Source organism: Magnolia sinica, chromosome 14 (genome assembly GCF_029962835.1).
Source record: "Magnolia sinica isolate HGM2019 chromosome 14, MsV1, whole genome shotgun sequence".
In the NCBI taxonomy this organism is placed as follows: domain Eukaryota; kingdom Viridiplantae; phylum Streptophyta; class Magnoliopsida; order Magnoliales; family Magnoliaceae; genus Magnolia; species Magnolia sinica.
The window spans coordinates 81813757-81885845 of record NC_080586.1 but is presented as its reverse complement, the minus strand read 5'-3'; the positions used below and the strand labels follow the sequence as shown (position 1 = coordinate 81885845).

The 72089-nt window shown below is 39.9% G+C and overlaps 1 protein-coding gene across 1 annotated transcript; it reads right to left on the bottom strand.

Moving 5' to 3' along the window:
- Nucleotides 1–26796: 26796 nt before the first annotated feature.
- Nucleotides 26797–59774, bottom strand: LOC131224741 (signal peptide peptidase-like 4). The gene is made up of 14 exons (XM_058220062.1): nucleotides 59577–59774; nucleotides 54515–54673; nucleotides 53363–53474; nucleotides 49234–49353; nucleotides 47240–47391; nucleotides 46512–46694; nucleotides 43137–43171; nucleotides 39346–39502; nucleotides 36067–36120; nucleotides 34004–34096; nucleotides 33010–33152; nucleotides 31900–31970; nucleotides 28830–28913; nucleotides 26797–27197 (listed from the first exon to the last, which is right to left on the bottom strand). The coding sequence occupies exons 1-14, from the start codon at nucleotides 59703–59705 to the stop codon at nucleotides 27091–27093; spliced, it is 1599 nt and encodes a 532-aa protein (XP_058076045.1). The 5' UTR covers nucleotides 59706–59774; the 3' UTR covers nucleotides 26797–27090.
- Between the last annotated feature and the right edge of the window lie 12315 nt (nucleotides 59775–72089).

The window sequence follows — 72089 nt, the reverse complement described above, 5'->3', positions numbered from 1 at the left end:
GTTTAAATAATCTAAATCTGTGTCTGTAACTTAAAGACAGTGAGGTCCACATATTAGTTAATCTAATTGCCCACGCACCAAACGACATAAACTGCCAAAGTACAGGACGAAAAGTTCGCTTTACAAGGTTGACCCGGCCTGGTCGGATTGGACTGGTCTGGACCAGGAAAACGGGTCGACCTCCTGTCGGCTCTTGGTATGAGGAAATCCAACTTGTACGGATACACGTCATCTAGGGGATTTATTTGATACTCTGGCAGCGGATGATCCTTGATACGCAGGCACTTACAAATTCCACAAGTGGCATGGTATGGTCTGCATGACCACCTGAGCTTGGTATGGTCGCGATCGCCCTCGGACATGATTAAATCAATGCCCTCCCATGGCTTGGTCCACCTGAGCTTTGGATATGCTTCAATTTTGGGCTGATATTTTAAAATGAGCTGTAAAAACAAATGGATGACATGGGTAAAACACATTATAGTAGGGCCATAGAGAATCGCACCACGCTATTGCTCGCTACACAAAAGTCAGGGCTTTTGGTCCAAGTAGCCATATATGGGGATGTGGTGGTGGTTGGAGCCCATCGATACAAACTTAAATTTGTTGCAGTCTTGGATAGCATCTTTTTCATCTTTTTTTTTTTTAAAGATAAAAATGTCTTTCTATGCCAGCTACTCCTCGTGTTGCGTTGACTTGAATGGCTAGAGAAAAGAGGTTTGAAAGTTATTAAAAAAAAAAAAAAAAAAATTAATCTCACAAAAAAAAAAAAAAAAAAAAGGCCCATTCCGTGGCGGATCTCATACATTTATATGATTCAAGGCTTCTTGGATTATTGGAGGGCATTGATTTTATCTTCATCCGAGATTGTTATGGCCATCAATAAAGATAATGGTATTTTATTTCGGAGTTATTTTCTCTTATGTGGTCCCCCCCCCCCCCCCAAATGGTCCTGGCAGATTTCAAAGGAGATGCACTGCCATTTTATTTTATTTTTTAAAGTTCAAAAATCTATATGGACTACAAAAAGGCTGATTTTCGTAGAATTTGAATTTATTTTTTATAGTTATTTTGGAGAGAGGAAACCACCAATCTCAAAGGTAGTTAGGACCGTTATGCCACCACGTGGGAGCCACTCCGACAAGCATCTAGCATCATTCCCTCGAATCTGGTGAGTTTCCCATGTCTTGTTCAATTTTTTTTCGTGGGAAGAGGTGTACTCTCTGATGACAATTGTCTCTTCCATGGGCCCCACCCCCATCATATCCTTCATTGGGCAACATCGGCAGAAAGGTGAGTGTAACATGTATTTTACGTGTTTTTTATCGACTAAAACAGATCCATTCCAATGAAAATCCTATCAGAAATGCACAATGAAGATTCATGTACTAAGCTTGATGATGATCTTGAAAAAAAATACACATCAGGAATACATGGATTGGGGATGATAGATATTCACTAAGGACCTTTGCTATTAATTGTGGATGTTTGATATTTACTGTGGTCCACTGATATTCGTTGTGAACCACTAATATTCACCTTGGACCGTTGATATACATTGTGGACCATTAATATTCACCTTAGACTGTTGATATATATACACAGTGGACCGCTGATATATATTGGAAATTACTGATATTAACAATGAGCTGCTGATATTCTCAGTGGACCACTGCTATTAATAGTGGACCATCGATATCCACTATGGACCAATGATATTCATTGTGCATCGCCGATATTTACAGTAAATATTCGCGATCCACAACCAATATCCACATACCATAGTGAATGTCGGTGGTTCAAGGTGAATGTATGTGATCTACTGTCAATATCAGTGGTCCACAACGAATATTCCTTCGATGTGTAATTTTTTAGCAAATATCGATGATCCATTGTAGTGATCCTAGTGGAAATGCACAACTTATATCCTTCCAAATGACAAATGAGATCTGTTTTAGATTGTTATTCAGTTATTCTAAGTTTAATAGCTCCAGCTTTTTTATTTCAGGTACATCATGGCTCTCTGGCCTATATGTTATTATTATAATGAAAAGCTTGTATATGATCGAGAGAATTGCTCTTATAAGGGTAGCGATTCTAAGATGGTCATTATGAGTAATGAAATTAGATACGATGAGCTCGCATCCAATATGCATAATATTATGAACACAGCACCCAAGGATTATGAGGATAGGATAAAGGTTAGTTATGCTTCGCTTAGCAATGTATCAGTTCATCCACAAATTATCTGTAACACCCCAAATTTCAAGGGCCGAGTAGGAACTCGGCTCCCGAATTCTTGTGTGCCACGTGTGCCCTAATGGGATTCAGATTTCAAATACATTTAGATTATTTCATAAGCAATGGAGAGTTTAGCAAACCATGAATCATAAGTAAATCACAAATAGTAACAAGTACCGCTAAATATATAAAATATCCAAAATACAATCCCAAGAATCCAGGACAGAGAACTAGTCTCGCCCATACAAGTGTCCCAAAATGACTAGGGTCTTGGCCCATGCCCTGCGATCGTCCATACATAAGATAGAAGGATCCGTCGAAGGTCTGGTAATACATTCACTCCTCCTCCTCGTCCATGCTGGCACCCTCCAACACATCCGGCTCCGTCATCCCTGTATCTATAACAGGTTCTGGTTGGTGTTTTAAAACACCGTCCCAAAGTAAGAGTAGGTAGTTAACTCAGTGGTACCATTAACAATAAGTTACATATATTATCATGCACAAGAACAAATTTAGTGAAACGCATACATTCACAAAATCCTAAATACTCTGGTTAATGCAAATGCATGCATGGTTCAATGATATAATGCATGCCCTCAACACAACACTCCATCGAGCGATAACATCTAACGATCGTGAAAGACCAACACTCCCTCAGTGCGACCTCGACTGCCAAATCGCCAAAGTAACCAATGCAATGTAATATAAATATTAGCCAAGTTGATTAATTATATACATTCATCCAGCAGTTTGGAAAAACCGAGATACCCTGCTAGATCAATGCCCTAATTCAATCATGCGGCTTTGGCGGTCGTGCCATATAGCTCTCGAGAACCTTGGCCCATTTAGGCTCGTCATTCTCATAATTAGAATCATACGAAGGCGTTTAAGACAATTAAAGTCTTATTCGTGGTTACTACAGGGAGGCTCGTCACCCCAGTATATGCCAACAGCTCGAGCATAGTGTCTCATAACACCATCCCCAGCTCACGAGATTAGTTGCTCACTGGTCACTACGGGAAGGCTCGTCACCCTAGTGTAGGCCGACAGTTCGGGCATAGTGTCCCATACCACCATCCCAGCTCATGAGTCTTATGGGCCGCAACTAATTATTGTTAATGGGCGCAACGGGTACAGGGTGCCTCAGGTTCCAGCAGGCGTGTACAAATATGGTTAACACACAAGGATGGCCAATCAGTAGCCAATTTGTCCTCACGAGACGAACCACGGGCTGAATGGCTTGAAAGCAACATCTCGCGTAATCCAACTACAACCTACAACTCGCAATTTGGCTAGTTAAGCCAAACTTGCCCATGGGCTGACCCAACAGAAGGGCTGCCCAAGAAAATTTCGGTTGGCTGGCCAATTTGAAAATGGCGCAATGTGTAAATACAAAACTAACAAGTAGAAGCCGATCTACTCATAGTTGTGAGGGGAATCAGGCAAGTGTAATTATAGTCCACATTCGTATTCGGAGCACAAGACATCACTGTGTATAATTTGGGGAATCCCTAATTATACATGTACATGGGTTTAAGTTTCAAGGGATCGCAGTGCGGGAATGAACACCACAGCTAGCTATAGGGAGAATTAATCCTACGTGGTGGGGTGTGGGTAATGAATTCCCCCATTTCAAATCTATGAGAGGCATGTGTACTAGTCCATAATGTTAATTTAGAAAATTCAAGGACATTCCTAACTAGGAGTTCCACAATTTCAGCAATTCAATAGTACAAACAGCAATACATCAATCTACACATGTAAGTTGCATGCAACAGGATCTAACTTACGAAATCAGCAAAATTGGGGATAATGCACATGCAACTTCATAATTTGACAGACAATTTAACAATGCATACATTAGGGAACTTAGAATTAAAATTCCTTTCCTAATTTAGGGAAATTCCAGACATGAATTCTAAATCAGCAATTTCATAATAAAATAGAAACATGCAAGCAAATTTCCATACAAAATCACTAAAATTCACTCTAGGCATGATAACAGGACAACTAGAGGCAGTGGTCTGCACCTATCGTCAATCGAAGATTCTTGTAGTCGCTTTAGTGGCGTCGGGTCCGCAAGTTTGACATGTCGGGGCCCTATGCCACATGAATTGCATGTCAGGATGCATGCACGCGGCCCTGGCTAAGAAAAATGAAGCAGAGCTCGAATTTTTTATCTTAGATCTGCCACACCTCATCTCTACAGCGGTAGGGCTGAGGTTTCTGGTGAATGTCGGAGGTAGGAGTGCGAAAATTCCAATTTCCTAGCTCCCCTGGCACTTACACCCTCTCTCTCTCTCTCTCTCTCTCTCTCTCTCTCTCTCTTTCCTCTCCCTATCAGCTGCTGGAATTTTGCTGTGAGAGTGAGGGAAATAGGGCTTAAAGGGTTTTATACTATGCAACTTAGATCAGTTGGCCCTAGGTGCCACTTATTCCATCAAATGGCCCTTTGGGGCCCACTTATGGCTTTCGGGGCTGCCCTGATGGCCCCCTAGACCATCTGAATTATAAAATGGGTGCCCCATGGTCTGATGAGAGGCTATCCAAGGTTTAATGGCAAATATATGCGAGGATTTACTACAAGGATCCGATTTGCGATCAACGATCACCATTCCTTGATCAAGGGTGAGATCTGGTGAATGAGTGTAGGGAAATATCTTCAACCTTTAGTACAAATTTGGATGAAATCTGACAGCTGAAATGTCCCAATTCACTGTCCAAAGCTAGGGCGTGGTGGGGCCATTTGCTTTAAAATTTTAGAATTTGGGCCAAAGCTAGGGCGAGGTGCACTTTACAAGTGCCGACTAGACGACGTAAATCATCTATTTCCAGGCGTCGTCTGAGTCTATTGTCCTTGATGAACTACAAACCTAGTGAGGCCCATGGTCTCCCAAAGTTTCAAATTTTTCTACCCCTCCTTAGGCAATACACGGCTCGTACAGATAGTCACTAAGTACAGATGGGCAGACCGGCTCTACGGCTCGCGTTCGGCCCGAACATAATCAGACTTGATCACATTATTGGCTTAATCTGGGTTAATTTATTTGTGGTAAGCCCGCACGTGCGATTGGATCGTACGGTCCTGCGACAATTCACACGTGATGCCTCAGGACACTGTTCTGATTGGATCGGGTGTTACATTATCAGATACGGCGACGATGTCATGGCACTTGAGAGGATCTCTTTGTCCACAATCTCCTTCTTCTTTGCCCTACTCTCCTCCCTCGTCTCCATCTCAGCATCCATCTTCCTCTTACTCCTCATTTCCTTCACAAATCCTCTCTTCTCCAAATTTTCTTTTTGTATCACCTTTACTGGATCCATCTTCTCCTTCCTCCTCCTATCTTTCCTTCCCTGAAGAAGTTTACGAACTTGTTCAATAATAACTGTTTTTCCTCATTTGCCATGGGGAGGAGTTCGCCAGTAATCATAAGCTGCAACAACACATATGTAATGTCAAAAACACTTATCATGATAATACGAAATGAACAAACCATGTTTGAAATTATAATTCAGCTTATCCACACATTCCTAAAAAATTTAGATGTACGCTAGTATTTTACAACCATAATCAGCTTCCAATTCAGAATTCGAGGAATTCTGATCAAACTATGTCAAATGGAAAACCCATTCAGGCCACATATGGCGGGAAAAATCAAATAACCCCAAACTTATTAAATGATGAAAATAAGAAATATTAAAATATGACAAATAATAGTAGCATAATAGTTTATGAAACTCAAGGGAAATTGTCATTTACCTGCAAAGCATATGAGCATCTACGAAAGTCATAAGAGTTCGAAAGGTGTTTCTTGATTACGGTATTCGCTTCTTCCTTTAATGTATTATATGTCACCATTCATCATGGGTGATTATTAAATGCATCAAAATCATTCACTAAATCTAAATATTTATTTGTGCATGTGTTCTTTAAGGACGATCTAAGAAGTAAATGCTCTATGCACAGCATCACCAACTTCACGACATACCCATGATGGTTAATCCTTCGGAGATTTTAAAATTCTTTAAGCAAATCGTTCTTCAAAATATGGTATTTATCCTTCAGTAAATGATTCTTAATACTCTCTCTTTTTCTGTAATGAACTATTGCCATTCTAATTTGATATTTTTAGTATTTCTCACTTCACACCCATGATCAATGCCAAGTCTACCTCTCTAAACCTAATAATGGTGCCATGTTAGTCAAAGCAGAGGTCACCCATATGTGCCTCTATATCAGGCAATTCATTAAAGGTCCATTTGTCCTCCAAACTCCATCAAAATAAAAAAGATATCTAAATTAAGTTTTTCTAAATATCTCCCTCTTGGTAGGGGAGTTGTTGAAATCATCATTCATAACACTAAGAAATACGGACGAGCACTTCCAGAATACCATCATTTTGTGGTAGTCTAAGTAAGGATCAAGTTCCCTCGCCTCGTAAAAGGACTATTTAGTATATAAAAGACAAAGTTTTATATTAGAAAATAATTATATTTATAAAGGACCATTGATATTCACTGTGGATTGCCGATATTGACAGAACACTGTTGATATTCACTGTGGACTGCATATATTAATAGGGGGACCGCTAATATTTACCGTAGACTGCATATATTAATAAGGGACTGCTGATATTATCTGTGGTCCATAGTGAATATCAGCAGTCTGCTATTAATATCGCCAATCCATAGTGAATTCTACTGATATTCACTATGAACTATGGATATTAATAGTGGTCATTGATACTATCCACGTGCGGTCCACAGTGAATATTAATGATCCTTTGTTAATATCAGCAGTCCATAGTGAATTCCACTGATATTTACTATGGACCGGCGCTATTAACAACAGTCCATCAATATTATTTATGATCCACAATGAATATTAACTGGCCACTGTTGATGTCCGTGATTCACATTGAATATCAGGGGTCCATAGTAAATATTTGCGATCCATATGATCCCACCATTCATATAACAAAAAAAGGGACCCCCACGCTCTCCTCCATTTTACAAACTCCCACCATTCATACAATAAGAAAAATCCACAACATCTATAAAGGAACCACCACACCCTCCTCCCCTTCACAAACTCCCACCACACCCTTGTCTCTTTTACAAGCTCCCACCATTCATGGCCATTAATAAAGAGAAAACAAATAAACACAAAAAACTTACCTCTTCTCACAATAGCTTCTACTTTAGAGGTTGTGGCCAAAAAAAGTAAATTTAAAAAAAAAAAAAAAATATGAGCCAGAGAGTGATCTTAACTTCACTAGATCTTGACCAAAGTTTTTTGTTGTTGCTCGAAGAGTGTGAACTCCGGCCATACAACTAACAACTGTCGAAGAAGCTTCAGCTTCGTGTGGTCCCAGTAAGAGAAAAAAAAAACTACCAAATGGCCTCGTGCGGTAAAAGCCCCACGTTTTAAACTGATCCACATCTTATATGGGTCCCATTAGATTGTTGTAAAGTAAATCTATCATATCCACATGTAAGGGGTTTTAATTTCATGTCATTAGCCCAAGTTTGAGGGCAAAACTCATCACAAATGGACCACAAAAGATAAAACAATTTAGAATTATCGCATAACATTAATGTAGTTGTGGGCCACAGAGAACTTCAAACAAAAAAATTTAAAAAAATAAAACTCTCTTTTGAATTCATGACTATCCAATTAAATTAAACAAATCAGATCGATCAAGAGATGGGCTGAATCCTTATTTTTAGTGGAGCCCACGTCCCTTTTTAAAAAAAAAAAACCTCTCTTTCAAAATGAGAACCTGTCGTACAATTGATGCAAAGGGGCATTTTTGTCCTCTGAAAAATGAAAGTAGTTTCAAGATTAGAAAAACTTAAGTTTGAAAAGGATAGGTTCTTTCCACAACACATAGCGATAGGGGTAGAGTTGGGCATCGAACCGAGTTGGATCGGATTGAGTCCAACTCGACTCAGTCCAGATTCTACATGGGCCAACCCAAACTCGAACCGGTCTGGGTCATCTGACTCGGACCGGCCCAAACCACTGCTGTCCTGAACTGATCCAAGTCTAACTCGATTAGGAAAACCAAGTCAGATCAAATTGGGCAAGATTCAGACAGGAAACATAACCAGAGAAAGAAAAGAAATCAGAGTCATCCCGTTCGATAGACGGATAACTACAAATCATGAGGGATGATCCATCAAAGGTTTGCTAATCGGGAGAGAGAGAGAGAGAGAGAGAGAGACTACAAAACAAGAAGCATAAGAAACAGCAAAAGTAAATAGAAGATCACCATCACTGCCGAACGACATCACACAGATTTTGAACTGACCGCCAACTCCTTGCATTTTAAAATCTCCCAAACTCTGGTTCTTGGAATCACCCTCTTCTTCATACTAAACATTAGAAGCTTTGGATGTTGGGAAATTAAAGGCAACTCCCATTGCTTCTTCTTCCCAAAGAAATTCATCCCGCTCCTTAAATATCTTCTTCTCAGCTCCTTATCCTTACACCTGCAGCCTATTCTACATATCTTGAGCCAAAAAGAGGATTGGGGGAGAGAGAGAGAGAGAGAGAGAGAGAGAGAGAGAGAGAGAGAGAGAGAGTCGACATCAAAGAAGAAGAGGAGAGGAAGAAGATTGGGCACGAGCAGGCGGCGTTCATTCGGGTGGGAGAGGGGTAAAAAGTAAAAACAATTTGGGTGGGTTAGGGTCTAGGGTAAAAATAGTATTTATACTATCCGCTCCAAGTCGGGTCAGGTCGGTACAGGTCATTTCGGTTCGGGTTATCGGACCGAATCTTTTCAGATACACCATTATCCAAACCCGACCCAAAAAATGATTGGATCGAGATGAACAGACTCGATCAGGCCCGATCTTGGCCGTCGATTCTGTTTGGAACGGGTCGGATCCACCGGATAGGGTCCAACATGCCCACCTCTAGATAGGGGGCTATTTAGAAAAAAAAAAAAAAAAAACACTTGATCACATGGTACCAAGGCCCAACCGATTGGACCACAAGCTACGGTCCAACTAGCAGATAACTTCCAACCTCTTATGTGCATGTGACATTTTCACCCTCTAGTGGATTGGCCCCACAATGACTATCACCTACAACAAAAATCAGCCCCATCCACTCATTAGGTGGGAAACAACATAGAAAACAATTTCTAGTCATTGATGATAGCAAAATAGCAAAATAGAAGTGTGGTCCATTGGGTAAGTCAGTGTGGCTGATTCTTACAAAAGTGATTATCATGGTGGACCAACCTATTGGACGGATTGGATGTGGCGCTCACATGAACAGTGTAATGGATGGTATGCAGATGATTGTAAACTACTAAATTGCATACGTCGCGTTGGGTATCAAGTCCAACCAGCTGGACTTTAGTTACGGCGCACGCAGCGCCGCACAAGCACCAACGTGTTGTCCACATCAATCCAACCCGTTCAATATGTTCATCCCACCGTAGAGAACACTTGAGGTGACGGTCAGGCTGATCAACTCATCAGTTGAGCCACACGTGTCCTTTGACTCAAACCAACGACAGTGGTCCAATGTTTTCTAGAGTGTAGCCCACCTGATGAGTGGATCAGCCTAATTGTCCCAGTGGGTACCTTTTATGGTCTGGACAGCTCGAATGTCATGCAGACATGACATGTTTGGGAAGTCAAATCCCATACAACTGTTAATACTAATCATATTAACTAGGGGTGTACATCGAGTCGAACCGAGTGGAGCTGAGGCTAGCTCAACACGGCTCGGCCACTAGCTGACCTCAGCTCGAACTCAGCTCGGCTCAGTCCTCGAGCCTGATTGGCCAGCTTGGCTCGATTTGGTCAGCAGCTCGAGCCGAGTTCGAGCCAAGTTTGCCATTGAGGCATTTTCACAAACACCTAAACTGCAACTTCAAAATCTCACTGATAGCAACGATGGTTTTACAGGTATTATATCAAACAACTTCTAAGCAACATAAAATCATGAAAAAAAAAAGGGTGTTGGTTTCATATACATACCTTCCTTGCCACCAGCCACACTTCATTAAGTCATTTCATCAAACACTTGGTAAGCAACATCAATATCAAAGTAACCAAGTCACTAAACTGGTTCGATCCGAGTTGGATTCGAGCTGGGTTCGATCCAAGTCGAGTCGAGCTGGGGCCAGCTCAAACTCAGCTTGAACTCATTTTCGAGCTCAAAAAATCAGCTCGACTCGGCTCGAACTTAGCTTCGAACTGAGTCGAATTGAGCTTTTTCGAGTCGAGTCGAAAAAGCTAACCGAGCTAGCTCAGTTCGTGTACACCCCTAATCTTAACATAGAAATCGATGCATGGGATTTCAATGAATCGCGGATTAGTTGAGTCCGGTGTAACAACTTAAGTCCCTAAACGTGGGACCCACCTCGATGCGCATGTAGTGTATATCCACCTGGGCCATCCGTTTTTCCGGTTCATGCAGAAGCCCAAAAAATGAAGCAGATAAAAATCCCAGTGGACCACACCACAGGAAACAGTAGTCGTTGTTCACTCCCCAAGTATAGGGTTGTGATGTAGTAATAAACTCGGTAAGACCGAGGTCGAATCCACAGGGACTGATACCTGTACGTTATCTGAAACCAAGTAGAACTAGAACTAGGCTAAGATGTGATCTAAACCAAATAGAATTCAAGGAATAATTGTGGAATAATTATCTAAAACTTTAAGGAATTCAGAGGAAGGAAACTAGGGATTCAGAGGATCCACTTGTAGAGATCAGGGAGATCTTATGCCTGCTTCAAAAATCATGAAAATTAAACTGAACTTCTTCTGATATAATTTTAAAGAGATGAAAGGTATATGAATTAGAATGGATTCCATCACCAAACCATACCCAGGAGACAAAGTTAACAACAGAATTAAACTAATCACCAACCAATCAACATGCTATGAAGGTTAGGAAGGGTACCATCATCCAACCATGCCCAGGAGACGATGGTGAACAACAGGGCCTCCTGACGTCATAAACATCAAAAGGGGAAAAGAAATATTTAAAGCCATTGCAAACCCATTGTAAGTTTAGTCACAACAGACCATTAAAGACTAAGAAAATATTTCTTTAATAATCACTTAAAATAAAATTCAGTTCAGAAATTTAAGTTAAACGCATGAAATAGTATCTCCCATCTCGCTACAAGCTTCACCTCTTAGCCCTAGCTAAGAGGTTCAGCCAAGAATGGACATGCTTAGGCTAAATCCAACATAAACAAGAAAAGAAAAAGAAAAGAAAAAGAGAAAACCAAGCCTGCCAACGTTGCTCATGTGCAGCTCTCCATCCGTCAGGCCAAGCCCCAACTCTCCTTCCAATTTTCGGCCCCAAGCCTCGTTCACATGCAGCTCCTCTCCTTCCTGTCTTCCTCCTTTCCTTTGGCCTCCACGGCTGCCCACGCCAAGCTTCCCCTTCCTTCCAAGGCTGCTCCTCCCCTTTATAATCGTAGGAAAGTTGGTGAAAAGAAGTACTGGCAGCTCGTCCGCAACAGAACCGGACTCCAGAATACGCAAGACTGTGCGGAAATCAATCTTACGTTTATTCTTGGTAAAACCTATTCTTGACGCCAAAGAAGAGATCTACTCCGTCCATTGGCTTCAGGACGAAGAACTACCCTGACTTGCTCGGCTTTGGATCCAAACCGTGATGGCCCATGAGATCTTCATTCCGCCGTCCATCTTCCATTTACACGGTTAAAAACATATCTCTGCTCCCTCTTAAAATTTCGTCACCTAGATGATGGTAACATGGGCCGTAGGAATCTAATAGATGGTCCAGATTCATCATATGGACCGTGATGGTGGCCCACAGGATTCGCCCGCAGGCTAACAGAGCCTGCGCGTTTTAGCGCTGTGATGTTCAATGGACCCATGATTGATGTCAGTTAAAAAATCCACACCGATCATTGAAATCTACTCAAAAAACTAATTGGAAATGGCTAGTTTTTTATTAGAATCGGTGTGGCCCACGTCGTTTTCTATTCCCCCATCCATTCTGCGATTGACGGTTGGGAACATGCGTACGCTTGCATGGTGGAAAAAGGAAACCTAGGCGTTGGTCTTGGTCGCCTCCTGAAACACTTTAACGGTTTAGATCATCTAAACGGATGATGAGTGGGGCCCACAAGGATCAACCGTCGGTCGGCGTGGATGACGCTGGCTAATTTTGAGTTTTTTTTTTGAAGAAGAGACGGTCCCTGTGTTGCCATGCACGTCTTAGTGCAAAAAGTGTACTATATACACTTTATGATGATTATGAGAAATCCACACCATCTATCTTGTTCCCCATTTCATTTGAGCCGTGGGGACCGAAGTTAAAGAGTATCCGGACAGCGGGTGGGCCCCAAATCAGGGTTTCATGGGCTGATCTGTTAGTTCAGCCACTTTCACGAGGATCCAATGGCTGAAATTTGACGTGTATGGTTAGTTTTTGGTCCTCGAGCCATGTATAAAGTTTGGAGCCAAACAGATGATGGAAACATAGTGATCTTGCATTCTGGCTGACTTTCAGGCCGCTTGAGCTTCAGTTTCTCAATTTTCGCGGATCCCTGGCGTGTAATTCCGTTGATCTTGGTCCCCTGGAGTCCATCCCTTGCCTTGGTGCATTCTGAACGTTAAATCCGTACTTTTAGCATCCCGATCCAGTCTTAACTCGCAATTCCACCTTGCAACACAAACATAATTAAAATGGGCTATTCAACGGTACCATGTTTATAAATCCAGGCAATAACTGGGTCTGATATGCAATATTCGACCCTCAAGATAACCCCCAACCAGCATCTTGCTAGTCCCAAGCAAAGTATTCGAAAAATAAATTGAGAATTACAGGACAATTTCTACAAACTCAAGAGATTTATGAAAAACAATTCAGATACTCAAATTCTAAGATTCATGAATGTTGGCATTACTTTCTCCTGAAATCAAGCTCACGGTAAACTTCATAATCAAGCCCAAATATTAATCCATTAATTAGAACAATTCTAAATATTGAGTTCCATGGGTGTATCGTGTAATCTCGGCTTATCATTAAGGTTCACTTCTTAATTTCATGATATTATCGGTAAACACTAAGATAGTTCATAATAACTAAAACTTTCCTCACGGATCATCTTTTCATTAATCGACCTTTGATATATTTTTTTTCCTCATTAAAATACCGCTAAGGGGAGGAATCAAATCTTCACCTATAGGGAGCAAACCTATGATGAAGACCATTGCCCACCCCTTTCCGTCGGCTATTTTGGGAAATCAAATCTTCACCTATAGGGAGCAAACCCATAGTAAAGATTATTCACCCAATCCTTTCAATTTTCTCAGGCCGGTTCCTTCATGCTTAGTGAGTACCAAGTAAATCCTTCAATATCAAACTGAGACCTTAATGTGAAAGCGAGATGTGACATGTGAGATCATAACTCAATCAAAGTGTACAACTTCTAATTTTAGATTAACAATTCAAACTTAATTATGCAATCCAATAGATACTGAATCCAAACGTCTTAAATTTCCAACATCATGTATCTTGAAATTCCAAGTGCCCTAGATGACTGTCAAAATCCCTTCGAATTCACAAGAAAGTCTAAAAAAAATTTTAAAAATTTTCACAATTTTTGCTCAAGACCAAGAAAACGCTGATTAGGAAACCTAATTTCCCACCCCCAACCTAAAATCTACATTGTCCTCAATGTAAAAGAAATAAGCATGCAATGCACATGAGACAACGAAAATATAAGAGGAGTGACGGAAAGATATTACCTGGATGAAAGAATCAAGAGGCTTTCCAAAGATATCTACGTAAGAGCGGGTCAGCACAAAAGAAAAACCAACAGAAGTAAAATAAAATAACAAAAATAAAATCCTACCTATACCACTTTCGTAGGTGCTCTCGATTGCATTTAGCGTATGCAACAAGCCTTTAAACCCCTAGGTTGCCCCTAGTGGACGAGTTGTAGTCTCGTGAGGGTTTGCAGCAATGTTACCCACAAACATTGAACTAACTAACTAGGAAAATGAAATGGAATGAAAAGCTGGGTTGGCTCCTAGGAGAGCTAAGTTTATCATCTATCCTAAAGCAGTATAAAACAAACTAGCCTATTTCTATGAAAGCAGGAAAAAACTACTCGATCATACTGCAAGGTTCCTCTTCCGGCCAATATCTTGATAAGTTTCTTAGTAAGTTCCTCAACAGGATCATTCAAAAGCCCTTTTTGCAATAGGCTTGGACGCTCTGGAGCATGACTTTCCAGAGAAACTTATGTACCTCATAAGAAATTTTCCATTGAATTGCTTGAGGTATCCAGAGTATATACGATTCACCTGTGACAGAAGAAGTTTCAACGTTAGTATCCCATGGTGAATCAAAGACTACAAGTAAATAAAGTTTAGAAAACTTCTTAAAAAGTGATGTAGTCTCAACACATTCCGAAGTTTCAAACTTCGGCTCAATTTTCAACTCCTCTTCCTTTACTGGTAGACGTTTAAGATAGGGGAAGAAGGGGCTTCAGAATAAGGGTTCTCTCGGTCAGTGATGACTACCGAGATGTCGTCTTGCAAGGCATCCACTTTATCCTTTGACATGAGATCGTTTGAATCTGCAAAGTATGTCAAGCAATCATCCAAAGAGTTGGGAAGTTCAGCTGAGTGTGACTTATTTTTCCCATTGTAGCTCGCGATGATCTGCCTAAGGAAACCATATCCTTGAAAGTAGCCAGATGTACGCTTTCTTCCTCCAGTCCTGCACAGACAGATTAAAACTCAATAGGGTAAGCATCAATGTGATCACTTTGTTCATTGAGACTACTCAATTGAGGCGTTGAATTGTTAAACGTGTACAGCTCAGATGGTGGCCTCAATTGAGTGGTTTCAAATTCCAGGGTCGTAGCGAGCAACTTGTCCTTCTCCTGAATCACATCGTCATTCGATTCAGAGGCGTGGTCCAAACATGTTTCACAAGAGTTAGAAGGGTCAGTTGTAAGGAGCTCATCCTCCACCTTTAAATCAGACATGTCAGGTAAGGGGAGTGACTCATTATGACCGACCACTTTGTGGATATCTTGATCATTGACCTGGACCAAACTTGAGATAGATTTCAGGGGAACTGTGGCTACACATTCAGGATCGCCGTCCCAATATTCATCATATTCTAGTTCAGTGCAGTACACATTTGGAATGGGATCGCCTTCCTCACATTCTATTCCTAAATTCGGTTGAGGTTCAAATAAACTAACCTTTACCTCATCATTGAAATCCTGTGTGTCATGTAAGAAAGGTGTGTCATCATCACTATATTTAAAAGACACCCATGTATCTTCACCATTCCTTTTGAAAAGTCATCGAGATCTTCTCATCAGGAGATTGAACCGCATGCTCATTAATGGAATCTAACTCCTCATTCCAAATTCCAGATCCCTTCAAAAGTGAGTGAGGATCACTTTCCTCACATTGTATTTTTGGATTGGGTTGTGGTTGGGATGAGAAAGCTTCCTCTATCCTTTCGAGGCGCGAAGTGACTGTTTCCATTGCTTTTCTAATTTCCGCAAGACAAGCCATGTCATGTTGAAGCGAATCCTCTTGGGTCGTTTCTGGTTGGATTTCAAAGGTATGGGATCCAAGAGAATTATTATAACAGTTTGATGGTTCATTTACCCAATTTTGATGTTCCCACCGGTTATAGTCATACTGATCATAGGTGGGAGAATCTGCTGGTTGGTAATACTTATTATCACTCATGATATAATCACGCATTGTTTTCTTTTTATCAGATGGGTGATAATAATTTTCACAACCATAATTATGATAACCCCAATACTTACGTACTGTTTTGTTAATCCGTAGGGTGTAATTGTTCTCCTGCATATAATCACGTAAGGACTTCTTAGCCGGTGGATCTTTATATTCTGATCGGTTCTCACTGATAGTTGCAGAAAAGTTATGAGACATGGGTTGATTTATATCTTCATCATCCCAAAATAGGTTATTCTTCTCAGCATACTAACGTTCCCACTCGTGCATATACATGATGAAACTCTTAATCTGAATTTAATCCTAAGAAAAACAGAAGAAAAGATCCTACAACAATGTGTAAAGTAAGAGGAAGAGAAGTTAGAAAGAATGTACCAAATGAGAAGTTCCTATGTTAAGATCCTGTAAAAGAAAACAATAGAAAGTTAGTTTCTAAAAAGGAAAATTCCCTAAACCTAGAAGCTAAGTTAGTTTCTAAAATTAGAAAGAATTTCTAAAAAGGAAAATAATTAACCTAGTTTCTAAAAACAAAAGATGAAAGTTTCTAAAAATAAACTAGTTCATAAAAATAGAAAAATACTAGAAAATAGAAAATTTCCAAACTCAAACCCTAATTCTAAAAATAGAAAAAGTAGAGGAATTAGAAAGGGATTACCAATTTAGAAGTTATTTCAGGATCCTACAAAACATGAAAACAAGTTAGTTCTAGAAATCAATTAAAAATCTAAAACTAAAGTTAGTCAAATTCTAATATTAAACTAATTCTTAAACCTATTAATTTCAGAAAATCGCAACCGTCAGTCCCCGGCAACGGCGCCAAAAACTTGTTCACTCCCCAAGTATAGGGTTGTGATGTAGTAATAAACTTGGTAAGACCGAAGTCGAATCCACAGGGACTGATACCTGTACGTTATCTGAAACCAAGTAGAACTAGAACCAGGCTAAGATGTGATCTAAACCAAATAGAATTCAAGGAAAAATTGTGAAATAATTATCTAAAACTTTAAGAAATTCAGAGGAAGGAAACTAGGGATTCAGAGGATCCACTTGTAGAGATCAGGGAGATCTTATGCCTGCTTCAAAAATCATGAAAATTAAACTGAACTTCTTCTGATATAATTTTAAAGAGATTAAAGGTATATGAATTAGATTGGATTCCATCACTAAACCATACCCAAGAGACAAAGTTAACAACAGAATTAAACTAATCACCAACCAATCAACATGCTATGAAGGTCAGGAAGGGTACCATCATCCAACCATGCCCAGGAGACGATGGTGAACAACAGGGCCTCCTGACGTCATAAACATCAAAAGGGAAAAAGAAATATTCAAAGCCATTGCAAACCCATTGTAATTTCAGTCACAACAGACCATTAAAGACTAAGAAAATATTCCTTTAATAATCACTTAAAATTAAATTCAGTTCAGAAATTTAAGTTAAACGCATGAAATAGTATCTCCCATCTCGCTACAGGCTTCACCTCTTAGCCCTAGATAAGAGGTTCAGCCAAGAATGGACATGCTTAGGCTGAATCCAACATAAACAAGAGAAGAAAAAGAAAAGAAAAAGAGAAAACCAAGCCTGCCAACGTTGCTCATGTGCAGCTCTCCATCCGTCAGGCCAAGCCCCAACTCTCCTTCCAATTTTCGGCCCCAAGCCTCGTTCACGTGCAGCTCCTCTCCTTCCTGTCTTCCTCCTTTCCTTTGGCCTCCACGGCTGCCCACGCCAAGCTTCCACCCTCCTTCCAAGGCTGCTCCTCCCCTTTATAATCGTAGGAAAGTTGGTGAAAAGAAGTACTGGCAGCTCGTCTGCCACAGAACCGGACTCCAGAATACGCAGGACTGTGCGGAAATCAATCTTACGTTTATTCTTGGTAAAACCTATTCTTGACGCCAAAGAAGAGATCTACTCCGTCCATTGGCTTCAGGACGAAGAACTACCCTGACTTGCTCGGCTTTGGATCCAAACCGTGATGGCCCATGAGATCTTCATTCCGCCGTCCATCTTCCATTTACACGGTTAAAAACATATCTCTGCTGCCTCTTAAAATTTCGTCACCTAGATGATGGTAACATGGGCCGTAGGAATCTAATAGACGGTCCAGATTCATCATATGGACCGTGATGGTGGCCCACAGGATTCGCCCGCAGGCTAACAGAGCCTGCGCGTTTTAGCGCTGTAATGTTCAATGGACCCACGATTGATGTCAGTTAAAAAATCCACACCGATCATTGAAATCTACTCGAAAAACTAATTGGAAATGGCTAGTTTTTTATTAGAATCGGTGTGGCCCACGTTGTTTTCTATTCCCCCGTCCATTCTGCGATTGACAGTTGGGAACATGCGTACGCTTGCATGGTGGAAAAAGGAAACCTAGGCGTTGGTCTTGGCTGCCTCCTGAGATACTTTAGCAGTTCAGATCATCTAAACGGATGATGAGTGGGGCCCACAAGGATCAACCGTCGGTCGGCATGGAAGACGCTGGCTAATTTTGAGTTTTTTTTTTGAAGAAGAGACGGTCCCTGTGTTGCCATGCACGTCTTAGTACAAAAAGTGTACTATATACACTTTATGATGATTATGAGAAATCCACACCATCTATCTTGTTCCCCATTTCATTTGAGCCGTGGGGACCGAAGTTAAAGAGTATTCGGACAGCGGATGGGCCCCAAATCAGGGTTTTATGGGCTAATCTGTTAGTTCAGCCACTTTCACGAGGATCCAATGGCTGAAATTTGACGTGTACAGTTAGTTTTTGGTCCTCGAGCCATGTATAAAGTTTGGAGCCAAACAGATGATGGAAACCTAGTGATCTTGCATTCTGGCTGACTTTCAGGCCGCTTGAGCTTCAGTTTCTCAATTTTCGCGGATCCCTGGCGTGTAATTCCGTTGATCTTGGTCCCCTGGAGTCCGTCCCTTGCCTTGGTACATTCTGAACGTTAAATCCGTACTTTTAGCATCCCGATCCAGTTTCAGCTCGCAATTCCACCTTGCAACACAAACATGATTAAAATGGGTTATTCAACAGTACCATGTTTATAAATCTAGGTAATAACTGGGTCTGATATGCAATATTCGACCCTCAACCGTCATCAAACACCCACCATTAAAAACTTCCAAGGTCAACATTTGAGGTTTATTTGCCATCCAACCTAAGACCAGCCCGGATGAATGAAGAACAAAAATATCATCCTCATCCACACCTTTTACAGCCCACAAAAAGTTTTTAACAGTCATTCACCACTATTTCCTATAGTATGGTCCACCTGGATCAGCTTCATTTTGGGCCCATGCCTTAAAATGAGATATAAAAACGGATGAACAACATAGATATACAAACACATACATCAAAGTGCTGGACCACATCATGTGAAATTATTAAATCATGCCTAAAAACCTATGAAATCAAGGGCTGGAGATCAAAAGTGTTATTTAATGGCTTGAACTTCTTTGCATCCATTATACCTGGTCAGGCACATCTTGTGAATGGGTCCGATAGTGTATACAAAAGGCAGTAGCCCAAATAATATTGTAAGTTTTTAACGGTGGGCATCATTGTCTCAAATGTAGCATGTGGTGTGGCCCTCTTGATCTTTGGGTCGGCATCAGTTTTAGGATCCAAGGAGAATATTGGGATGTGCACATGTCGATTTGTACTTTGGAGGCCTGTTTTGTCTTTTCTTTTATAATATAAATTTAATCTAAATGAATAATTTATTATTTTGGCCCGTAATTCACTTGATATTGAGAGCTAGGCATGTTTGGAACTTTGGGAAAAGTAAACATGATATTACTAAAAAAATGTATAGGGCCCACTGTTATGTATGTATATGATCCATGTTATTTATCTGTTTTACCTACTCACTTTTAGGCATGAGCTCAAAAGTGAGACATAACCGAAGCTAAAGTGGACCCCACTGCAGGAAATAGGAGGAATTGTGAGTTGAAAACTTCTTACAGCCCATGGAAGTTTTGGATAAAATTTATATTTGTATTTGCCCTCCATCCATATCCGTGTGACCTTACGACCTTACGAATAATTTATTTTTTTCGCACGTACACACACCTTGTGAACGGGTTGGATGATAAATAGACGTCCTTATGAACTCTAGGCTCATTTCAACTTTTGACACTGGACGACATTAAACCCTATGTTTCCTGTGGTGTGGCTTACTTTAGATTTGCATCTCCCTCATTTTTTGGCTCATATACTAAAATGAGCTGGTAAAATGGATGGACACAGCATGGATGAGATATACATAATGGCCAGCCCCACATATTTTATAGGCACAATTCCCATCCAATTTCAATGAATTTATGGCACAGGTTTTCGAGGCATAATTAATAGCCTATTTCTTTATCTTTGAATTGTTGGTGAGAGTTAATCATTTTTATTTATTTATAATGTATTTATATAGAAAGATAAACAAACAGGCTTAATCTTAGAAGCTGCATGCATCCTGCCCTCGCCCGTCTCTAGCCACTAACTGGGATCTGTGTGGGGGTCACCATAAAGTATCTGTTTATCCATGTCATTCATCCCTTTTCTAATATCATTTTAGGGTATGAGCTTATACATGAGGTAGATCCATTGCAGGAGTAATCTGTGGTGTGATCCAGTTAAGCATGGGATCTATCTCATTTTTGAGCTCATACCTTAACCAAGTAACAGTAATTTTTATATACAATGTATAGTTGTAATTCAAGTTTCCTCTCATATACTGAATTTCTTCTTTATTCAAAATCAAGAAAGTATGCATTCTTGAGTTGCTCCTAGCTAATGATTAATTGTGAGTTTTGACTTTTGTTTGACTTACTTTTCATTTGTCACCTTATTATTATCAAATTCTGCAAGTGATTGAGTTAGTGACCGGTACTCTTATTAAAATCTAATTATATACTTTTGAATGTAACCACTTTATCAATTCTAACATGCACGATAATTAAGAACGCCACCAATAAAATGGACTTTTGAAAGTTTGAATTTTGAATTGTTGATACCTACCCTTTGACGTCTCCAAACCTTATCAATGCAAACCGTTTGGTGGGATGAAAGGATTTGCAAGAGAGTATCTGTGTAGTCTCGTAGTGAGTGTTTCAACTGCTGCTGCATCCCTCACTAATATCATGTGTGGTTACCTCAAAACAAGCACTGGTAATTGATCGGATCCGGTTAGGATGTTTAAGAAAGCAATTATCCAGAAGCACATGCGATGAAAAGGGGGACCCACACGATGGATGGTCCAAATTGATTATCATACCCATTTTCTTCCGAACAATAGGTACCACTAATTTCCCTAACATTTGATTGGATGGTTAGGATGATCTGATCAAAGTGATTCTTGAGAAACACACGTAATCAAAAGGTGGGTCCAACTTGATTGGCGGTCTAGATTCATGATCATACCCATTTATCTACAAACGATGTGAACCGACCAGTTCCTAACCGTTGATCCAATGGTTAGGAGATGAAGAACTCATGCAATCGAAAGTGGACTAGATCATGGATGATCTTGATTGATGATTAGACTCATTTTCCTATAACAATTTTGGACCGTCAATTTTCCTTACAATTTATGGGATGATAGGATGGACGGAATAAAGTGATTCTTGAGAAAGAAATGCAGTCAAAGTGGAGCCTACGTGATGGAAGGTCTGGATCTTTGGTTTTACACATTTTCCCAGCATTTTTTCCAATGGCTAGGATGGTATGATCAAAGTGGTTCTTAAAGAACATATGTGATCAAAAGCATAGCTCACATGATCGACGGTCTAGATTGATGATTGTATCCATTTTCTTACACTCAATTTGAACTATTCATTATCCCTAGTAACTGATCGGACGGATAGATTACTCCGAATCAAAGAGATTGTTGAAGATCACATGCAATCAAAAGTGGAGCCCAGATGACGGATGGTCCAGATACGATCAACATGTATCGTCCATGTCCCTATCAATTAATCAAATGTTAGTATGGTCCTATTGAAGCCATACTTAGAAAAAAAATGCAATCAAAGTGGGGCCCGCATGTTGGATGGCCTAGATTGATGATCAGACCCATCTTCCAAAACGGGTCAACCATCAATTTTCCTAGAAGTTGGTTGAATGGTCACGATGGTCTGTTCAAGACGATTATTAAGGATCACATGCAATCACAAATGGGGCCAACATAGACGGTGTAGATTAACTGTTAGACCCATTTTCAATAGTAAATATGGACCGTACGTCCATTTTCCTAACAATTGATCGTGTGGGAAGCATGATCAAATCTAAGAGATCCTTAGAAGGTACTTTCAGAGAGGGGCCCACATGATAGACATTCCTGCCAGACTGATGATTAAAGCATTTTTTTTTCTATAATACATGCAATTAAAAGTGGGGCCCACAAATTGGACAGTTTAGATAAATTATTGTACCTTTTTCTCTAAAATCCACACTTGTGTAAGTAGAGGTAGGCAAGATCCGATCCGACTCATTAGATCTGACTCAACTGAACCGGCCGGATCCGATTCAATCCGAACCGGCTTTCGGTTCGGGTTGGATCGACTGGGCCCACTTGGATCTGACGTTAAACCAAGTTGAGTTTGGGTCATGTAATAACTTGATCTAATTAGGATTAGAATGGGGTAGTATAAAATCAGATTTTATTTTATTTTTAAACCTTTACCCTTCTTCTACCCGAACTCTAACCCTACCCAAGCCGACGCCGCCAAATGAACCTTTGTAGCGTGTAACAACTGCAACCATATTATCCTTCACGCCCTGCTAGTTGAAGCACGACTAACAAATAGGGCTTGGCATGGTTTTGAAGTCCTACCCGGTGTGAGAGGAGAGTTTGGGTTGCTGACTCAGGTTTGGCGGACGACCTCTCGTGGTACAGCACCACAGTCCGAGCCGACTTCCTCTTCTTCCCACCTTTTTCTTATTCTTTGTCTCATTTTTTCTCTCCCGATTTCTTTCATGTTTCCTTCCTATCACTAGAGTATTTGGCTTAACTTGACTCAGCCCAGTTCGAATAAACCAGACAGACTCAACTCGATCCGATTCGATTTTCTTGATCGAGTCGGACTCGGTTCGAGTTAGGACAGCAAGGAATCGGTTCTGATCGAGTTAGCCTTGTTGGATTCGATCTCGAATTGGATCAAGTTCGGGTTAGGTACTTGCTAAAGCCGGATCAAGTCGAGTTGGACCTAATCTGGTTTGACTCGACTCGATGCCCACCTCTAATTTTAAGATGCTGAGTCACTTTGGTTCATTGATTGATAGCCACACAATCAATTGACTGGCCTATCTTTTATTCAGTGTTTAAGATGTGAGGTCCACCTAATGAACGGTTTGGATCTTATCCCGATGTGCCATGATATCACATGTTGTCAAAGATTAATGTCTTAAGAGAAGTGGTCACGTAATGGCACTGTTGTGAGTATTCACATGTTGCCCTATCTTTCCAACCAATGTGGCTTAAAACCAGGAGTGAGTCAAAGCAAGCAAGAAATGGTAACACCAGTTGGGTAGATTTGTGGTGTGAGGAGTAGACACGTGGGGCCATCAATCAATGAACCAAAGTGACTCTTCAACGGCTCCTAGCATTCCTATGAGGACACGTGGACACAAGTGGTTGAACATCATTCATGGACGTGCATGAGGTGGCGCAGTTTGCTGAGAACCATTGAAAAGATCTTTTGCTTCGTGGATTAAGGGAATCCACGTGTCTATTCCTCATAAAACGTGGACAGGATCACGATCTGGTGGGTCTGGACAGGATCACGATCTGGTGGGTCTCAGTAATGGACAGCGATGTTGGGAAGTTTGTGACCATAAGATGATCCTACCTATCAATTATCTTCACTTTTGGGCAGTTGATGTTTATGTTTAACAGTACATTTGGAAGGGCACTGCTCAGAAGGCTTGCATCACTCATGCAATAGAGTCCACCTCACGTATAATAAAGACTGACAGCTAACCTGCCTCTTGCAGTGCTGCCCCAAGGAAATCCGGATTGGCGTACTGAGTAACTCAGTACGCTAGTACCCTAGAGCGTACCGAGTAAATTATGTGGGGCCCACCATAAGTTACGTGTCATATCCATCCCGTCTATCCGTTTTAGCAGCTTATTTTAGGGTATGAGCCCATCTAAGTACATTCAAAACTCAAGTGGCCCACACCAAAGGAGACCGTGTGAATCGAACACTTTCCATTAAAATCATAACGGGTCATAATGGTTTTGAATCAAGCAGATATTCGTGTTTTCCCTTCGTTTATGTCTTTGTAACCTAGTGTTCTAATGAAATCATAATGGGGCCATTAAGGTTTTGAATCAAGCTGGTATTCGTGTTTTCCCTTCGTTTATGTAACCTAGTGTTCCACTGAAATCATAAGGGGGCCATTAAGGTTTTGAATCAAGCTGATATTCGGGAAACCATAAAGGTTTTGAATCAAGCTGATATTCATATTTTCCCTTCATATATGTCTTTATAACCTAGTGTTCCATTGAAATCATAACAGGGCCATTAAGGTTTTGAATCAAGCTGATATTCGTGTTTTCCCTTCACCTATGTCTTTGTAACCTAGTGTTCCATTGAAATCATAACCGGGCCATTGAGGTTTTGAATCAAGCTGATATTTGTGTTTTCCCTCCGTGTATGTCTTTGTAACCTAGTGTTCCATTGAAATCATAACAGGGCCATTAAGGTTTTGAATCAAGCTGATATTCGTGTTTTCCCTTTGTCTATGTCTTTGTAACCTAGTGTTCCATTGAAATCATAATGGGCCATAAAGGTTTTGAATCAAGCTGATATTCGTATTTTCCCTTCGTTTATGTCTTTGTAACCTAGTGTTTCATTGAAATCATAACAGGGCCATTATGGTTTTGAATCAAGCTGATATTCTTGTTTTCCCTTCATCTATGTCTTTGTAACCTAGTGTTCCGTTGAAATCATAACGGGGCCATAAAAGGTTTTGAATCAAGCTGATATTCTTGTTTTCCCTTCATCTATGTCTTTGTTACCTTACGAACAGGTTGGATGACAAATTAACATCACTGTGGGCCCTAAGAAGGTTTCGACAGTGGACATCATTATCTCCACTATTTCCTGTGGTAGGTACACTTGAGCTTAGGATATGTTTCAATCTTAGCCAAGACCTCTAAAATGAGTTGAAAAAAACGGATGGACAACGTAGATATGCCGCATACATTCATAGTGGACCCAACAGAGTTTACTAAATCCACTACTTCTTTTGGAGGGGTAGTTGGGCCCAACCCTTCCCTAATATCTAGGGTTAAATTTCTTTATTAATCTTTTTTTTTTTTCGCCTGCAACCCTATGGCTCAGTGGTAGACCCAGAAGAGTTTCAACATGAGATCATGGGTTCGAGCACTCATTGTGGTTTGAATGCATGAGTGCATCGGGTGCGTGAATGCATGTGAAGAAAAAAAAAAAAATCTAAAATGATTTTAAACTACACTAGTATTGAGCCAAATTGCAATCAAATGTCTTTAAATCAGCCAGGAGCCACTTAACAGTCAGATCGGGCCAGTAACTGAGGTCATTATTGGCCCCGTCTCAAACATCCGAATAATAGAAGTCCACCCAGCCCATTGCCACTCCAAAACAAAATAAGACATGACGAGTTTAACATGGTACAGCTTAGTGAAAAGTCTCCCACATAACAATATTATTTATAATTGAATTAGTTATTAGTTTCAAAAGTAAAATGGTTGAAATTCTGCAGGTTGTAATTCATATAAAGATAGAAATGGACAGAGAAATTTAAGATGGAAATTGTTAAAGAGATCAAAGAATTTTCAAAATCTCCAATACACCCTTACTTCTTTTGTGGGTTATATAATACTCAGACAGCACATGGTACTTGCTTCTTTAGGCAGGTCGGACCATCGTGACCTAGCTCAAATTCCAACCAGAGTTGCCGAACCTGTGAATTCTTCTGTATTTAACATGACCTGATCTGACCCAGCTTGACCCAAATACATGTATGACAACCATTACACGTTACAAAGTCATAACAGCCATTATGGGGAAAAAAAAAAGACTCATAATTGCCACTAACGACACGTTACATCCCTTAGAAAGGCCATAATAAATCCGTAATGGTCTATTGCGGGACATAGGTTTTTCATACCTTTTAATCAACATTACGAGACAGATATAGGTTTTTCGGAGGTTTTTTCAATAAATAAAAAAGTTTAAAAAAAAAAAAAAAAAGAGAGACCATAATGGCCATTACGGGGGCAATTGTTCCCAACCATACTTCAAATCAGGTTGATGTTTCCAACCTAACCCAACCTGAGGAACTTGACAACCCAAACCAATCTTGGGTTGGGTCAATCAGTTCCAGGTTGACCCAATCCCAAGTTGGAGTCCCTAGTTGTACACTTGCTATCGTCAACCCAAAAATCAGATTGGTTGAAGAATAATGACCTGTGGACACTTGTTTGATGAAAATGAGGATCAATGGATATTTTACAATTTTAACAAATGCCTACCAATCCGTCAATTAAATAATACATCTAAATGAACCATTATTTAGACAGTCTTAACTTATAAATTATTAGGGCCCATGCTACTTCGACACCTGTCAATTAAGTACCAAGAAATTTTTCTTTAAAAAATGTTTTGTTTTGCCAAACAGAAAATTTGAAAATGGGCTCTAAAATTTCTAGGAAAATCTTGTTGAAAAACAAATAGGGAAAACAAAATTCCCTTTCCCGCAGTATCCTAGAAATGAGGTTTCCCAATAAACACTATTTACATTCCCATATGCCTGGCACAATCCAAACAAGCTCTTAAAATTCGCAAGTACGTAATTTTCCTTTATATTATTACTACAAGTTGGAGAATTTCGTGGGCTCAAAATAAGTGCAATCCATCATTTTAGAATCACAAGACATTCAAGTACATACAGTTGGAATATCTACGCACGCAACCGGTTCTTAGATAGGCAGTGGTGATTTGTTTAGACACTAGATTGTCTAGATTCTTTTTGTTAAAGCTACAACAACTAATTTCTCAATTCTTAAGCTCACTGTCGCATTTCTTCAGATTTTCTACTACATATTACATTACAAAGCATTTTTTTTCTATTGGGCGGTGACGGGATGATGATGTGGACATACCCTCTCTGGTTCTCCTTTACTCCATAGATTTGCCAGCTCACCTCTTCTCTTCCCCAGAGTCAAACAAGTGCCTGCACCAAGATTAAAAGAGTCAGACCAAGCATGGTCCTAAAACTCAGGTGACTCGATTAGGAACTCAGCGGAGTCTAACTCAACTAGATATCGAGCTGAGTCACTATGAAATCCTGCTTGCCAGTACGACTCAGTCTAGACCCAACAAGGCTCGTCGGGTTCGCCGACTTGGTCAACTCAAAGCGGCCATGCTGATTCTAGCCAAGTTACTCTAATGAACATTTCAAACTCGCGACCTCTACCCAATGAAGCAAACACCTGTAACCACCATTCAATGGACCATGCCTCCATTGGACCATTAAGTTACGGTCCAGCCAGTGGTCAACTTCCAAACCTTTCATGTGTGTGCAACATCCAACCTTCCAATAGGTTCGGCCTTATCATGAGGATAACCTTGTGCAAAAATCAGCCATCTCCACTCATCAAGTGGACCACACTTATATTTTTCTTTTCATCAGTAGCTAGGTTGTTTTCTATGATGCAGCATCTGATGAATAGACAGCTGACTTTTGCACTAGGTGATCACCATGGTGGACGGTGGACCAGCCTATTGAAAGGATTGGATGTCACATGCACTTAATAGGTTGGAAGCTATCCACTGGGTGGACCTTACCTTGTGGTCAAACCAGTTGGACTTGATGCCTTCTCATTTAATTTTATATAACACCTTTTTCTATTTTAAATACTCATATAAGTATGCAAAGTCAAGTGAACACTCGATCATGTCGTTGAGTTGACCCAACCTGTCTAGAGATAGAGTTGAGTCGAATCGAGTCAGGTTTTAGGGTTTTCGAAGAGGCTCTGCACATGCAAAATCTAGCATAGTCATCAGAAGGGGCCCACCATGAAAATGCCCTGGCCCCAAAATGGGTTGGTTCAATTCTTAAAGTGGGTGTGTTTATGACGAAAATTTGACCATTGATCACTTCTTATAGCTATCCATGTTTCTTGTATTAGTGTGCTCAACCTGAGAAGTGGGCTAGCCTATTTTTTGGGCTACAGCATGTTCATGGTGATCCACACCTGACAAATGGCTTGCCATCTTTAACACATTTGGCATGCCAGGCCACAGAGATCCTCTTCAATCCTCTTTACAAGCAAAATGGGAAACTATAAGTACCAAAAACAGCTAGAAAGAAGAATAGCCTAAAGTCTTCTCAGAAGAGAGCCATTATTTACAACCCCTCTTCTTGACAGATGCACCATTTTGTTCTATCTGGGAGTTTATATGATACTCAGGCAGAATATGATGCTTGATACGCAGGCACTCAGATATTGTACGTGTGGCATATATTAACTGAAGTTAAACCAACTAATTCATGGGCACTTGTTTGTTGCAACTGGAGTGTAAGGTATTTTTCATTTTTATTCATCCAGTTAGTGTCCACCAATCAAATAGTCAAATAATAAAAATAAAGGTAATTTTTTATTCATGATTCATCTAACTGGGAACCATAATTTGGACAGTTTAATTTGACTTTCATGTAGCTAAGTGCCAGCGTATCATCCATCACTCTTCCCGAGTATCAAAGTTCTCATATCTATCAAATAGGGTGGGGGCAAATATCAAAACCCTTTTTCGAAAACACCAATCATGCCTGTTATTGCAGTTAGTATGATGTACCACCTACCTAATGTGAAAGGAACAATGTAGAGAAGAGCTGGTTGCCCGTGCCCGTCCATCAAATTCAAAGCGACGTAAGTAATAAGAAGACCTGCGAAATCATGCACCTTAAAGAGTTGAGAAACAGTGATAGGAAGTACTTAGAAAACAAAATATGGGACATTTGCTATTTAACTACATAAGGCAGTGTTTGGATAGACCATTTTATTTAAATTGAAATAGTAAAGGCTGGTTTGGCAGCATGTATTTGAACTCAGTGGAATTGAGAGGATTTTAGTCCACAAGGAATCAAGTGGATTTGAAATCAGAGCTTTGAGGGAGTTCAAAAAGAACTCTTTTTGGAGGATTTGGATTCCTCTCGAACCTAAATCCCCCCAATTCCTAGCTACAAAACGCCCAAAAAATAGCAAATCCCTCCGATTCCAACCAAACAAACCCCTAGTTCAGAAGTGCAAATGACCAGATTGTTATTACATTTTGTAGCATGTATTCATTTCATGATGAAGGACCCAGCCTGAAATTGCAATTGTGTTGCAATTAGATGGGACTATATATAAGCCATGTCACGGCCAAAACTTTTCCTCCAGGAAAAAATATAAAAAACTATTGGTAGAATTTTAAAAAATAAAATGTGAGGAACACAATTACGTGTTCCTTCTTCTTTTTTTTGGGACATGTATTTAATGGTGTAATGAGCCATTCTTTGAAAAGACAGGTGTCTGTTAGGAGGGGTCAGCTTGAGCTTCTGAAAGTCGGCCAAATAAGTCCTAATCCAACATGCATCAAGCATGATTTGGTGGATTAAGGCACTTTACATATAAATACAACAAAACAAAGATAGAATATGGGGGAAAAAATGATGGTTTACACCTTTCAATATTTTCCCAACATGGTCTACTCAGTACCCAGCTTCCATTCATCGAATCTCACTCAAATTGTGTATTGATGTTCATAATAATCCTGTCTGGTTTAAACTTAGTTTCTAAGCTTCCTCCATGGTTGAAATAAATAAAGAAGTGGAAAAATGATTGAAATTTTGAAAATAAAAATTTTCAAGATGATGGTTTACCCCTTCTTTTGATATTTCCCAAAATGGTCCACCCCACTTCGATTCATTGAATCCCACTCAAATTTTGGGCATTGATCCTCAAAATAGTCCCATATCAGGATTAAAAGTTTCTAAGCCTCCTAAATAAATGTTCAAAAACGTGTGAAATTTTGAAATGAAAATTTTCAAAAAGGACCATAACAGTGCCAACCCATTCATTCTTGCATCGCATGATGGGTGACAATTTTCCTTCACATAACATTTGTAATTCCTTTAACGGGGTCAACTATTTCTGTCGCGCAACGTCCGTAATTCATTTCACAGACTTTACAGCCACAATGAAACCATTTTTTTAACACCAAATGTCCAAATTGCATTTGAGTTATTGTCAAATAGGACTTGTAATGCAGGGGCATTTTCACACTGGGCTCGAGTGGGGTCGCCTGTTGGATGCAGGGGCACACTCAGGGTGGGTGACCCATGCGATTTGGGGCCCACGGGAGAGGTCTCGTGTTCGAGACTCCTTACCAGGGGTGAGTAATGCGCATTTCACATCGGGCTCGAGTGGGGTAGCCCGTGGGATGCGGGGACACACTCGGGGTGGGCAGCCCATGTGATTTGGGGCCCACAAAGGGGGTTCGGCCGAGGTCCTAACCCATGAGATGTGGGGCCTGGGCTATGAGATAAAGGGATTAATTCGCCATACTCTAACAGTTCGAGCTTTTAGAGCAAGTGGTTAATTGTCCTACATCAACTTGGCAGGAGTGCCATTGCAATCTGAGGGCTATTTACCACAATGAATACTCAGAAATATCATTACAATCCAGTCATCTATATAAAGAGAGATGCTCACACACAACTAGTACGTCCAACAAGTTGGCATGTGGAGCCCACCATGGTGTTTGTATGACGCGTAGCCTGTCTAGCAAGGTTGTCCCACCGTGAAATGGGATGCTCCAAAAATCAGGTCAATCCAACCATGAAAATGGGATACCCCATGGGAATATGGAGTCTTTTGGGAGCTTGTTCAAGGTTTTCTATGGTGTGCCCCACCAGATAGTTAGATCAACCTGATGGACACGATGTCACACAAACAGCATGGTAGGCCCCACATGCCAACTAGTTGGACGTAGAACTAGCTGTGTGCAAGTGTACGATTTGGATACTCAATTCAGTTGGAAGCCATGAAATTATCCAAATCAAACCTTACACTAACTTTCAGTGCACCTGTATAGCCCATATGACCTCAATGCCATATCTCGCCCAGATGTCATGAACATTAACAGTCTTTGGAGTCATGTGATATGTGAGACAATTTCTTGTTCGAGCCAGCATTATGTACAAGTGGGGCCCACCTTTCAATGATGAAAAGGCATTCAAACCGCATGATTGGTGGATATTCTTCCCATTGCCAACATACCGGCCACCGGGCTACATTTTATTTTCAACCATCCATTTCCAGCCCTAAGATCAGGATAGCTAGGATTATCCAACAGAGGAGTGCTGCAGTGTCAACCATCTTAATTGGGGGACTGCTATATGACAGAAAGGTGCACTGAAATGTAGGGAATGCTGCATTGAACAAAATCAACTAGCACAGGCTGAGAAATGCACGCCCCTCTTCTTGATACATCCAAAATATCTCTTGCCCATAGTTTTAAGACTCGGACGAGTCTGACACAGCTCATCCAAGTCGAATCGGACTCGGTCGGACCTGATCCAGTTCAATACCACAAGTCAACCCCTGAGTTGCCCCCAACCCAAGCGAGTCACAACTTGGCTCAGGGACAAACGCATCAGGTGAAGTTGCCGAGTCCTTTAACCATGCTTTTGCCTAAATACTACTATGGAAAAATACAAGGCATGGCTCTGAAGGAAGCAGGGACAGATTGGTCTCGTAATTTGCTTTAATATCTAAATAACATCATGAAATACTTTTTTGTCATTTGACTTTTGGATTTGCCAAGGACTACACAATTCTTGTAAGATGATAATCAGTAAAATGTGCAGCATATATGCAATTCCGTACCTGAGCCATATGCCACCATTGACCACAAGAAATATCCCGCTTTTAGATTCTTTTTCGCAGCCCAATCATACCTGCAGATGTGACCCACATGGAAATTTGAACTTGGAGCATTGCAACTTACAGTGGCACAACGGCATATTTCATCTTCTAGCTATTTAATCAGGGAAAGGATCTGGAGTTAATCAAGAGATATCACCAGTTGGATGATCCTAGCCACCAATTGGAAGACTCTTGCCCATTGAACTTTCACTGTTGGCGAGACTTTACTCAACTTCCTAATTGTAATACTCAAAAGCTGTCCAATAAATAGCCAGGATTCTCGACCAGTGTAATTTTTAAAGCATGCCTCATTCATAGTACAGATCAGGAGATGAACAGTGGGGCTGCAACTTGGTTCGGTTCAACCGAAACCAGACTGGCCCAACCCGAATTATGGTCAGGCTGGGTTGAGTTGGGTTGAGTTGTGTAAAGTCCTTGGGTTGGGTTCGGGTTGCACACATTCAGGTTGGGTTCTGGCTGCACAAATTCAGGTCAGGTTAGGTTGGGTTGGGAATAATCACATGTATCTGGGTTGGGTCAGGTCAGGACGCATCGAGTTCGGGTTGAGTACAGAGGAATTCGAGTTGGGAACCCCTGGTTGGAATCTGGGTCAGGTCAGGTAGCGGGTTGGCTCCTTTTGAGGTCAGGTCAAAGTAGGGTTGATCTGCAGCCCAACCCAAGCCGCCTGAGTTGCACCCCTAATGAACAATTAGGATCCCCGTATGTGTCCCGGAGGTATGGAAGTGGTTGATAGTAAGATACCAGAAACTGAATAATGATGACAGGCAAGTAACTATTTTCTCCTCAATAAACAAATCATTTGGAATTTGAGAAATCACCAAAATGGCAAAATCACAAACTGAAGAACATCAAAACAATAACATAAGGCAACCACACAAGTTTAAGGGTGCACCAAATATCACAAAACATTGTGAAATTTCACACCAAATTAGACTGACTGATCATGAAATGTGACAGAATTTCATGATAGTTGATGCAACCAAACGCACTCTCATCATGGAATAGAAAGGGAAAAAGAAAAAAGAAAAAAAGACAGATTAGAATTTGAACCTCAAAGTAAATGCTATGAGCAATCCTGGTAGAAGGATGTCACCAAATCCAATGATGCTGTAACCACCCCATGGATCAAACATGCGTGGAATTTTCAGTAGCATAGGTATGCCATCCTCTCCACTTTTATCACCCCGAGCTACCTACAAAGAGCACATGGACCATCTAATCCATAACATTCCAATACAAATGGCTCAGAAAGACAGGGCACTATATGATTCTCAACCCACAAACTATACTCAGGTCTTCAGCTTGTTAGTGTGGAGCCATGGTACGTTAATCCAGCACACTCGTCGGTCGGACCCCACAAGATGGACAATGCCCCATCTGGAAGATTGGACACCAGCAATCATGGGCCATTTTTTTAAAAAAAAATCGAATGCACACCAATGCTGCCTTCCTCTTCTTGACTGTCTATTTGCAGGCCACAAATCAAAAGGTTAGGATTATCTAATTAAGGAAACCTTTGGGGCATGGTCCAGCCAAAGTGAGGTCTAAGTAACCAAACATTTGGATCACTGAATTGCAGGCCCCACTAGTAAGACTGAAACTCCGAGTACATTGTGCAGAGGGAAATGTTCTCCCAGGAACTCATGAGAACCCGTTGAGAATCCAATCTAACGGGACGTCTATGCAATCTAGTCCATATAGGATCAGGCAAAAAATCAGGCTGTTTGAAACTCAGGTGGGCACTGGTGCAAATCAAGGTTGGGCATCCCCTTCCCTTTTGTTACCTTTGCTGGGACCCACCTGAGTTTTTGTATTGCCCTGATTTCTGGGCCCTAGGGGTATCATGAGGTGATGCATCTGATGGACAGATTGGATGTTGTGCACACATCATGTAGGATGGGTTCTCCAAAGGTTCATGAGAACTAGTTCCTACAAGAAAATTTCTCAGGGTGCATATCCTTGGGTCAAGGATCCTATAATTCCCTCTATAGAGAAAGTATCATTATTATTTAACATAACAGCAGACTAGTCCTTAAGTACTTACCACAATCATCACACTTTCATGGAACAAGCTCTTCGAAACAAACACCCAAAAGATGTCATACAAGAAGGCACAACTAAGAAGCACCGTGCCCACCTGATTACCAAGAAATATGACGAATTAAAGATCATATGGTAGTGATGTTCATTGAGCATTAGCAGAAGTAATTGCTTTTTGCACTACAAGTTTATGAATCCCAAAATCCTTGTCCAAGATTGCCATTGGCGTACCGGGGATGCAATTTCCATCGAGTAAACAACAAAGCATATTTGAACAACTTTATCTTTCAAAAAAAAAAGGGCATATTTTATCGCCTTTATTAGTAGTGGAGTTTCTAGTTAACATTTGAAAACAACTGTTGTTGATGGGTGGTGGAACCAAAGCAACAAATCTTGTTCCCAGCAATTTACCGGCTCTGAAATTTCTTGAGAGATTTTCAATTTTGGAGATTTTCCTTGGGAGGTTATTGGGAAAATCTTGCCAAAAATAATAAAATAAAAATTCAAAAATATTAATTTAAAGTTATAAATAAATTTAAACTGTAAATATATATATATTTATATAAATAAAGTCCTTAAGGTTTTTACTGTTTCACCTGTTAATATCATGATAAAAACATGGCAGTTTAAAATCTGCTGCAATTTTGAAAATCCCAAGATAATATCATTAAGTATATTTTTCGTAAGTTGTTTAAAATCTCAGCAATATTATATGTTATTTGCAATGACATAGTTTTGATTGACAAGATGAGGGAAGGCTCACAAAGCTAGGTTTCTAGAGTGATGCTTTACAATCTAAAGGATTTAAAATTATCCAGAATAAAATAGAGTTTATGCAGTGCAATTTTAATAACAATAAGAGTGAAAATGAGGAACTACTTAAGATAGCTGACCAAAATGTTAAAGAACAACATATTCATAGGATGTAAAGAAGCATGCGATTGAGGAAGGATAGAATTAGAAAAGGATGCACTTGAGGGAACCTAGGAGTAGCACTGATAGGTAATATGATGAGGGAAATTAGAGTTAGATGGTTTAGTCATGTTTAATAGATGCAAAGATTTGTGCCGGTTAGGAGTCAGTTGTACAAGTTTAAAGCTAAAAAAGGGCAAGGGAAGGCCCAAAAGGACAAGGACGGAGATAATAAGAAAAGACTTGATGACTTATGTTCTAACTAAAGATATGGCCCTCGATAAAGTGAAATGGTGGAACAGGAATCATGTAGCCGATCCCAATTACTTAGAATAAGGCTTAGATGATGACGATGATGATGATGCGTGACACAGTTGGCTAGGGCATGTCTCATAACTTCTGAGTAATTTGACATCAAAGGTTCAAGCCCCCCTCATTGTATTCATTTAAAGTGCAAAGAAAATCAGGGATGGTCCTGCTAAAGAATGGGACGTTGATTGGGATTCAAGAGCTTGAAAGGAGGCGTAAAAGGACGCAGATCAAGGTCAAGAGAAAGGAAAAGAAAGTTTATTTACTTAGCAAAGATAGGGCCTTAGATAGGAAAAGTCTTGTACGGTAGGGCCACCCACGTGACATCTACCGTTTTGATTGCAAATCAACCTTGTTGCATGGTCCACCAATGTGGCATGCCGACATGTACAACAAAGGTTTTGCACAACATTATTGACAGATGTAATGGCTAGACCCAAAAATGATAAAATTTGGCGCGTATCAAACCTATATCAAATGATATGGACTCACAAAAATCCCAAGAAACCCTCCCTCTCTGTTTGTGTGTGTGTGTGTGTGTGTGTGTGTGTGTGTGTGTGTGTGTGTTTAATACGTATTCAATGGTGTCTCAGACAACTCTTCAATAACAATGTTCTCTATCGGCTCGACCCAATGAAAGTCAAGCAAATAGGCCCTGATTGAGCACAAATTCAGCATGATTTGGTGCAGTAGGACCCATTACATATAAAGAAAACAAGAGGAAGAAAAATGAAAAAAGCATATCTAAGTAATTTTACCAATGACAACTCAATAAACTACTCAGTAAAATATGAACAATGTGAGCCATCAAATATTTCTCATAATAAAAGCTAAGTGGAACATTACCTTGAGATTAGGTATCCGGACAATCTGGAGGACAGTAATAATCAATGCGATACCCTGTTTAAAAACAGATTAATTAGTACCTTTCCACTAATTTTTCTTGCAAAATGAGTTCTCCACAAAAGGGAAAAAAAAAATGTTAGAGACATATATCAGAAGATACAAATAATATCTAAACAACATGCCACCAAGTTAGAAAGTCACTACAGTTTAGCACCTACTTCAACTTGAAGCAGTTAGGATGCTGTTGTAAGTAGCGTTCAGAATATCATTTTTTAATATCATATCAGACCTAGGGAAAACAAATCGGGTGGCTTGGGCTGGGTTGAGGATCAAACCAAGCACGACCCGACCTCAAGATGACCAAACCCGCAACACAATCCAACCTGATTTCCAGCCCAAGGTGTCCAACCCAAACCAGACCTGATTTCCTCTATAGTCAGCCCTAACCCAACCTGAATGTGCTTAGCCCAACCCAAACTGATAACAAATTGGGTTGGAGTTTTCCAACCAACCTATGGTCTAACCAAAGTTTATGGCTCTTGATAAAGTGGAAAGGATTCATGTAGCCAACACCAATTAGTTTGAATAAGGCTTAGATGATGATGATGACAACGACAATGACGACAATGATGATGAATGGAATGGCAGAACATGTAGCTAGACCCCAATTAATTGGGATAAGGATCAAGATGATGATGATGATGATGATGATGTTATTGTTGGAGTTTTCCAACCTTAACACAAAGCGATGACCTGACAACCTGAACCAAACTCAGGTTGGGTCGGTCGGGTTCAGGTCTACCTAAACCCAAGTTGCAGCCCTAATCAAAACCTTGGGAAATAAATATGTTCATGTTTTTTTTTCTTTTCTTTTCTTTTTTTTTTTCGTAAATTCATAATGTCCATGGAACTATAAAAATCTTAGAAAGATAGTAGGATAACTAAAAGTTACTTTTATATGGATATGAAATTTGATTTCCCCAATGGTCACATAAATTTAATACATGATAAGATTTTATAAATAGAAATAAATTGGAAAAAAAAAAAAAAAAAAAGTTAAGTTAGGAGGCTCCCAATATATTCCCTTGATCTAAGCCAAAAATCTTTCTCAGCCCTTTGGCTTAAGATCAAGGGAATGAATCAAGATACATATCCTAAATGATTAGCTGCACTTTGAAATTCTGATTGCAGTAAGAATATGGTGCAAGATTAAAATAACAAAATGAGGATCCATAGATTCCACAACTTTTGCCTTTTGTGGCAACCCTGCAATGGTGGTTAGGCTCATTGCCGCATATTTTTACAGAATCATAGCAGATTGGATACAAAATAATATAATTTCTCTTAGAAGTGTGCTCCAGTAGTAGCAACACTAACATAAGCTTACAGTGGTACTAGATCACATCCAGCACATCAATCATATGTGTCACCTCAATAATCCACCCAGGTCTAAAAAATCAGCTCAGTACAGAACTCTCAGGTGGGCCACAGCACAGGGAACAACGTGGGAGGGGACTCCCACCCCTGATTTTCACTGGGGTCCAACTTAGTTAGAAACCACCTGAATTTTTACCCGACCCTTCATCCAGGCCAAATGAAGGCGTCTTAACAAGCTGTATTCCATAATACACAATACAGTGGAATCCCCATGCAAATCAAGGGTTGGCGTCCCCTCCCAACTTGTTCCCTATGTTGTGGCCCACCTGAGTTTTGGATCAGCACAATTTCTGGGTCATGGGAGTATTTTGGGGTCACGCATCTGATGGACTGGTTGGATGATGTGAACACATCACGTGGGCCCTACATCTTCCCAGTACCACCGTACCATGGGAGCACGCCTCTTTCTGTTAACACAAGATATATATCTCTACTCTATATGTGGGAGAACAGACTGACAGGGAAAAAAAATTGTACGAAGTTATTTTTCTTTAATAGCTAAAGGCCTAAAAGTAATCCTTATGAAAGGACAGAGAAAGGATTTTAAACTGAAGAAAGGGCAGTTAAGTAACTTTATGCATAAATTGAGTGTTTTACTACAATTCATTGCTATAGTATGTCCAGATGCATTATAGTAGGATAAGTAGTGCCAAACAGCCATTAGATTTGAGGTTACATACAAGTATCCAAACCATTCATATGATATTATATATTGTTGATGATGATTCGTTAGAAATCTTCAAGATGGAAGATCCTGAACTATGGTTAGTCACCCACAGAATAAGACCTAAGAAGATGGTCCATATTCAAAGGTAAAGAGATTTTTGCGCTATCCATCAAAGGTTGAAATATTCTAATCAGGGAGCTTTTTGCACTATCCATCATTTGCAGTGAGTTCAGATCATTCAAACATGACCCAGATCCAACGGCTATAATCCTTGCATACCCCCAACAATAGGAGGCTATGTAGGGTAGCAAGTCTATGAAAGAAACTTGCTTTTTAAATCTACTTATCCTCCTCCCCACTCTCTCACGTCTTGCAAACCACTTCCTCTTCCACGCACCCTGCACATACGTCCGGGCAGGCGTGTGTGTGTGTGTGTGTGTGACCTAATCGCACCATCTACTTCACTCATGTACATCATGAGACAATTAGGCAAATGGGGTTGCAGATTCACATTCTAGGGAAGTGGTTCTTAAGATTATATATTATGTATTGTTACTATTTTGGAGTGTGTATTAGAGCTACCCACTCCGTCCTACCCCCAGTGTACCACTTACTGGAAGATGTAGTGAACTTCCTACTGTTCGTGTACCACATACAGGAGTGACCCACGACTAGTGCAACCCGGGCAGGTTGGGTTGGGTTGACGGTCAACCCAAACGACCTGAACTCAGGAGGACCCAACCTGCAACCAGATCCAACTGAATTTCCTCTATACTCAACCCACCCCGACCCGACCTAATCCAAATACTTGTGATTATTCCCTACCAGACCCAAATCTGCTCAACCCAAACCCAACCTGATTTCATTTCAGGTTGGCATTTTCCAACCCAAACCTGACCAAGGACCTTACCAACCCAACCTGAACTCAGGTTAGGGTTGACTCGAACCCAATTTGCAGCCCTACCCACAATCCAGGCAACCTTTGTTGAAAGGTTTTTTTTGTTTTTTTTTTTTTTTTTTGAAAGATAAAGAGACTTTATGTTTCAAAATGGGAAGAGGAGGAAATTAACTAGGTGGAAGGAGTGATCAGTATATCTATTGGACTGTGGAGAACACTAAATTCAATGAAAAACATGAATAAATGAATAAAAATGATTAAAATGTGATATACTTACAAGGATATCCTGACCTATCCAGGCAAAGGAGATTTTTCTTTTTACTGCCCAAACAACAGCAAATGCAATGCAGAATGGAGAAACAGCCAGTGTAAGGTAAGAAACAGCTCCAAAGAAGGGTACTTTAATAAACGATTCTCTGGCATTTTTAAACCACCTGAGATTTATATGCTTAGTCAATCCCTAGCCTTCAATAAACCAAGAAAAAATTTCATATCATGCATCAAAGCGAAACGACATTTTGGTTTATGATGGAAGCCTACAGGTAACAGTTTGTTCAATAAATAAAGGAGTTCAACAAGCAAATGTTCAGTATAGATTTATGCATCAGTAATTAATAAACATGAATGTCAGCTTACAGACACTGGATTAAAAATCAGGCATCATAGATAATAAGAAAGTATATGCCCTTCGAAGAGTATTTTAGATTGAAATTACAGCAAGAAGGGAAGAAATGTAATTTATCATCTTCTAAACAGGCAGTAATCATCAAAGACGGCATTGCACATCACCAAGCAAGAATGTGCTTGAACACCTCCAGAACATGGTTTGGAAATTGGTAATGATGCAGCCATAGTGGTTGTATACCAACTATATCAGAGGATCAGCCACCCCCAATACATGATATAGAGGCGAACTAGTCTGTTTACAGGCCAATACATGCCAATACGGGCTGTATCGATGCTGATACGTGGCCGGAATGGCAATGAAGGCCCCATTTCAATTTTTCCACTTGTTTCTTCATTTCAACCATGGAAAAATCTTTGAAAAAAACTCAATTTATTCTAGATCCAGGCTTATTTTGCCAATCGACACATAAGATATCAGTTTCATTCGATGAATCAAAATGAAATTAACCAATTTCAGAAAATTTAGAAGAATGGGAAAAATATCACTTTTTTACGCTTTTCTTCTTCTTTTTGTTGTATTTCAATATAATAGGCCCTAATCTATCAAAAATCATGCTTGATTTGTGTTCAATTAGGGCCTATTTGGTTGATCAAGCCGATAGAAAACATTATCATCAAAGATATGGTTTGATACACAAATGAATACATGCAAAAAACATTTGAAAAAAAAATAATAATAATAAAATTTGGTGCTTAAAAGTTTTCCAACTTTCCTCGTAAGTTTTCAAATTTTAAAGAAAGATTCCAGTCTTTTACATTTTTTCCTATTTTCCTATAATTTAAACAAAAACTAAATAATTAATTAATTAATTAAAAATTTAAATTAAAAAAATCAAAATCAAAATCTTTTAGCCCAAAAAGAATTTCTGCCTATATGGACCCTGGTTTTGGGCTCAGCCAATACAGCCCCTGATACCGATATTCAAAACCTCCCTCCAGAAATGTCACAGCCATCTAAATGTTAATGAACTTGAGGGTCATGAGTCTTAGCACAAATATTTCGTTTGGGCACAAGATTTCGTGCATGTGAGGCCCGACAATTCAATCAATGGCCCACAAATAGAGAGTTATGAAAAGATAAACCGATAGTCCACATTTGATGGGAAATAAACCAAAGATCAAAAGGTTAGGATCTTCCAGTCTAAAATTTTTGCAGTACAAGCAAATCCAAAACCATCAGATAACTGATGTAGATCATTGTACAACAGGTCCAACATGTACAGCATCCTGCGCCTTAGAAAATTATACACGCATTGATGTCAAAACCCTGTATTTCCTCCTAAATATTCTTGCAAACTAGGATAGTGACTTGCATGTTGAATGACAAAGGAGAATTACAATTGGAGATCAGTACGGTCACTGTGTAGAATATGAATGGCAGGCCCTGTGTCCATACAAATGGGTCCATGCTCTGGTGATCAAGATGGTTGATTTGAGGGGTCCATCATGCACTATGGCTTGAAAAGTAAATAAAATAAGAGGAAGAAGAAGAAGAAGACAAAGAAAGAGAAAGAGAGAGAGAGAAGAAAAGTAAAGAAAGGCCAACATAATATGACCATATCTTGGTCAAAAGAATAAATAATTCAATTCGGCCAAGATATAGTCAACACTTGGTTAACTCAACTCATCAAAAATTGAACAAGCCTTGCCTGTGTTTTATTTTTTCTAAAAAAAATAAATTTTAAACAAAAAATAAGGATCTTCTAGGAAAAGAATAAACCCTTATCTAAAAAAGGAAGAAATGGCCAAATAGGTACCTTTTTTTCTATTTTTCCTTTTTCTCAATCATTTTATATTTTTATTTATATTTTAAAATCTCAAGTTATTATCTTCGGGTCAACCCAACTCAACTTTCTTCATGTAGTGTCTATGGGTTTTTCAAACATTTCATGGACAGACCATGCCCAAACAAAATACCTCATGAACAATCCTAACCCTTCAATTGGATTTTCTGGTTGTAAAAGCATGGCCTGAATGTAGACGGACCCTATCACAAAAATCGCCAATGGGAAAATCCAATTTTAAGGCCCACAAATAGACAGTTGGAAAAAGAATGCAGCAAAGGCAGCAAAGGCCCAAATTTAACTGAGAGAGAGAGAGAGAGAGAGAGAGAGAGAGAGAGAGGATGATCTGCCTATCTTGGAGATTTTTGTGGCAGAGTCCATTCTTCGCGAGCCACTATGATCATCAGATCCTTCAGAAGAGCAGTGTGTCAACATCGATCCCATATAGGGATACAAGGGATCCCCGTACCCAAACTCAGGTAATATAGGTGGGTAACACAATACCAATTGATGGTGTTAACTGCTATTTTTTACCGGTTTGGAATTTCTCGTTTCACATTCTCCCTCCCTCCCTCCCTCCCTCTACAACAAACACCAAGGAGATTGTCTATAACAAACACAAGTTAGTGTCCGAAAAAAAAGATGATATCATCCTACAATCACATAGAGTGATTGCACCACTATAAAGAGTACTAATAACCTGCTGGCATCAGCAGCCGTGTGGTCAAGTAACCCTGACGCAGTGAAGATCCATACCAACCTGACATTCTCGTATTTAGAGTTTTAAGGATATTTTTCCAGGAATTTTTATCATTTTAAGGTATGTTTGCAAATTTCCTTTAGAAATTCTACAGAAAGTCAAGGTGTGGGGTTTTTCATCTTCCAGATCATCATGGAGCTTCTTTGATCATGTTGTTGACTTTGAGATGATTGTTCTCAAAATTTCATTGGGCCTAAATGGTGGCCACTAAAAACTGAGTTCAACTCTACTTAATCATACTTATGTATTAGAGTTTTTTTTTTTTTTTTGGTAGGGATTAAAAATAATCCTAATAACCAACAATATATATAATCTTTCTTTTAAATGAGCTTCCAAAGAAGCCCTTAATATCTGAAAAAGGTGAATCAAGCGGATCAGTTGAGACTCGAGAAATCTCCACAGGTTTTTTCTTTTCTTTTCTTTTCTTTTTTTTTTCCTTTTTTTTCTTTTTTTTTTTTTTGAAATTTTTTCAAGGTCAACCATATGAAAAGTTATTTGAGGCATTTGGGATGACAAAATGTGTCGTGCCAATGCGCATCAAATTGCCGGGTGCTCTTCCTGTTTGGCACAGTTGTGGTGGGATCTACATATATCATGTTATGGAAGATTGAAAAGATACTTGAATTAGATCATATATCCAACTCCCACCATACACATAGATATCATGCTTTAGACAGAGAAACAAAGCATGATAACCCCACCAAGAATCATATAACATGCACCCACAGATTACCAAAGGGAGAATCATAGTTCACTTTCGAAATTCTATCAACTCCAGTCATCTTAATAGAATCAAAGAAGGTGTGCACTCTGGAAAATAGGCGACAAAAGGCATACCTCGCTAACAAAGCCACCAAGCAAGTTTGTAGGCCCTACAGGAAAAAGAAACTACAAATGTAAGTTTTAAAAGATAAATAAGTTGTCACATTACCGGAAGATCGCAAGAATAGCATGTTATGTTAAACAAGAGGGGGGCGCTCCAGTGGTACTGGGCAGATGTGGGTCCCACGTGATGCATGCATAAAATCCCACCTGTCCATGGTATCAGTCAGCGTATGTTACCCCCAGGGCCCAAAAATCAGGCTGATCCATGAATCAGGTGGTCCAAAACATAGGGAACAAATTGGGAGGAAATGTCCACCCTTGATTTGCATGGAGGGCCCAACCTGTTGTGTATATAAAATCCAGGTCATGCAGACCATTCATCTCGTCTGGATGAAGAGTCGGGATGAAAATCCAGCTGTTTTGAATTCATGTGAGCCCCTGTGTAAATTAAGGGTGATCATCCCTTCTCCCACTTTTCCGTGTCGTGGCCCGCTTGAGCGTTGGATGAGGCTGAGTTTTGGCATATGGGGATAATATGCAGTGACGCATCTTGTGGACGGGTTGGATAGCATCCATACATCAGGTGGGCCCCACTACAGTGGTAACAGTACCACTCAAAAGCTCCCCTGAAAAGAAGCTTAGTTTTATTATATCTAAGCTTCTACAAATATCTGATGGCAAGTAATAACTGACACAAATGCATAATAAATTAATAATCAAACTTAGGCCCTGTTTGGCAGACACCTAAAAAAGAGTTCACCTCATTTCAGTTAACAGCAGTATCTCTAATACATATTATTGTTAGGCGTTAGCTATAATTGGGGATGAACTTCACCCCCGGTGAGGAGTCTCGAACACGAGACCTACCCACCCGGAGTGTGTCCCCGCATCCCATGGGCTACCCCACTCGAGCCCAATGTGAAAATGTCGCTGCATTAATCACCCCCGGTGAGGAGTCTCGAACACGAGACCTCCCGCTCTGATACCAATTTGATGCAGGACAATTAACCACTTGTTCTAAAAGCTCGAACTGTTAAAGCATGGTGAATTAATCCACTTATCTCGTAGCCCAGGCACCACATCTCATGGGTTAGGACCTCGGCCGAACCCCCTTCGTGGGCCCCAAATCACATGGGTACCGCCTCACATGGGCTACCACCCCGAGTGTGTCCCCCGCATCCCACAAGCTAACCCACTCAAGCACGGTGTGAAATGCGTATTAATTACCCCCGATGACGAGTCTCGAACACGAGATCTCCCCCGTGGGCCTTGTCCACCCCGAGTGTGCCCCTGCATCCCACAGGCGACCTTACTCAAGCCCGGTGTGAAAATGCCCCTACATTAATCACCCTCGGTGAGGAGTCTCAAACACGAGACCTCCCCCGTGGGCCCCAAATCACATGGGTCACCCACCCGGAGTCTCCCCGCATCCCACGGGCTACCCCACTCGAGCCCGGTGTGAAAATGCCCCTGCATTGGTAACCAGATCTTGTGGTATTAGGTTCAAAATATTCAAACTCCTAGCAATTTTCTCATCTTTTTGCCATATTAGATTGTTAGGAATGCTGATTCCATGTGCTCCACATTAAGTTACAGTCTAGAACAATCCTAACCTCTGATTTGTGGACACTAAAAATAAAATAAAAAAAAACAGAGAGAGACCAAGGCGAAGCAGCTTTCATTTTCATCTGTCCAATAAGTATCCAATAGCTAGATAACCAAATAAGGTTAATTTTTGGTTCCTGATACATCTAAACTGGTAACCATAATTTGGACTGTTTAATCTGAATTACTCATATCCACTTATGTAATTTCTCAATAATTCCCCAATGCCTAAGTATCATCCTTCACACACTGCCATGGAATCAAATTATTTTTCCAAGGGCACATTTGGATACATGGACTCGCAAAAGAAAGGGAAAAAAATGATTATCCAATAATGATTTACATGAGAACTATTAAAACATGGATTCAAATTTTTAGTTCTATGTTTGGGTGGCAAGTGGAAATTCTCATATTCCTCTCACAATACTCACCTAGTTTTTTCTTTACCTTTTTTTTTTTTTTTGAAAGATCTCACCTAGTTTCTTGTGCCAAGAATACAAATTATGAAAAAAATGTAACAATAGCTTGGTAGAATCTGCCTTTTTTTTTTAATCTATGCAAACAACACAAATCATCCCATCAAAAGAAACCCCTTTCCTTTTCTGCTGTTTGGCATGGAATCCATGGTTTCCAAACATAGCCTAAAGAGAAATAACATGGTTACCAAAAAAATAAAAAGATTACAGCCAGCTCACAGACCAGCCAAGTTGGACACGTTGACTTGAAAGAAGATTGCAGCATTTACATCTGAAACATTAACAGATAGAACACTACTGGATTTGCTGTCGGTACAGCTTCTATGGAAGAATTTGGAAGTGCCAACACAATAAGATACAGACATGCTACCTATCCAAAAGTATCTGAGTACCATAGTTCTTAGCATCATAGCATGCCTATTCTTGTAAGCATTGTAGCACAGGCATTGACACCATTGTAATATCTCTACTATTTATAATGCAAGGAGCATTTGGGCATTTTTGCCTCTGCAATAAGTTTTTGGAAGGCGCATTGCACGTGAACATCGAATATTCCTAGGACATCAAAAACCTTTTAAAGGTACCTCAGTGTCGTGAAAATGCGGCTGGTGTCTGTAGGACGGCGCAGATTCCACCCTCAAAAGTTAGTAAACAGCTTCTGTTTTACCCACAAAAAAGCCTTTACATTTTGGGTTTGCTCGAATACATCCCAACGTATTACAACATGATATGTCAGAGCTTTTGCCATTGGAAATTGGAATTGGGTTCTTTCAATAACCCAAACAATTTGTGTGATGCCTGAAAGAAAACTCCCAGACTGAATAATTCAAGAATTCAAACCTTTGATTTACAAAGGTTATGATGATCATACATTTCCAAAGTGAAAAAGCCGAAATCCAAGGGTTTAAAATAATCCATTTTTAAAATTTTATTTTTTTGTCTATCCATCATATAAGGTGAGATTCGTCATGTAAACAGTTTGGATCATTTGAAGACGACCTAGATTCGAAGGCTGAAGTCCCAACATGTCACACTGTAATACATCGGGATGTCTTTGAGCAAACCTCTTGCGCTCGACTTCTTCTCCATGAAACTCTAGATGCAGACCCTCCCACATGCATTGAACATGCCATACACAAACCAGAAAAGAAAAAAAAAGGGGGGAGCATATAATAGGAGCTGCGTAGTATTACTTTCAGTACCATATCGATAGTTCAGATACTGATTCCAAATTATCTGAGTGTCGCATAACTTCTCACATAAAGGGGTTGAAAAAGAGCATGAAACAGAAGATAACGAAACATACCTCCACCCCTCCGATACAAAATAGGACCACCAAAAGTTCCACAAACCAGAAGGACATCAGCTTGTAAAGCAGGACCAAGAAGCACGATGCAATCACAACAAATAGGATAGCTGATGTCGTGTTGATGTCAACCACACCACTAGAACCACTGCCTTCCACATTGATAAAATCGTCAGGAGCATCCTACAAGGCATGAAAATCAGTTCATCCATAAGATCATGCTTCAAATTTTTTTTATATTTTTTATTTTTTTTTGGCAGAATTCATAGACCGATGGAGCAGACACCACCCTTGAGGGACCCAACAACAACAAAAAGACACCATCCTGGAAGGGTACAGACACATCCACAACATCAGAGGGCTCAGAAATTGATATATGACCTTCAGAGAGCACTAACAGTACTTGGGTGTTTTACTAATCAAAGTTCTCATGTCATAGATTCAAGTCAGCAATCAGGGGACCCCACCATGCACATGCAGTGTTCCAGAAATCAAGCTGTCCTGCTCATCTGGTGGACCACATCTGAACAGAAGAAATGGATGGTTAAAAGAATGACCAGCAGTCCTCATTCAACATATGTGCAGCCCACCAGATAAGCATTCTGGCCTGATTTTGGACCTGGGCCTCTACACTAGAGGGCCAACCTGATGAACAGATTAGATATGGCATACATGTAACCTCGAATTCCTCGGAAAGCTCACAATAACTCCGTTTTCTTTTCTCTAACCTTTAATAGCTTGTCATGCTCAATCTCCGCTTCTCTAGCACTCCATGCAGACCAATACGACGCACATAGGATGGTTCCAACAGCCATTAGCCATAGAAACACTTCCGCCGTATCCACCAGTGGACGTTCAGGAGAGTATAACTGCACCGCAACTTTATAAAATATGAAATATTAGAGAAATCTCACAGAGCCTGAAAAAAAGGATAAGACGAATGCCTAAAAGGACTTGAATCGAGGTGGTCAGAAGCAATATGAAGGCTTGTCCAGTTACTGAGGATGTGGTCTTGAGAATATTCAGAATGCAACCCAAATAGTTGGGACAAGGCCAAGACGATGATGATGACAATAATTATGATTAGAGAAATCTGTAAGCAGTTCAAGATCACACCATGGGAGTGATAAGAGATAAAGAAGTCGTCAATGGAATATGTGTCCAATCTTCCCTACTTCACATTTACATTGTATCTAGTACAAGTGCAATCTTGAGGGCATTTTTTCTACATATCTTATTTAAGGCTATGTTTGGATACTAGGGATTCCATGCCAAACAATGGGAAAGGAAAAGGGTTCTCCTTTGTTGTGAGAATTTGTGTTGTTTGTATAGCAAATAAAAAGAATGGATTCAAGGAATCATTACACTTTTTCGTAATTCGAACTCTTAGAACAAGAAAATAGGTGACTGTTGTGAAAGGAATATGATATTTCCACTTCTCTAGCACTCATGGAAACCATCATTGGATGATTTTTTTTTTTCCATTTCTTTTCTTGAATTCCATGTATCCAAACATGCCCTAAGAAGATGAAAATTATTCAAAACTTACTTGTTGCCAGAGCATCCCATCTTCCCCATGATATCATAGAACTTCTCTTCTACAGATCTTCCTCTAATTCACTTATTTTTCATTACTCATCAAGTCCTACAATCCTATAAGTACTATTTATTTCCATCCTACTTTAAATCCTCCCTCTTTTTCCTTCTTCTCTCTCTTCTTCCCTCTTATTCAGTTTTTCTTCTATTCTCAATTGAGTTCATCTTTCTTCTCATCCCTCCTTTTTTTAAACGGTAACAGAAACCTTTGTTAATTTGAGATCTTGTGTGGATAATTCATAAGAGTTGTGAGACTGAGAAGGATGTTACTCATAGCATTAGAGCTGGGTGGATGAAGCGGAGATGTGCCTCTAGAGTTTTATGTAGTCGTCACATACCTTTCAAACTGAAGGGGAAGTTTTAAGGCCAGCCATATTTTATGAGACAGAATGTTGGGCAGTTAAGGAACAATATGTTCATACGATGAGTGTAACTGCAACGAGGATATCCTTCAGAAAATAATAATAATAATAAAATCAATGAGGATGTTGAGATGGATGAGTGGGAAGACGTGGAAGGACTGAATTAGAAATGAATGTAAAACTTGGGTAGCACTGATTAGTAATAAGATGAGGACATGGTTCTATGAAACAGAGACCAAGAACAACAGCAGTTAGGAGCGAGTTGGTTGAAGTTGGAGGCTTTAGAAAAGCAAAGGGATGGAGGTAGAAGACATGTCAACCTATGGTTGAACTGAGGACATGGTCCTTGATACAGTGGACTGGCAGAATAGGATTGTGTAGCTGGCCCCAATTAGTTAGGATAAGGCTTAGATGATTATGATGATGATGAATATCAAACTTTATTAACTGAATCTCATTCCAAATTATTCTAAATATTATCGTTATTGTTCTGATTCCCTTCTTTCAAACCCCTTTCTTCTTCTTCTTCTTCTTCTTTTTGGGAAGAGGTGCATGTCAGCAAGAGTTTGCTAACCTACACCTTAACTAGGTGGGTGTTAGGCCCAACCAACATGTACAGAACCATGCATATGTTTCCTCATCAACACAACTCTTTTCCTCCCTACAAGTTGCTTAAAGTATACCTTCACATCCATACAGACTTTCAACCTTCACATCATACAGACGTTCAGCCAGTGCCTTTGACAGAAAAGGAGACTCTTTACCTGAGGCACCACTACGTATACTGCTTTCCAAGTTGTCGCCAGCATTTTTTGCGAGCATAACTGCAGGTATGTTTATGTTAGGATTCGTTTCATTGTGGTCGCAAACCATCTTGTAAAGTTCTGCAGCAGACAAATAGAAATACATTATTAGCAACCTAAAATCCAAAAACACAAAAGAGGGCAAGATTCTAATGAGAATGGTATTTCCACATAGATAAGGATGAGATAGAAACGGGTTGACAAGTCTCTTTTGGACTCTTACAGTCAATAGCAGTAACCGTGAAGAGATGAATTTTACACATGGTTTGAAGACTTGGACACATCTGATGTGACTCATCCAAGTCAACTCAGACTCAGTAGGACCTGATCCAGTTTGATAATACAAGTCACCCACTAAGGTCACCCAACTCGGGTGAGTTGGGCCAACTCAGCCACGACTCAAACCAAACAAGTCAGTCCAAGTCATCAAGTCTTTTAACCGTGATTTTGAAGAAGAAAATCTGTTTCCTGGTTTACCTGACAGTGGGTGTGCTTTTCGATGATTTTTCAAAGAGATATTATACAATGCTCAATGCTCAACCCAGGCACGTCTATAATAGGCTTGTATTTTCATCTTGTACAAGTAGGTGATGCTTCAGTGACCCAAACTTTTGATACTTCGCGGGTCCCATTGTGGACACCCATGCATGCTACATATCTCCTGAATTAGAAGATCTTCGGCACCAAACCTTTGGCCTTTTCACAGTTGAATGTGAACTGTTTTTTTTTTTTTTCGGAAAGATAATGTGAACGGTTCTTTTAATGTCATTCTTAAACATTGTCTTGTGTCCAACAATTTAAAGTTAGAACTTTTTTCCAAATAAAATATTTTCTGAGTACAGGCCATCCACAGTGAGACCCAATGAATCAACAGTTTGGATTTAATGAATCATGGCCCTGATGTACAAACTGTAAGCAATCATAAACTCTTCCAAATACACCATCGAATCTAACAGGTATTTCTTCTGGTACTAGTAAACCGGGCACGTGCAAGGGATGTGGGAGATTGAGCTTATCAAAAATAAATTAAAGAACTAACATATTTTTTAAAATTAATCGAATAAAAAGTATATAAAATGAGATAGTAGAAAGGGAGAAAGAAGAAGCGTAAGGGAGAAACAGTGAGAAGGAATAAGAAGGAAGGAGAGTTTAGGGAAAAAAGACTATTGTTCTAGCCCCAAATGACTTACACTACTTATACTATGAGGAACAAACACATCGTATTCCACAGGATTCCAATTGCACGTGCGCATGCACACACACATCTACAAATAGAGTTGGCCACAGGATGAGTCGATTCGGCAGACTCGACTCGTCCAACTCATTCAGACCCGAACCGTGTAGACTTCGCCCAATCCAAACTCAAACCGAGTCAAGTCCAGGTCACCTAGTAATTCGACTCGACCCGAAATCCAACTCAGTACGGACTCAACTCAATCCGAAACCCAACTCAACTTGGGTTCGGGTATTGTGTGTGTGTGTGTGTAACTAAATCTAATCTAACCTACCCGCCCCACCAAACCCAACCCAACCCAACCTCCCTCCCTCATCTCCTAAGCCTGACAACCACCTACCACCGCTAGGCCTCTCTCTCTCTCTCTCTCTCTCTCTCTCTCTCTCTCTCTCTCACCCGACGGTCCCAACCCGACAGGCCCTAAGATGAAAAGGTTGAAGTGAAAAAGAATACAAGCTACGATAAAATTGTACAATCTTCCACATCCTTTACCCTGGACACCCTTCAAGCACAACCTGCTTAGACTTCCAAACGACCTCATCCCAAGGATCTCGTCCTGAAAACACCTCCTATTCCATTCACCACGTATGTTCCATAGAACTGCTAGTAGCATCACATGCCAAACAATTGACTCTTCCTTAGCTCAAATTCCTTTATGCCACGCCCATAGAAGATCTTCGAAAGTATAACCCAATATGCTTCAAATATTGTCAACACTGTGGACCACACATGCCTTGCAAAAGGGGCAATGAATGAATAGTTGGTTACTGATTCTGCACCGTTCATATACATGAGACAAATGTTGGGAAGAATCATACATCGTTTCTCGAGATTATCTAAGGTTAAAACTTTCTTCCTCCTGACCATGTAAATGTTGCTACCTTGGTTGGAGTTCTATAGAACCAAAACCCGTTAAAGAATTCCTGACTTGAAGAAGAAAATGGTTTTCGGATCAGCTAGTATAAGGACTTAACTGAGAACTTCCTCAAAGGAGAGGCAGCCCAAATCGAAGTCTCCTTAGGCGCCGAAGAAGGATGAAATTATTGCAGTCGCCCTAATAATCTTGCATAATCTGACACCTCCTCATCTGAAAGATTCCTTCAGCAAGGAGGGCACCAAACACCATGGCCTTCAATAGATGAGAAACAATTGGCTACAAGCATGTTTTTAGATGGCACCATATCTGCCAAGGAGGAGAATTCGACTTCCATGGGCTTGTCCCCGCACCATGGATCCTCCCAAAATCGAATCCGAGTTCTGTCTCCAAGAGAGAAAGCCAAGCTTTCCCTGAATGAGTTTCCGATGGATACAACTGCCTTCCAAATCCCCAAAGCTCGAAATTGATGTTTTCTGTCTCCCATCCCCAAGCACCCCAATGCACTTCATATTTAGAGGCTATGATCTCTCTCCATAACCTACCCTCTTCTGAACAAAATGCCAATGCCATTTTCCTAACAAAGCCTCATTCATAGATTCCAACACCCCTATCCCTGCTCCACATTCGGAAATCAGTTTGCACACCTCTTCCCACCTCGGAAGATGAAACTTGTTGCATTTAAACATTCAAGGGCAATTGGAAAATTAAAATACATGATGGAATCCGCATAAAGGATTCTTAAACTGGTACATTTTATGGTAGTATGGATTAAAGGGGCAAGCTCACATGGTACCGGGCAAATGCATTGCCGTGATGTACAAAGGCCATCTAACCTGTCCATCAGATTCAATATATATATTGCCTCCAAGTGCCAAAAATCAGCCTGATCCAACACCCAAGTGGACCAAAACACAGGGAACAATGTGAGATGCAGAGGCCCACTTGAATTTTGAAACAACCAGACCATTCATCCAGAGCACATGCAGGGACTGAACGGTCAGGATTTCATATATGCAACACAGTGGATCCTCCACTCAAATCAAGGGTAGACATTCCTCCCAACTTGTTCCCTGTGGTGTTGCCCACCTGATTCCCATCCATTATCAGCCTGAGTTTATGGTCTTGGGATTACATTGCGCTGAAGCATACAATAGACAGGTTGAATTTTATTCCTGCATCACATCGGCCCCACATCCGCCATGTACCACTGGAGCACACCCCTAGATTAAATAATTTAAATCACATTCAAAATCTCAAAACAAAGAAGAGAGAGAGAGAGAGAGAGAGAGAGAGAGAGAGAGAGATGGGAAATCACCTAGTATATGGTCAAACTGGGAAGGAATCAAGAACATCCAAAGTGATTGAAAAAGCCCAATACTACCACTCGGGTGCGCGTACGAATATTTTCTCATGAAGATACTGTTTTTTTGACTAGCTAACATTCATCTTGCATTATCAGCCTGAGTTTATGGTCTTGGGGTTACATTGTGCCAAAGCATACAATAGGACAGGTTGAATTCTAATCCTGCATCACATCACCTGGGCCCCACATCCACCATGTACCACTAGAGCACACCCCTAGATTAAATAATTTAAATCACATTCAAAATCTCAAACAATGAAAAGGGAAATTGCCAAGTATATGGTCAAACTGGAAAGGAATCAAGAACATCCAAAGTGATTGACAAAACTCAATACTGTCACTCGGGTGCGCTTGTGAATTTTTTTCTCACAAAGATACCAGTTTTTGAGTAGCTAACATTCAATCTTGCATTACACCTCTATAACTAATGTGTTATCGTCACTTCTCTAGGATTACCACATCCATCTTCTACAACTCATGCCTATTGTTGACCTTGTACTTTACTAATATGTTGTTAATTTGAACGCTTGATCAACCAAAAATACACATCAATTGCATTTAACCGAGTGATTTGCACTTCAAGATCAAGCTATGAACTGAAATAGGAAGTGCATACCTTTTTGGTTATTAACAACAAGGAGAGCTACAGCACCAGCGGCTTGTGCCACATGTGCTTTCATCGTAAATTTGCAGGTACCCCGGTGCACCAAAACAACATCTCCAGTAAGCTGTCAAAGAAGTTAGATACGTAGGTTATGAACCACAATATGAAAAATAATAATAATAACTTACAGACCAAAAGAAAATGTACAATGCCATGCGTCCACAATCTGGTGATTCAAATTGTTCATATGGCTCACCCCATGATGAATGAGCAATAACCAAGGTGTTCCTAAACGGTAACAGTGGCCATAATGGCCACCACCATTACCCTTACAATACAGGCCGTAACGGCCGTTTTTTATTTTTTGAAAAAACTGCTACAGGACCGTTATGGGGCTGCTACGACCTGTTTTTTCTATAACGACCGTTACGGCCATTTCAACCCCGTAACACGTAACGGTTATGGCCGTTACGTAACCGATTTTGAATACCTTGGCAATAACCCACCAAATTTCCCCTCATCAGATGATCCCAATTGTCAATTTTTTATCCCCATTGAATGTGGAACATTGGCGAAATTTTGCATTCCAACTGATGAACGACTACGACCTCCACCATGGCCGATCTCATGGCAGGGGCCACCAGATCAATGTAGGGTTATCAACGTACCGTGCTTGGACTGGGCCAAGGTTTATCCAATCCCAGCTCATAATGTAAAAACCTGGGCTTGAGCTGGAGTCCAGCCCAAGCCCCAGCCTGGCCACCCAATTTTGTGCAAGATCCATGCCGTTCATTAAGTGTCACCCATCATGCATGATATAAGACAAAAATGCCCTTGAAAATCCTCGATGGACCGAACTGCGTAAATGGGTTGATGTGAAACCCGATCCCAGACTGTTTATGAAACAGGCTTAAATTATACGCCAGGGCCCATCCCTTGAGCCCAGTATTCCAGCCCAAGCTCGATCCAAAGTGGGACACACCCAAAAGCCTAACGGACTAGCCCAGCCCATTGACAGCCCAAGATTAATGGCTTAGGTTGCCAAAAGGCAAGTCCTACACGTACCATTGTAGTAGGGTTGAACAAAAAAGATATTTGTTTCTCTCGATCAAGCATCACATAACACATCCTGTCTAGAACATCTTATAGAGAATATGAGGAAACCTTATTCTTGGGTGTGCTGCAACCATCAGGCGGGTCTGACAGGGTAAGCCGAGTTCTGTTGGCATGTTTCTCCTTTGACGCCATTAGAGTGCCAAACCGTGCACCAACACCGACAAATTCTTCACCTTCATTGTCACCCACCCAAGTTTGGATTTTCACCTATGAACAACAGATAATAGATTAACAACATGTTAGCACGAAGATAAAAACAAACTAGTCCCACCACAGATGCTCAAAGTGCGTCTTACAATACGTAAAACTGCAAAAAAGATCAATGCAGACAATGGACTGTATGCCAGTCCTCAGAGGGGCTAAGAAGATGATCGGTGCTCATGTTTCAAGAGATGCAAGGATGGAACAGCATTGGTACTACCAGGACAAGGCTTTAATTATGATGATGAGGATGGAAGTTCTGATTTCGATCAATTTAGATCTAATCTACAGGCACATGCAAGCATGGTACGATAGGTCAGAGATCCAATCCATCCATCATGATGACACCACAATATTGATGCCCTAGCCCAACAACCAGGTTGATTCACAGGTGGGCAATGGTTTGCAAAACAAATCGATGGCACTGAAAAAACTTGGCTGAAGTTTTCTAACCCATACACCTGTTTCCAATATTGGGGACCCACATGCTGATTGGACCAGATTTTAATTTTGTGAAGACATGTACAAAGTCGGACCAACATTATGTGAGTAAGCTTGCCCAAGGTTCCCTTGAAGGCATTTCTCATCCTCTGAAATGACTGTATATGCTAAACCATGACATGGAAGAAGCAGAACAATGGACGGAAACGTACAGAAAGAGGCTGAGAAAACATTACAGTGAGAACATGCTTCCATACCAAAACTTCGTAATCATCCTGAACTGAACTTCTTAAGAGAAATTAGCATATATGCTAAAACATGGCACGAAAGAAGCAGAACAATGAACAGAAACATACAGAAAGAGGCTGAGAAAACTTTACAGTGGAGACCATGCTTTGTTACCAAAAGTAGAGGAAGTTAAAGCAGGAAAGGGAGCAGAAGCAAATGAGTTAAAGCCATTTTATTAACACCCAAAGCACCCATAAGAAAGAAGAAGAAGTCATATTTCACGCCTTATTAGGATATTCCCAATTCATGTAAGCTGAGTTGAGAATTTGACAGTTCTTTAGTAAATCATAAATTGTTTACAAGGTGTGCTCCAGTGGTTCCAGACAGAAGTGGGGCCCACGTGATGTATTCGCAACATTCAACCTGTCCACCAGATGCTTTATCTCAAGTTACCCCCAATGCATAAAATTCAAACTGATCCAAAACTCAGGTGGGCCACATCACAGGGAAAAAGTTGAGAGCAGACACCTCTGTTGATTTGAATTGAGGACCCACTGTGTAGTTTATCTGCAATCCAGGTCATTCATACCCTTCATCTGGCCTGGATGAAGGGTCAGGCCCAAAATCAGGCTGTTTCGCAACCCCAATTATCCCAGGTGCAAATCATGGATGGACATTCCCTGCCATCGTGTTCCCTGTGTTGTGGCCCACCTGAGTGTTGGATCAGGCTGCATTCTGATACATGGGACTAAAATGATCTCAGGCATCTGATGGACAGATTGGAAGGCCTGCATATATCACATGGGCCCCACATCTTCCCAGTACAGCCGTAAGCTTACAGTGGTAGCTATACCACTAGGGCCCACCCATTGTTTATATGAGCCTGGTGACCCCAAAGTGAATAGGAACATGAATAAATATATATTTTTTCTCCTGATTTTATTTTATTTTTTCCTTTTGTACAACATGATATACTAATGGAGTTCCAGAAGACCTGGGTTTTGTGCAATAAGAGTTTCTTCAACACAAATTTAAGGATCTCCGCTATGAAACTTGGTGTCCTATATATTGCATATCCAGTCCCATTTCAATCAGATTGCATCCACTTACAGAGCTAGCTGAGGCAAGTTTAGCAAACACCCACCAAATTAGGTTGTTTGGGTATAGAAAGGATGATTTGATTTTCATTTATTATATCAAATATTTCGAAAGTGCAGATCCGTGTTGTTTGACAGGATATAATTTTCTAGAACTTACCTTGAATCTGTAAGCAAATTGGCATAGATTCGGAAGATTTTCGTCAGTTTGGGGTTTGCAAGGTTAGCATTCAGGCCGATCATTTTTCTAGTTTTGGCACATTTGAGATTATTCCCATTGAATGCATGGTTCTTCTGGCTCTTCAGCTCTGGTTGTGAAGCTAACATCTGAGAATAATCTCTCCTGGGCGTATGCAATGACAAACAGCCTTCTCAGGAAGGAGATACACAGTCATGCAGATGAAACCATTAGTCATTCAAGTTCACTGAATTAAATTTTAGCTCAAAATCTAAAAAATGATTTTGGGTTATGTGATTACAATCTTCTTCCTAATATTAAGGATATCTGAGAATGAGCATTGTTAAGCCCACACACGTGTGCAATACAGCACACCACACATTTGCCCACATGACACGATAGGTCCAAGATCCAATCCATCCATTAGAACTGAACCACTATATTGATGCCTAGCCCGAGAATCATATTGATCCACGGGTCATGTGGGCCATAGTTCACAAAACAAATGTATGGCTCTAACAAAATTGGTTGAAGTTTTCTAACGCATCCAACTGTTTCCAATATTGGAGCCTATATGCTGATTAGACCAGATTTTATTTTTGGAAAGTATGTATAAGGTCGGAGCAACTTGAGGGACTGGATCTCACACGTATGTGCCATGCCGGCGATTGTTTGGCGTGTACAACAGCTTTATTGCACATGCATGTGAACTTAGCAAAGCTCTCTGAGAATATATTTGAAGTTTGTATTGTCAAGTAAAGCAGGAAGGATGAGAAAGTCCCCATCAAGTATAAATAAAGGAGAGATGAGAGAGCTTCATTGTCCCCATCAACTTCATGTGTTGTGAGATCAGATGATCATGGTGAATACCCGGTGTGTCAGCAGCAAAAGAACTTGTAGAGAGGAATTTCAGAAATTCAAAAATCAAGTCATGCTCTCTAAGGGCCTGTTCCGTAGACGTCTGAAATGAGTTATTGCAATTCTGTATTACAATTCATATTTATTTTTTTGGTAAGAATTACAAATTATCTTGTAACTAACAATCATGTCTAATACATATTTATGATTAACTTAAATGAGATTAACTCACTTTAGGCGTCTAAACAGGCCTAAATTTATTATGGTGAGATATGAATTTAAGAACACGGCAACTTCATTTCTCGAGTGAATCCCTCCAAATGCACGCCATCATAGATTAGAGATAAAATGAGCTAATAACGCCAAGCCAATGCGGACCCCACCCATCCGGTAAGGAGGACCAAAACCATTAAGAGGGATACAAGATGTAAACACCAAACCTTACTTGGAAGTTTTGGTGGCTACCACATTGACATGATGGTTAGAGTAAAAATGTTTCAGGCCTAAGGACATAGCGGTAACCAATTAGGCTTATTAGGACTTATTAACACATAGGTAATGGGTTTTGGGAGGTAAACGACAATAGGCGGCTTATGTGCCCCCGCAGTTGTGCTGATGGAGTTAATAAGCCAATGCGTTTACTCAAGTTATCTCGGGAAGAAACTATTGCCATAACAGCTGTTATTCATGTTTGTTAAAGAACTTATGATAGGATAAGTAATGATAGAAATTTCCAAAAAACCACACAAAAAAAAAAAAAAAAACAAAGTGTATAATAAACTTGAACATTGAAAAAAAAAAAATCAGTGAAAGAGAAGAAGCCAATTACCAAAAAAAAATAAAAAATCCCAACATCAGTTGAAATTCCTCACCGTTCCAAACACAACAGTTGAAATTTCAAAGACAACTGAAATTTCATATAACAAGAAGTGGGTTGTTAACAAATCCACAGATAATTGAACACTTGAGAGAGAGAGAGAGAGAGAGAGAGAGAGAGAGCCTAATTCCCAAAAATAAAAATAAAAAAAGGAAACTAACAGCTTTAGCTGAAATTCCTTACCAGTACAAGCACATATCCAATTCAAAGAACCCAACTTGAAAAATCACACAAACCAGAACTGGGTTTCAGAGAGAACTGCACAAAATCAAACACTTTAAAAGACAGACAGGTGGACAGAAAGAGAGAACCGAATTTCAGGAAAAAAAAACTCCCAACTATACCAAGACTTCTTACCACTCCAAATCCAAAAACCCAACTGAAATTTCACAGAGAGAGAGAGAGAGAGAGGGTTGGATTTTCAACCAAATCATCCAGCTTGAGCATTCAAACCCCTGCACGTGCCCAATTGCCAAAAACACTCACAGCTTCTTCCCAAAGTTCCTCATAGACACAAGTCCAAATCCAAATTTAGATACCAAAGCACAGAAAATCCAAACACCCAATTGAAATACCACAGCAAGAAGAACTGGGTTTTCAACCGAATTGAAAAGCTACAACATTATATTGAGAGAGAGACATATAACCCAAATCCCAAAAGCTCCAAACTCCTACCCAAAAATCCTCACAAGTACAAATACAAACCGAAACCCAAACACCAAAACATCAGAAAATCCAAACACCCAATCGAAATTCCGCAGAAACAACAGGATTTTTCAACCAAATTGAAGAAGCTTCAACTTTAGAGTGAGAGAGAGAGATATAACCCAAATCCCAAAATTCCAAACTTCTACCAAAAAAATAACTCACAGCTCACAAGTTCAAGTACAAATCCAAAGCCAAACACCAAAACATCCAAAATTCCAAGCACCCAATCGAAATTAAACAGAAACAAGAACTGTGTTTTCAGCCAAATTGAAGAAGCTTCAGCGTTAGAGTGAGATAAAGGGATATAGCCCAAATCCCAAAAACTCCATACTTCTACCAAAAAAGTCCTCACATGTACAAATCCAAATCCAAACACCAAAATATCCACAAATTCAAGCACCCAACTGAAATTTCACAGTAACAAGGACTAGATTCTCTTCTTCTTTCTTTCTTTTGCATCAAAGATCTCAGAGAATTAAAATGTAAAGAAAAAAAAGTTTTTTTTTAAGGAAAGAGAAATACCAAAACGAAGTTGTTCTCGCATCCGGGCCGCTTAGGAGCATCAACGTCGTCATGAACGATATCTCCTCCTCTCACCACCAAAGGAAGAAAAATCAGAAATACCCAAAATAACCTCATCTTCAAATCCATGGATTTCTACAAAGAAGATGAGAAAACCATAGAAGCCAGGGACAGAAAGATAGAGAGGACTTCCGGGCTGGGGAGTTTTTATTTGATACTCTGTCTGCGTATGACGCTTGATACGCAGGCACTTAGAAATGTTACAAATCAGCTAAACCGGCTAAAGTGCCGATAGATAACACCCAAACCTACCGACCGGTTGAACAATCCTAGCCTTTGATTCGTGGACGCTTATTTCTTGAAATGATGCCATTGAATATTTTTCATTTCTAACCGTACGATAAATGCCTAGCAATCTATTAATCAGATAACCCAATTAAAGTAAGTTTTGAACCATCATACATCTAAAATGGTACCTATAAATTGGACGGTTTATTTTTAATTAATTGTATGCCACATATGAAAATTCTCAGTAATTTAGAAGTGCCTGAGTATCATCCATCCTACTCTGTCAGAGTCTCAAGCGTATTTCTCTTTCGGTCTGGGTGAGATGACTCTCGTCAGCAATGGGTGATGGGAATCGTGTTCGTATTTCCTATACGTTTTTATGAGAAACGCAGTTATTGTACTCGCACGACTTACACGTGGAGATTTCCAATACATGTGTAAGATCGGGCCCGTTTACCGTATAATCACCATCGTTTAGAGTCCATGTATATAATTTCAGATAGATTTGATTATCAAGATGGCTGCGTTGGATCAACCAAATTGGAACCGTTGGTTTGTTTCTCTTGACCATCGATATGTTCTATGTAGGTTTGTCCTACCTGAAGATCACGTAGTAGTGATTGTTTTCAGTCACACCGTCTGCATTGTTAGGATGATATGATGAACGGTTTTGATCTTTCGTGCGTGTGAATATTTCTACGGGTGTGAGGTAAGTAGACTTTGGTCATTTTGACAACTGGGCCGACCGAGTCCTGCTCGAATCCTCCCTTTTTCACCGGCTGCTGCCCGTAAAATGTAGAACTCATATTCACATGAGGAGTCCGTGCAGAAAATGGATCGGCTACTCGCCCGCCATCAGCGCCGTGGCTGCTTGTTGGTGCTCTGTGGGCCTCACCATGATTTATTTGTTTCATCCATTTTGTTCATCCACTTTTAAATATTATTTTAGGGCTTTATCCCAAAACTGAGATGGATATAAATATCAAGTACAACACACCACGGGAAACAATAGTAATTGGATATCCACCATTAAAATCCTCCTAAAGCCCACTGTACTGTTTATTTGACATCCAATCTGTTGATTAGGTCATAAAGGACCAGATCAAGGGAAAAAACAAAGATCATCTTGATCCAAAACTTTTATGGCCCAAAAAGGTTTCTAATGGTCCACGCTCATTCAACAGTATTTTACAGGATATATCTAATTTTTGGTTTCATATGTTAAAATGATTTGTAAAAATATATGGAGTGTATGGATGAAACACATATATCATGGTGGGTCCCACGGAGCACCAACCACCAGCCATTGGCCGGTGGCAGGGGAGTAGCCAATCTATTTCCTCCGTACAAGGTTTAATAGATGCGAGGTAAGGGCACGGAGTATCCATTGGCTGGGTCGGATCGGGTCAAATCCGCCGAATTGGCCCATTCGAGTAAGCAGCAAATCCGACCGAACCGAACCAAAATCCGATCCGTTTAGATCCGATCTGATTCGATTTAAACCGGGCCAGGTGTGTGTGTGTGTCTATATATATATATATATATATATATATATATATATATATATATATATATATATCTCAATTGTCCCTATCCGAACGCCGTCGACTCGCAATCCTCATCCGGCCATTCATAATCGTTCATCAGGTAGGTGGACCCACTCGGCCACTGTTTATTTATTTTTATTTTTATTTTTGTAAGAGATGGCTCGCTCGTCGACCAGCCATGGCTGCTGCCTATTGGTGATCTGGCCAGCCAGGATTGTCGGCCAGCCATGGCCGCTGCCTGCTGGTGGTCCGGCCACCCATGATCGTCATCTGTAATCTTCAGATTTGAAGAAATCAAATGAAAACAGTACTTCAGATGTGGCCTTGAGAAGTTTTCAACAGTGAGCGTTCATTCCCCCTAGCTTACATGAGCATCAGATCAGCCTCCCTTTATGTATCATCCCTGAAATGGTACGGAAAAATGAATGGATGTTGTGGATCTAATACATATACCATAATACGTCCCACAAAAGTTATACATATCAACACCTTCCAGTTTCTCTTCTCTGACCTGGGAATGTGATCCACTAGGGAGGGAATTAGGTTAGGCCTCGGCCTCACCCAAGATGGTGCGGCCCTTGCCATGGTGCCCACCTTAGGTGGAGCCCACCATGATATTTGTGACAAATCCACTCCCTTCATATGTTTTTTCGAAAAATTAAAAATTACATCTGGACCAATCCGAACCGAGCCAAATCAGATCCGACTCGGTTTTCCTGACCGAGTCGAACTCGGATCGGATCATGCAATGTAAAGTTCAGATCGGTTCGGGTCAGGTGATCCAGACTCAGTCCCGAATTGGATCGAATTCGAGTCATGGTATTCAAATTTCGGATTAGATCAGGTTGGTACCAATCCGATCCGACTCGGACCAATGCCCAGCTCTAGCTACTGACAGGTTGAGTAGCGAGACCGCCACTGAAGTGACGTTACCAAGTTTCGTGGGCCCCACCATTATGTATGTTTTGTATCCACGCCGCCCATCCATCCGGAGACATCATTTTAGGGTAAGATCCACGGAATGAGTCCTATCTAGAGCTCCAGTGGACCCCACCAAAGAAAACAGTGGGGAGAGTGACACCACCATTAAAAACTTCTAAAGGCCACAAAAGTTTTCGATCAAGCTGATATTTGTATTTCCCTTCTTTAATGTCTTTTTTGACTTTTGAACTAGTTGGATTTCGAAAAAACATCATGTGGGCCTTAGGAAGGTTTCAACGATGGGTATTAATCTTCTCACTGTGGCAGGGTCCACCAAAGATTTGGATATGCCTCATTCTCTAGGTCATGCCTTCAAATAATATCTCCAAATGAATGGACGTTGTGGATACAACACATACATCATAGTGGGGTCCACGGAACTTGGTGACGTCACTTCAGTAGCAAGTCTCGCTGCTTAACCTGTCACTATCTAATCTGCGTTCGTGCGGTAGGAGGAGCGCCGGTGGTGTTGTCCATGAAGAAGAACTGCTTGTTAGGGTGCGGACTAGAATTCTATGTAACACCTGACACCTAATATCTATGGGACCCACCATTATATGTAAAATCCTCTCCATCCATTTTATTATATCCTTATTCCATATCATAAAGAAGAAATAGAGATTGATTTAATACTCATGTAGGCCACACCAAAGGGAATAGTGAGGATGAGATGCCAACCCGCATATATGTGGTTACAAAATCATAATGATTCTGATACATGGTTTCTATGTCGTGCCTGTACCAAGTTTGGTACAGGTGGAGGCAGTACTCAATCCGTGTCACACAATAAAGTATGCATCTAAACCGTTCATAGACTTATTGAGATGGTAGCGGATTGCTTTGAACAAGAACACATATAAATATCTATATACCCAGAGCCACGAGTATACAAATAGATGTCAGTGACAAATTCACTCCACCTAGATACTTTCAAAGACCATAGTAAGATAGAATTTTACAAATATGGAAGATCCAAAACTCATGTGGGTTATATCACACTAAACAATGAAGATTGAACGCTTGGTGGTGACAAAAGTTTTGTAATGATATTTGCTTCTACCACTTATGACAGTGGTAATAATTTTACCAATGGTTTAGATAACAAATAAATATTATGTTCACCTCCAAATAGGTTTCAAGGGCGGATATTTTTATTCTCATTGTTTTACATGGTATGGCTCACCTGAGTTTTGGATCTGCCTGATTTTTACAACCTTGTCCTATTGTGGTAATAGGCATCCGCTCCCTATCGAGACGGTGCGACATTGTCGGTCTAAGTTTTGGATCTACCTTTTTTTTTTGGCTTTTGTCCTAATGTGAGCTTGAGAAACTGATGGAGAGTGGATGTGATGGGTGTCTTTGTGGGCCTACCTAGCTCAATCACATGAATCCCCTATAAACTAAGCTCTGTTGAGCCCATCTTAATGTTTGTGTCGTGCTCCAAATTTTGAGTATAAAGTGGGCGCCCTTAGACCGAGTTTCAAATTGTGACTCGTACACAAAGTGTACTAACTTCATTCCATTATATAATTATTCAGAGTCAAAAGTAATATTCATTTTTATATTCTAACTAGCTCCATTCACAATTATTCACACAAAATGATTTAAGCACTAACATCCATCCATTTTCAACATTTAATCAACATAAATTAGTCATCATTCATCAGTCAATACATTTTACTAATGAATACTTGCTTCATACCTAAAACAATTCAATAAAATAAAATTAATCAAATGCTTAAAATCCTATAACTATTACAATCATTCATTAAATATACATCAACTTATTTTAACAAATAAAATTCTAATTAAATAATTAGGAACAGTCAAAATGTAATCAGTTCCTCTTCTGATAGATACAGTCACGTTGCATGTGTGTCGTGCATCAGTTAAGTCACAACTTCTTGTTTTTGCGTTAAATCATCAGCTAACTGCTCATTTGTATGATTTTTCCTTCAATAAAAATGTAAGTTGTCCAGGCATAGTGAGAAAATCCAGCATGCTTCATGCTTATTAAAATTAAGATATAATAGAAATAGAGTATGCATAATGATTTGATGCAAATGATGTATGAATATATCAGATGGGATGATCGTCCATCTGCTTGGGTTAGAGATCATTAACCCGCATCCACACGTTGTGCAGGCTTTCACCTTTCGGTAAGGTTGGGCATAGCCTGTTTACAACCCTAAGTACATATTCGCGATGTAGTAATAACTCAGTGAAACCAATGTCGAACCCACAGGAACTATACTTGTATGTATTCTAAAAGTAAGTAGAACTAGAACTATAATTGAAATTAAAACTAACATCCGAAGGAGTAGAGAATAATTGTGAAAGAATTATCAATTAAAAGAAGAACTAGAGCATCAAAGATCCACTTGTAGCTATTAAGATGCTACCTTACTTGATTCAACAAACACAACTGGAATTGGAGTCCCATCCTATCCAGCTAGAAGATAAAAACAGTTGAAACACAATCTGAACTTCTCATTGAATTAGTTCCCACATGAAGAACCATTGTTGTGATGATTGGAAGGGAATTCAACCATCCACCATGCTCAGGAGACGATGGTGAATCATAAAATTTACCAATCTCAACAATATCAAAACAGATAAGAAGATATTCAAAGCTATCACAACATCTATTATAATTTGAGTTACAATAAACCATAGAAAACTAAAAATATTCCTTAATTCAAACTAGAAATCAATGAAATTCAGCATAAATGTAAATCAAAGCAAGATAAATATCCCAATAAACTACAAGCTTCACCTCTTAGCCCTAGCTAAGAGGTTTATTTAACCATTGACACTATTAAAATTAAATCTCTAAAACAAAACAGGAAAAATAAACTAAGGAAGAAGAAGAAAAAACTCATAGGAGGCTGCTCCACCCTTTGCTCTGCTCGTTGAACCCTAATTCCTGTTTAGAACTCCTTAAGGAACCCATATTTATAAGATTTGTTCTGTCGACTTTAGAAATTGCCTCAAATTTACACACATTACATAATGCCTTTGATGGCATCGAACAACCTTCGATGTCATCGAACGTGAATTTTCAATTCGAATCAAATTCAGAAGTCGCGGCCTTTCGCACTGTGAAAGTTGTCATTGTCATTGACCGACCTTTGATGGCATCGAAAACACAACTTCGATTGCATCGAAGGGCCTTCGATGACACGAAAAATGTCCAGAAACTGTCCAACAAGTTGCTTTATAACTCCTCAAAATTCTTAATGCCATCGAACATGTTTAGATGTAATTGAACTAGTCATCGATAAATCAAACTGGTCTTCGATGGATCACAGAGAACTGGTCATTTTAACAAATGGGCCGACCCAGTCCTGCTCGAATCACCCCCTTTTCATCGGCTACTACCTGTAAAATGTAAAACGCAGATTCGTACCAGGAGTCCGTACAAGGAGTAGTAGCTGCGCAGTAGGAGGAGCACCGATGATGTTGTCCGTGAAGATGAGTTGTTTGGTGCGGTGCAGACCGGAATTCTATGTAACATCTGACACCCAATATCTATGGGACCCACCATTATATATAAAATCTTCTTCATCCATCTTATTAGATCCTGATTCCAAATCATAGAGAAGAAATAAAGATTGATTTAATACTCATGTAAGCCACACCACAGGGAATAGTGAGGATGAGATGTCAACCACATGTATGTGGTTACAAAATCATATTGATCCTGATACATGGCTTCTGTGTCGTGCCCGTACCAAGTTTGGTACAGGTGGAGGCAATACTCAATCCGTGTCATACAATAAAGTAGGCATCCAAACCGTTCATAGGCATATTGAGATGGCGGCAGATTGCATCGGACCAGAACACATATAGATATCTATGTACCTGGAGCTGCGAGTGTACAAATAGATGTCAGTGACAAATTCACTCCGTCCATATACTTTCAAAGACCATAGTAAGATAGAATTTTACAAATATGGAAGTTCCAAAACTCATGTGGGCTATATCACACTAAACAGTGTAAATTGAACGCTTAGTGGTGACAAAAGTTTTGTAACGATATTTGTTTCTATCGTTTATTACAGTGGTAATAATTATACTAAGGGTTTGGATAACAAATAAATATTATGTTCAGCTCCAAATAGGTTTCAAGGGCGGATATTTTTATTCTCATTGTTTTACGTAGTATGGCCCACCTGAGTTTTGAATCTACTTGATTTTTACAACCCTGTTCTATTGTGGTAATAGGCATCCGCTCCCTATTGAGAAGGTGTGACATTGTCGGTCTAAGTTTTGGATCTACCTTATTTTTTTGGCTTTTGTCCTAATGTGAGCTTGAGAAACTTATGGAGAGTAGATGTAATGAGTGTCTTTGTGGGCCCACCTAGCTCAGTCATGTGAATCCCCTATAAACCAAGCTCTGTTGGGCCCATCTTAATGTTTGTGTCGCACTCCAAATTTTGAGTATAGATTGAGCGCCCTAAGACTGAGTTTCAAATCGTGACTCGTACACAAAGTGTACTAACTTCATTCCATTATACAAATATTCAGCGTCAAAAGTAATATTCATTTTTATATTCTAACCAGCTCCATTCACAATTATTCACACAAAAGGATTTAAGCACCAACATCCATCCATTCTCAACATTCAATTAACATAAACTAGGCATCATTCATCAGTCAATACAGTTTACTAATGAATACTTACTACATACCTAAAACAATTCAATAGAATAAAATCAATCAAAATTTTAAAATCCTACAACTAATACAATCATTCATTATATATAAATCAAATTATTTTAACAAATAAAATTCTAATTAAATAATTAGGAACAGTCTAAATGCAGCCAGTTCCTCTTCTGATACATACGGTCACGTTCCATGTGTGTTGTGCATTAGTTCAGTCACAACTTCTTGTTTTTGTGCCAACTCATCGGTTAATTACTCATCTATATGGTTTTTCATCAATAAAAATGTAAGTTGTCCAAACTTAGTGAGAAAATCCAACATAGTTCATGATTATTGAAATTAAGATATAATGGAAATAGAGTATGCATAATGATATTAATGTAAATGATGTATGAATGTATCAGATGGGATGATCATCCATATGCTTGGGTTAGAGATCATTAACCCGCATCCACACGTTGGGTAGGCTTCTACCTTTTGGTAGGTTTGGGCATTACCTGTTTACAATCCTAAGTGCAGAGTCGTGATGTAGTAATAACTTAGTGAAACTGAGGTTGAATCCACAAGGACTATACTTGTATATATTCTGAAAGTAAGTAAAATTAGAACTATAATTGAAATTAAAACTAAAATCTGGAAGAGTAAAGAATAATTGTGAAAGAATTATCCATTAAAAGAGGAACTAGAGCATCAAGGATCTACTTGTAGCTATTAAGATGCTACCTTACTTGATTCAACAAACACAACTGGAATCGGAGTCCCATCCTATCCAGTTAGAAGATAAAAACAGTTGAAACATAATCTTAACTTCTCATTGAATTAGTTCCCACATGAAGAACCATTGTTGTGATGATTGGAAGGGAATTCAACCATCTATCATGCTCAGGAGACGATGGTGAATCACAAAGTTTACCAATCTCAACAATATTAAAACATATAAGAAAATATTCAAAACTATCATAGCATCTATTGTAATTTGAGTCACAATAAACCATAGAAAACTAAAAATATTTCTTAATTCAAACTAGAAATCAATAAAATTCAGCATAAACGTAAATTAAAACAAGATAAACATCCCAATAAACTACAAGCTTCACCTCTTAGCCTTAACTAAGAGGTTTAGTTAACCATTAACATAAGTAAAACCAAATCTCTAAAACAAAACATGAAAAATAAACTAAAAAAGAAGAAAAAAACTCTTAAGAGGCTGTTCCACCCTTTGCTCTACTCCTTGAACCCTAATTCATGTTTAAAACTCCTTAAAGAACTCGTATTTATACGATTTGTTTGATCGACTTTGAAAATCGCCTCAAATTTATGCACTCTGCGTAATGCCTTTGATGACATCGAACAACCTTTGATGTCATCAAACGTGGATTTTCAATTTGAATCAAATTCGGAAGTCACAGCCTTTCGCACTATGTAAGTTGTCGTTGTCGTCAACCGACCTTTGATGACATCGAAGACACACCTTCGATTGCATCGAAGGATTGCATCGAAGGGCCTTCGATGACTCGAAAAATGTCTAGAAACTGTCCGCGAGTTGCTCCATAAATCCTCAAAATTATCGATGCCATCAAACATGTTTCGATGTAATCGAACTAGTCATCGATAAATCAAACTGGTCTTCAATGGATTATAAAGAACTGGTCATGTTGACAATTGGGCCGATCGAGTTCTGCTCGAATCACCCCCTTTTTCACTGGCTATTACCTGAAATGTAAAACGCAAATTTGTATGAGGAGTCCGTACAAGAAGTAGCAGCTGCGCGGTAGGAGGAACACCGGTGGTGTTGTCCGTGAAGATGAGTTGTTTGGTGCGGTGCGAACCGGAATTCTATGTAACCCTTGACACCCAATATCTATGGGACCCACCATTATATGTAAAATCCTCTTCATCCATCTTATTAGATCCTGATTCCAGATCATAGAGAAGAAATAGAGATTGATTTAATACTCATGTAGGCCACACCACAGGGAATAGTGTGGATGAGATGCCAATCACATGTATGTGGTTACAAAATCATATTGATCCTGATACATGGCTTCTATGTTGTGCCTGTACCAAGTTTGGTACAGGTGGAGGCGGCACTCAATCCGTGTCACACAATAAAGTAGGCATCCAAACTTTCATAGGCTTATTGAGATGGTAGCGGATTGCCTCAGACCCCAACACATGAATATCTTTGTCCCCGGGGCTACGTGGGTCCATGTAGATGTCTGTGACAAATTCACTCCGTCCATCTGTTTTCAAAGACCACAGTAGGATAGGCTTTTACAAATCAGGAAGATCCAAAACTGATATGGGTTATACCACACCAAACAGTGGAGATTGAATGATATCTGTTCGTACATTTTATCTGAGTGGTAATAATTCTATGAACGGTTTGGATAACAAATAAACAGTTTATTCTCATTGTTTTGTGTGGTATGGCCCACCTGATTTTTGGATCTGACTGATTTTTACAATCCTATCCTATATATTGTGTCAGATGGTGCGACATTGGCTGTCCAAGTTTTGGATCTACCTTGTTTTTTTTTTTTTGGCTTTTGTCTTAATGTGTGCTTGAGAACTGGAGAGAGTGGATGTGATGGGTGTCTTTGTGGGCCCACTTAGCTTGGTCACTGATGTAAAGTGGGTTGCGGACACTTTCATGTTCAAGATGGATCAGAGAAGGCCCAATCAGAGGCAGGAGTTATCAAGACCGTTAGAACCTCAAAACATGCATATCTCGCAAACCGGAATGAGTTACTCGATGTACCTTATATGACTTTGGGGTAGGACGAGCTACTTTATCCAACCAACTTGGCATAGCCGGGTTGCCCATGTGGAATTTGCGAGATTCCATCATATCAACTACCAAATTTCATGTTTAATTCCATTTTTACTATAAATAGTAAGTTTTAGTAGTGTTCGAAATATCGGTATCGCACAATATATCGCACCCTTGGGATACAGATACGTATCGGTTATCGCACGGGATATATCGTTTGTATCGCATAGTTTATCACACTTTTTGGGAAACGTGGGGAAACATTAGAAAAATGGTTGAATTTTTTAATAAAACTTTGGGGATTGTTAAAAAGGCCCTTAATACACACTTTTAATTCATAAAGTTTCAAAAAAGAAGTGTACATAATAGATTTCCTTTATATAGGGTCCTAAGCTATGCGTTGTCCAATTGAACTAAGACAACTATATTCAGTATCAACCCCGTCCATCCATTTTTCCATATCATTTCAAGACATTATCCAAAAAATAAAATAGATCCAATAATTAGGTAGACCATACCATAGGAAACAATGGTGATTGACCATTAATGGGCCACAAAAGTTTTAGATCAAGCTAATAGTAGTTTTTTCTCTTCATTCAAACCATAAATTTATCTGGTAAAATGGATGGACAGAGTGGATAAAATACATGAATTATAGTGCGCCCATAAAGTTTACAAAGTACACTGCTCATTAGGGGATCCACTTCCCACCATACTAGGGTGGGGCGCTAATCGTATGCAAATTTCTTGCCAAGTTCCTTCGCTCAAAACCTAGGTGGGGCCCACTGTGATGTTTATAAGAAATCCACCTCGTCCATTCATTTTTTGAGATCATTTTAGCACTTGAGAGCAAAAATGAACAGGATCCAAGACTACAGTGGGCCACACGAAAGGAAAAGGTGGGTAGGAAAATTCCTTACCATTGAAACCTCCCTGGGTCAACAGTGATGTTAACATGCCATCCATACCGTTCATAACGTTATTCCTACATGGATGAATTGAAAATACAAATATTAGTCTGATTCAAAACTTATGTGGCCCCACGAATATTTCAAGTGTGGATGTTCAATCCTCACATTTTTGGCATACTTGAGTATTAGATCCTACTCATTTTTTATTTCATGTCCTAAAATGATCTCACAAAACGGATGGATGGAGTGGATTCCTCACAAACATCAACGATAGGCCCCACTAAGGTTTCAAGCGCAGGAAGGCTTTGGCAGGAAATCCTGGTACTCTGCCGACACTCCTTGGCACAAGTTGTACAAATATTTCAAAGTTACATGGCCCCACAATAATGTATTTATTATATCTACACTGTTCATGCATTTGGAGAGATCATTTTAGATCATGAACCCAAAAATGAGTCATATCCAAAGCTCAAGTGGACCACACCGCAAATAGTAGTGGGGGACTGATTCTCACCATTAATATATTCGAAGGGCCCACCATAATGTTTATTTTCCATCCAATCTGTTAATTAGGTCACACGGACATCGATGAAGAGGAAAAATAAATATCATATTATCCAAAACTTCCGTGACCCCCAAAAGGGTTTCAATCGTAGACGTTCAATCTACCACTGCTGTTTGCATTGTGGTCCAATTGATCTTTGGATCTGTCTTATTTTTCGGCTCAAGCCTTAAGAAGAGCTCGCCCAATGGACGAACGGTCTGGATATAACACATAGCTTATGATGGGACCCACAGAACTTGGTGACGTCAACACACAGCTAGGTGGTGTGCGCGGTACTGGATTTTGATAAAAAAAAAAGGGGGGGGGGTTGCGGATTGGCTACTGACAGGTTGAGTAGCTACTGAATTTACGTCACTAAGTTTCGTGGGCCCCACCATGGTGTATGTTTTATATCCACACCGTCCATCCATTTGGAGAGAACATTTTATGCCATGAACCTAAGAATGACTAAGATTCAAAGCTCCAATGGACCCCACCACAGAAAGCGGTAGAGATAGTGACGCCAGCCATTAAAAACTTCTGAGGGCCACAAAAGTTTTCGATTAAGCTGATATATATTTTTTCCCTTTTATAATATATTTTTTAACTTATTAATGGGTTGGATCTAAAATAAACATCACGGTGGACCTTAGGAAGGTTTCAACGGTGGATGTCACTTTCTCCACTGTTTTCTGTAGTGGGGTCCATTACAGATTTTTTTCTGCCTCGTTATTTGACTCATGTCCTAAAATGATATCTCCAAATGAATGGATCGTGTGGATATAACACATTCATCAT

Excerpts from the sequence above, each read along its gene's own strand:
- LOC131224741 (XM_058220062.1), bottom strand. The coding sequence starts at position 59,705 with ATGGATTTGAAGATGAGGTTATTTTGGGTATTTCTGATTTTTCTTCCT. Across the intron at positions 43,172-46,511 it reads TTTGTATCGGAGGGGTGGAG|GGCCTACAAACTTGCTTGGT; the intron begins GTATGTTTCGTT and ends TTTTTCCTGTAG. Across the intron at positions 36,121-39,345 it reads GGATAGGTCAGGATATCCTT|GGTATCGCATTGATTATTAC; the intron begins GTAAGTATATCA and ends GTTTTTAAACAG.